We start from the raw sequence: 72089 nt of genomic DNA, 5'->3' as shown, positions 1-72089 counted from the left end.
GTTAATGAAAGCTTGTCAAGAAAACACAACGTTTGCTAAGAGTTGCAGACCCTAGCCTCATAGAGAAGTGGTATCAGTAAGTTGCCACCTCTTTCTACTTGCCCTTGATATGTACTCAAACTACATTGATCCAAAGTAACAATGTTTTTGTCAATGCGAACTGTCTCATGCTTGGAGTGGGGCTCCAAGATAGGGGGTGTGTTGAACGAGGAGAGAGTATACACATTGGCATCCTCAAAGCTAAACGAGGTAGATTGCGTAAGGATATTGAAGGCTATGGAGAATTCTAACAGGAAAATTCAAACATTGATGGGCATGCCTGAACGTAGGTTATTGTTGTTTTTTTATATTATCTACATCATAAGTCTAACGAATTGGTATTAAATGACATAACTTTGATTCAAGCATATGGAAATGTACCATTCCAAAGTTGAGTAAGATAAGAGACCTTATGGGCCATGTTACAAGATGGCAGAAGGAGGCTACTCTTGAGTTGGGAGGATTATTATAGCATTCGAGTGAAACATGATTTGTTCTTCCAATACACGCAAGAGGTAAAGAGAAAACATAGAGAGAAAATGTTTTGCGCTGTCTTCCATGATTTCAAGCCCGATAAAGATATAGAGTCACAAAAGTCATCTTTCTTTTATAGCATATTTGCAGTGCTATCTTACCAATCCATTCCAGAAATGTAATGGTGACTTTGCCTATCAGGTTCATGTACAAGTAGATGGATGTTAAGAAACACGGATCTAGAGCTATGCTAGTTATGGCAGACGGAGGTTATAAACATAAAACATGATTGAGATAAAGAATTATAACTCGAGTGAATTAGGTTCCAAGATAGACTAACTTGGACTCATAAACACAATCTTGAGTGACACAGAATGATTGTACTATTGCATTGAAATGAGTGTCAATAAGTACGTGCCTTTATAGCTTTTTTGATAGTACCACTCTCCTCACTATGCATATGGGATTTTGGACATCTCTTCATAGTGCATATATCATATGTCTATCTTCCATACAAAGCCACTTATGGGCAAGCCTCTATGGGCATACGTATCAGGCATCATTTGCTATTCTCAATGCCCCCCCTCAAATGATGAGTCTCTACCCTTGCTGGCTTTTTCCCCCCCTACATGATGACATGACCTGAGAGACTAGCTTTTTGGCAACCTAGTCAAGTTAAGGCTTGAAACTTTACATCTTTGGTAAGGGCTTTTACATCCACTATGGGAAACAAGATCCACTACGTGAAATAAAGATCCACTATGGGAAAATTTCTTTACTGTCAACAGCAAAAATTTCTTTATTTTCTTCTTACTTCTTTGGCATCCTTTGTTTTTCTTTATCTTCTTGGTTTTCTTTGTCTTCATGCTCTTTTCCTTGGTTATGCTCTTTGTCCCTTTTTTTGGTTCATGGTACTTGGCATTTTGCTCTAGTCTTCTTGTAACACATCATGTTGGCATGCTGTTTTTCAAGGTCCTCAATCTGCGAAGCCCAGTCTACCTTTATGGTAATAGGCCTTACCTTAGTCCAATCCACTCTATTTTGTGAGATAGTTCCATCTTTCAATGTTTCAGCCTTGTCGATATGGGTCACATTCCTTATGCCAAATGTAATCGTATATCCATCCATACTATTATCTTGAAAACTAAGAGCCTTTGTGTCTCCTTCCACCCACATTAATGATTGTGCACCCCCAAGTCCTCTCTCTTGGGCCCTCTTTTTCCCAACATTGAGCATAGCTGGATTGATATCACATACAAAGACTCGTGTATCATCCTTTGCCTCTACATTAGAAGAATGGGTAGGTATTCCCATACATTCACGAGAATGTATTGCTTCTAAAACACGAAATGCAACATCACATGTACCACCAGCCACATCTAGATGCTGCATACCAAGAAACGACGATAGTTTTGACACTAATCTATCTTTCAAAAGATGATGCAATCCTACACTCATGATATCATTCATAAGGTCATAGGTGGAAGCCACACTTTTGAACACATCACCAACGAGTCTTTCTTTCTCCTCCTTTGGCACTTCTCTAAACCCAAAGTTAGCTGTGTGATCATGTGATTCGATGCGCTTAGTATCACCCACAACTCTCTCTCTCTCCTTCTACAACACTACTCTAGAGCCAAGAGTAGCTACTGGGTAGTGGAAGGATCTCCTATTTCTTATGAATGCACCCAACAAGCTTGAGCTTTTCCTGTAGTATCTTGCCACACCATTGTTATCATGCATCACTGCATCTCGTACAACACGTAAAGTTTTATGCCAATAACGGACCTCCTATAGGGCTAGGTTGCCGAGGAGCTAGGCCGAGGGGAGCCTGACTTGGGGTGTCTATTAAGGTGGTTTACAATCTATGTAGAAGGCTAGTGTGTACATCTGCAAGATCGACAAGCAGAAGTGCACTTAGATCACAAACAAACCTGTATTTCCCAAAAAACTTGGGAAGAATAGGCATCCCCAAATCCGCCATCATCAAATTCATCTCCTGGCAGGTGCACAGAAGGAGGCCAATGGTCTTGAGAGACTCTGTGGGATCACAATGTCAGATATGGCAGTAACCCTAGATGATAATGATAGTGGGAATGATGATGGGGAGGAAGAAGAAGAAATCACACTACTAGCTACCTAACTCAGCCATGGCTCTGACACCATGTTAAGAAACATGAATCTAGAGCTATGCTAGCTATGGAGGATGGAGGTTATAAACATAAAACATGATTGAGATAAAGAATTATAACTCAAGTGAATTAGGTTCCAAGATAGATTAACTTGGACTCATAAACACAATCTTGAGTGACATAGAATGATTGTACTATTGCATTGAAATGAGTGTCAACAAGTACATGCCTTTATAGCTTTTTTGATAGTACCACTCTCCTCACTGTGCATATGGAATTTTGGACATCTCTTCATAAAGCATACATCATATGTCTATCTTCCATACAAAGCCACTTATGGGCAAGCCTCTATGGGCATACATATCAAGCATCATTTGCTATTCTCAACAATGGAGAGGGGGGCCATCCAAACTCCGCCGAGAGAATGCTAGGAGGACTAGGTGGGCCTGCAAGATGAATAGTGCATGCATGAGGATTACCAGATAGATCAAGAGTGGGATGAGGAGGTATATCGAAGATGCCCTATTTTCCTTGACTATCTAAAAGGTGCATACCCTTCCAATGAGAAAGATTTGTTTCAAATTTACTCAAGGAAAAAACAAACGCAAGAGACACAAGGTTCTAGAGGCATGGTAAGTAAAATGAGTTTCCTTCTTTAGGAGTATATTGCACTTTGTTGTCTCCTAATAAAGAGATTATGATGGGTTTGCAAGAAATTGATACTAGTAGTGCAGTTGAAGGAAAAAAGAAAATAGAAAAACAAATGCACACCTAATATCCTCAAAGAAAGACCAAGTGGAGCCCTCATCACCAATTTATTTGGTTTCTCCACACACAAAAGGTTTGATGTTTTAACGTACTATAGCCTAGACATCTCTTGTATTCCTATGGTGAAAATATTTCACTGAATATGAATTGTAACCACCAAACCATGTAGGCCCCTTGATTGATACCACTAAAGAGTAGATCATAATCCCAACAATGCAACAAACAATTCACTCAAGCAGTAGATGTAAGACAATTGAAAGTTGTAAGTTTGCCACTTATAACATGTTCGTCCATATTGTTCTAAAGGATTTGTATTGTTTCGTCCCTTGATATCTTTATGATGGACTTGATTTGTAATTGAAGGCACCACTGAGGAGGTCTATGTCATTAGCATAAATAGAAGAATAGTGCAAGTTCTTCCATGTCTTGCTATGGAGAGTCATACCTTACACACTACTATAGAGAGACATACGACAATGATGAGAAGTGATGAGGCAATAACTGAGGACATGGCATCTCATCAAATTGACACATGTATTGAAGAGAACTGAGATGGTAAGCTTGCTCATACACAAATCTCATAATGTGAAGGCACGTAAATCGTGTCCATCACCGAAGTAACAACAAGAATGTTCTTTAATTGTGCAGAGGGTGAAAGAACTGAAGGTCTTGGATTTGAGGTGATAGTGGATGTGGCCCATGTGTAGAGAGGTAAAGAAACGATGCTCATGAATTTCGCACATGCCATGATCAAATGACATCAGAGCTTAAAAATATTCTATCATTATATGATATTAATAGTGATGTGTCTCCCTATGTAGGGAAGGAAAGAATGCAAGAACATGGACTAGCCGTGCCAAGGGACATGGCAGCTATCAATAAACAATTGTGACTCATGGTTTTTTTTTTTCACAATACAATGTCACAATAAGAATGGTCTGTCATCTTTTTGCAGGGGATACAATTTTTAATTACGAACCTATAATGATAGAGGATGTGTAGTCACAAACATTGGTAAACTAATGTGCCTCAAGAATAATATCTACAGTAACATTTTGAAGAAATAATATATTGCTAATTGTGAGTTCATCGTGCAGAGGGCCATATTGAAAGTCACGTGGAAGTCCCCTTGCAAGACATTGTCTCCCACAAAGCTACAATGGTGCAATATGTGCCAATAGCATATACAAGTAAACAAACGTATATCAAGAATATTATATATAGTAACATTCAATAAGAAGAATATGTTACTAATCGAGGAGTCAATGTGTAGAGGTCCACAAACATTGAAAGCCGCATGGAAGACTCCTCCTTGTAAGTCGTTGTCCCCCATGTTGCTATGATAGCAAAGGTGGAGTGGCGTACTATTTTGTGTGATCCATTAAAGAAAGGAAATTCATTACAAAATGATTAGCCAAGTGAGGCATTCTCTCAAATGGTAGAGACATTGGAGTAGGTCAACCAACACAAGATGATCGAGGTTGATGAAGAAACCATAAACACAACATGCGATATCATGGTGATTCATCTCCTTGAAGATAGTGCCGTGCATAGATTGGGGGATGGAATTCCATCATGGAACTCCCATACTGAGGTAGAGTCAATCGATGCCATCCATCTGGCTGATTGTTGTTCAAGGACATAGGGATGTTACTTTTCCTTGCCACCACAACACACTCCATAGTAGAGCTCGTCCGAAGCAGGTTGTGGAGGATGGATGCCGAGGGATGGAGTCGGGGCAAAAGTGTTGGGCCTTATGCATGGCACAAATTGTTCATTGCGAGACACCTGTCTATGTCATTGGAGGTAGAGAGATGAGATTTTTAAAGTTGTGATATGGTTATGCCGAATTTGTTTACATATCACACTTGTTGGCTCCATTCAATGAGTGTGATTGCTAAAATTAGTAATTCATGCCTTAAATGCAAGTACATGTGATATATATTTTGGTGTGCATGCATTCAGATGTCACTTACAATGGAATTATCCCTCCGAAGTTCACAAAAGATGACATTACTACGAGAATGAGTGGGTGAGAGATACATTAAGATCCCTAATGAGAGGTCAATATGAGATTCAATGTTGTTAAACTACTAAAGAGATGTTTTGTAGACATTTAGTAGATTCCTAATCCCTTTTAGGAATCACATAGTGTAGGCAGCATGCAATATGACAAGGCTTTTTGAAGCTCGTTCTTGCAAACATATACAAAAGAAGGGGACACCATTTTAGATTGCAATGGGAGATGTGATGACCTTACATTAGTATTAGTACTAAATTCCAATAGACAAATTGCATGCTTATATTGCTTTGCCGAAGATGGAAGATATCTAAGAGCAAAGGTAACGTGCTTACATAAACTTGTATAATATTTGACTAATATCTAGTGCTCTTTTTCGTCATACCAATACATGGGCACTCACCTTTCCACGTGCACATGTACAGCTACCTTCCACAACCCCAAAATTAATTGTGTTCGATGTGAATGGGGTGCTTCTACATAGATGGCCAAAGTAGAAGGGATCATTAATGGTGAAGCCCCTAGAATTTGGTAGGTATTGGGTGATTTTGTGGCCAAGGCTCACAAGGTTTTTTAAGGAAATATCCACATTGTTTGACATTTCCATCTAGAGCTCCATGAAAGAAGACAACTTAAGTGAGCTACTCCAACTAGTTAGAAGTGAATGTGTGAAGTCATCAAGGCAAGTACCAACCTTTATATTAGGCATTGCAGAGCAACTCCCACAACCACTTCTTTCGGAAGGAGTTACACAAAGCCCCTTTTCTTGAAATGTTTTGATGATATCGATTGGCCACACTTTAGCCCAACAATGACATTATTTGTGGATGATAGCATGGAGAAGATGCAAAGGAACCCACCCAATGCCTTTATATGCCCACCCCCATTTAAAGGAAACACCATGGACACAGTCCTCCTCCTGGAGCACATGCTTCCCTACTTGACCGAGCTAGCGTGCTTCCATGGTTCAATCCTAGACTTTGTTAGGGATCAGCAATTTCACCCTCCACAACGGAACTCAATTGATATTTGATGTGCATGATGAATATGTACTTCCAACATTATTTCATTGTGTTGATTTACAAGCACAATGAAATGAGGATGAGAGGGAAGAGGAGAAAGAGAGAGGAATGTGTGAGTGAAGGAGATTGTGTATAGGCATTCACTCAATTGCAATACTATAAGATGTGTAAATAAAGCACGTGCGAAGTGGTGGTGGAGATGGTGGTGGCAATGGGGGGACAGCCTGGGGGACAGTAGTGGTGCTTGATATATGCCTAGGAGAAGAGGAGGAATAAGTGGACTATGTGGAACAAAAAATGAAGGTTGCCCAAAAAAGATCACTCAAAAAGTTCGCTTCTGGCATGTTCTCATACATTTGGGGCTCGAGGGGGTGTGACTTCATCATTTTAAATACATAACTTGGGGACATGCCTTCTCTTTTAGAGGGGGAATTAATATTTCATTTTTACACATTTTTTCTACACAACCAAAAAATATAAATGATATATTATATATGACATATATAACAAAATTATGAGCCATAGGCTAGATTTGTGCTACTTTGAATGTAAGCACTTGAGATTAGTGGGATGCATTGTGCATCAAGACATACACCCACATAACATTATCCACCAATATCATATTTAACATCATGCAATCATGAATAAGTATATTACCCTATACTTTTCACAGTAACGTACAAATATAGGTATAGCAATATGAGAGGTTTATTTTTTTAAACAACCACATGATATGCTATAAAATTTGGATTGTTGTTCCAATTACGAAAATCATACATAGACCATGTGTAATTAGTGTCCAAGCACAACCGCCATAGAAATTACAACAAGGTATACTCAAAGCCAATACAGACAGAGACTAACATCACTTTCGACATATAGTGCTCGAGTTAGGAAGCAAGACATAATCACAACATAGATATCAAACACAAAGTGTACTCAAACTCAATCTAGTACATCAATTTGGGACCAAACGGTTAACCACAATACAAGGGACTAAATAGTTACAAGATACAATGACTACGGTAGTACGATTGCCAAACACAAGAACTCAAAAAACAATACAAATTAGGCTCTGTTGTGAGAGTACCCAAGATGCCAATCAAAGCAATAATTTTTTGCACATTTGTAACATCAATCACTATTACATGATTAATTGAAAATAATAATGAAAATCTACTAAATAAATAAATAGCATCTTTATTTATCATAGCAATGAAATAAATGCATAACATAAGGTGAACCTCTTATGCTTTAAAAAGTAGGTATAAAATATGAATCGAGGGGCATGGTGGGGAGCATGATTTAAATTTTATTATCATAGGAATCCTAAGGGTACAATGAAGATGAATGTCATTTGAGGCCACAATGCCTATGAGAACTCTAATCTTGTATCCAACACATATTTACCAAGCATCATGATTAGTGTAAATCCTATTCAATATATCGACCCCCTCCATGTCAAGTCATGATGTTTATTATGTCAAGTAGACATCTTATCTCATCATTAGAGATTGAGCTAAGGTCCTTGAAATCATGTTCTACTGTCAGTCCATCCCATTAAGCCTTTTTTCTCTAAGTATACAACCATTTTGATGCAATCTATCATATTTACAAGTTACCACATTCCAATCCCCAACCAAATGAAATTTCTACCATCAAGCTTACTTCTTAACAATTGCCACAATCTCCCCCTTTTTGTCAGGCTTGTCAGGCAATCGGTAGCACAGACAATGACCACTTCCAATTATAGTTCATTACCAATAACAACCTTAGCTGCAACAAAATGTCCTTCCCCACATCTTCCCCACTTTTTCACTAGAAATAGGACTTGATCCTTTATAAAATTTGAAGTACCTCTTTTACCCTTTCTACATGTCTTCACAAACATTTAGTAACCAAGAAACTTCAATAAAGATAAGTCTTATTCCCAATTCTTTCCTCTCTTATAGAGCCAATATATCAAGCTTCTTTTCCCCGTGATTTCCTCTCTTATAGAGACAATATGACAAGCTTCTTTCTTTTTATACTAGAGTAGTATACTTCCTTTCTCTTCTCATTCAAAATATTTCTTCTTCAAAGATTTTATCATCTCCATTAAAAGCTACACTCAAGGGATAAACCCAAAAAAATGTAAGTGTACCACGTTTGATTAAAAAATGAGATATCTTAACTAGTAAAATTGCTTGATATATTGAGCCTTGTTGTACTCTTGGACATTCCAAATTTATTTCCAGTTGGAGCCATTTGTATTTATTTACATTGCATAGCTTGGTTCTTTGACTCCATGGGAGACTCTTTATGCTCTTTTGGTTTATGCTACACTATTTATTGTAGAGATACATGACTGTGGACTGATTTACTTTTGATCTTGGATCCCTTGTACCTATCATTGTCACTGGGTCAATGCTGGATACATGCTTGATATGTATTGTTATATGCATCTATGTACTTGACACCCTATATGTTTTGACAGTTCTTGGTACTTAGTTGCTACACTTCTAGTCGCATTTGATATATACTAGTTGCTACCTTGATATTCCTAGTAGTAGGAGCCTACTCCTTTGGTCATTTTCCTACAAATGTATGTTTAATGATGTGGACAATGGTGGTCACTGATTCAGCCCATAGACACTGAGGTGTCTGCTGATGCTCCATCATAGTCCATTTACTCTAGTTTTATAGACAACAATGTTGAAAATTATTAATCAATAGTTTCTTTAAGAGATCAGACACCTTGTTTCCTTAAGTGCAAACACCTTGTGTGAGCACTCTAGTGCCTACTACTTGTGAAAAACTATATACTCTTTAGTTCCCCACTTCTTGCCCTTACTCCTAGCTCAATTTTGGGACTAATTTGTAGTTATTACTACATCCCATATTCTGTTTAGTTTACAAGCATAATGGTAGATGCTTCAAATGCATCCAGTGGCAATGTTATTTTCAACATAGAGAAGTTGGATGGCAACAATTCCCATATTGAAAGACTCAAGTGTTGGTGCAAAACATTGGTGCAAAACAAGCAAGTTAGGCCATTGAAATCCAAGGGCATAAAGCCACAAAGTTGAGATAGAGATGATTGGGATGAGCTTGGAGAGTTATGCAAGTCTACTATCATAGTGCCTTTGTCTAAGAGATTATACTTCAATGTTATTTCGATTGATGGTAGTGTATATGATTTATGGAAGAAGATATGTGATCTTTATGGCAAGAGTAGAGTCCTACATCTCAATTGTATTGGTTGAAGAATCTTGTGGACCTTTTCATGAAGGAGGGAAACCCTAGCTCATGAAGGAGGGAAACCCTAGCTCTACTCATTTGCATGAGTTCTGCTCTATTTTCAACCAACTTATCTCGCAAGGCTTTCAGTTTGAGAATAACATAAAATATTTGTTCTTGCTTGTCACACTACCACAGTCATGGGATACATTTCACACTGCTATGAGTGCTAATCCTCCTAAATATATTTTTAAATGTAGTGATGTAGAGAGTGCTTTACTTATAAAAGAAGTAAACATGAAGAATATTGATGCAGCCCACAATTACCATGCACTTATAGTTAGAGGTAAAAATGGTAGAAATGGAAATAATAACCATGGTACAAACTCACAACCCAAAGTCTCAATCTCATGGGAAACCACGTAGTAAGTCCCATGCTTGTAAGTCATCTTTGACATGTCATTATTGTGGGTAGCAAGGTCACATTAGATCGTAGTGCCATAAAATGCGCAATGGCAAAGGCAAGGGAAAAGTATAGAATAATGCTAAGTCTTCTGATAATTGCATCATTGTATCTAAGTCCAATGTGGAGATAGAGGAAACAAATACCTTTCAGTACAGTTTTGATGATTACATACTAACTACTTCATCACTTGATACTACTCAATTGACTAATGCTTTGTATTTTTACTCTCAGTGTTGGCTTCTTGATTTGGGGGCTTTATTCTATGTTACCCTGCATCATCATTGGTTTCATAGCTATCATATTGTTCCGAGTTTTGTTAGATTGGGAGATGATATTGCATTGGATACCATTGGCATAGGTGATGCTAGATTGCAGTTTGATATTAGTGCTCCTTTTGTGCTTCATGATATATGCCATATCTTGGCTTGACTAAAAGCCTTATCTCAATTGGATAATTGGATAATGTCATTACCATATATCTTTTGGTGATTCTTCATGAAAGATCACTCGTAGCAGTCTTGTTTTTGCTAAAGGTGCCAAGGTTATCAACCTTTATCCCTTGCTTGTCTCTGGGTCTATTGACCATGTTTTGGTTCTGACTAATCTTCCACATGTATCTCTTCAACATCGTCATCTTGGGCATATGTCCCTGAAAAGAATGAAAGTACTTACTTATTTGCAGTATCTTTCGCCTCTTGATTACTCATGTTTTGATTCATGTGATCAGTGTCTTTATGGGCAAACATGTAACTCTCATAAAAAGTGTGGCTCTTGTGCATTCTGATGTTTATGGTACCATGTTTGTTAGTCACATTGGTGGGTAGTATGAAGAACTTTGTTAGATTCATAGATGATTATTCATATAAGATTTGGACCTATCCTATTAAGCACAAATCGAATGTTTTGCCTACGTTTTACTTCTTTCTTGCTATGGTAGAACTAGTCTTGATTAGATTGAGATGCCTATGGTCTGACAATGGGGGTGGATATGTCTCTAAGGCTTTTGAGTAGCTTTGTGATGAGAGGGGTATTAAGTGTTAGTTTACCACCTTATACATCCCACTCCAAAATGTTGTTGCAGAGCGCATGAATAGAACTATTAAGGAAATAGTTCATAATATACTTAGACAAGCTTACCATAATACTTTTGGGCTCATGTAGTTACTACTACTGTGCATCTTATTAATAGATCCCCATATACTACTCTTGGTGGGAGAGTTGTAGAGGAGGTATGGTCTAGTAAATATTCCTCATATATATACTTATGAGTATTTGGATGTGAGGCTTTCTGCCATATTTCCAAAGACAAGCATAAGAAGTTGGATTCGAAGTTCATCAAATGCATCTTTCTTGGATATGGTGATGCAGGTGAGATGGACTATCGCCTTTGGGACTTGTAGACTCGAAAGGTTATCCACAACCATGATGTTATATTCCATGAGGAAAATATACATATGAGACCAGAGTAAGTGATTGAGGTACGCATGGTGATCTTTTAGGAGGAGCCTCTTGTTACATTATAGCTAGTTAGACTATCCCCGCTGCAACTAATGATGATGTAGTGGCCCTACATGTTGTACAAGATCATGATTTTGGATAGAGAGGACAAGATGTGCATGCCCCACAACTAGGTTTGAGACACTCCACTAGAGCCTCATATCCTCCTAATTATTTTGATCCGTCTATGCATTATGTCATGGTGGACAAATACTGATGAGCCTCTCACTTATGAGCAAAGCTATGCGCAAAGGTGATAGTCACTCTTGGGAGAGGGCCATGCATTTTGAGTATTATTCAATACAAAAAAACCATACATGGGATTTGGTTTCTTTGCCCAATTGAAAATATGAATGGCTATGCAAGTGGGTGTACAAGTTGAAGTGAAATCTAGTCACCCCAAGCCAATATATAAGGCCAAATTAGTTGCTAATGGTTTTAAGTAGGAGAAGGGAGTTGATTTGGAATAGATGGTCTCTCTTGTGGTTAAGATGACCACCCTATGCTTGGTATTGGCCTTGGTTGTGCAGATGGATCTGAACTTCTACCCGATGGATATGAAAATAGGTTTTCTACATGGAAACTTGCATGAGGACATTTATATGTATCAGCCTAAGGGTGTTGAGGAAAAGGGCAAGAAACACCTAGTGTGCAAGTTAAGGAAGAGTCATTATGAACTTAAGTAGGCACCTAGGGAGTGGTATCGTAAGTTTGATGCCTTTATACATTCACAGGGTTACTCTTGTAGTGATATTGATTTGTGTCTTTATAAGAAGAAGACTTGTGATGGTAGTATTATCATTTGGTGTTATATATTAATGATATGTTGATTGCTAGGAGTGCTCATGATGAGTTGGATGCTTTGAAGGCTCAACTCAGGAAGAGCTTTGAGATGAATGACATGGGACATGTCTCACATATACTTGGTATATGCATTACATGCAATCACTCTAAGAGACTCATCTACTTGTCACAGGAGTACATTCATAAATTCCTTGAGCGCTTCCATATGAAGGGTGGTAAGCCTATTGGCTACCCATTTCCTTCTCATATGAAGGTTAGTCAGGTAGATTTTCCTCAATCAAATTGTAAGAAGACTGAGATGGCCAAGATCCCATATGAATCTACAATATGGCAACACCTAGCAAGCAATATTGGGATGTCATGAAGGGTATCATGAGATAACTTAAGGACAATACAAATATGTGCATTTTTTATGGTGGCCAAGATATAAGAGTCGTGGACTACACAAACTCTAACTTTGTACGACATGCAAATAGTAGGAAGTCCATCTCTTGCTATGCCTTTACTTTTGCTAGAGGTAATATCTCTTAGATGCCAAGGGTGTAGAAATACACAACCTTGTCTACTACTAAGGCTAAGTTTATCATAGCTACTAGGGCTTGCAAGGAGGCCCTATGGTTAGGCCATTTGGTGGGGATAGCAAGTGGAGAAGGTGTTTGCAATGTAGATTGTCAAGAATCGCATGGTGAGGAGACTTGTTTGAGATATTGCTTGGTATGACTATGAGTCCTACATTGCAATTTGGACTCTATGGGTTGTTGAAATCATGGATCTAGAGCATGGCAGCTATGGAGGTTGGAAGATGAAGACTAGATTCATAGTGACATGGACAATGAATAGACTAACTGTTACACAAGTGAATTAGGTTCCAAGATGGAAGCTTGGACTCATAAACACAATCTTGTGTAAGAGACTGATAATGACAATGACACTAACTAAAAGTACAAAGCATCATAATATTGCATTACTCATCTTGAAAGTGATAGTCAAGTACAATGCTTTATAGAAGTTGGGTTGTTCCACTCTCCTCATTGTGCATATGGGATTTAGAACATCTCTTCCTGGAGCATACATCATTTGTCATATCTTTCAACACCCCCTCTCAAATGATGAGTTCCTACACTTGCTGGCTTTTGTCCCCCCTACATGATGACATGGCCCGAGAGACTATCTCATAGGTAGCCTTGTCAAGTTAAAGCTTGAAACTTTACGTGTTTGGCAAGGGTTTCGTTTTACAAATAAAATCCACTAAGGGAAACAAAATCTAGCATGGGAAAACATAAGATCCACTATGGGAAAGATAATTTCTTCAAAACAATCTATCAAAGTTGTTGTTGATAGCGGAAGCATCTTCTTCATTCATGAACTAATTTTGATGATGGTTACCATTCTGCACCCATTGTGCTCTTTTACACCGGAAACATTCACTGCCTATATGGCCAATCTTACCACAATAATGGCATGTCATCCTATCTGTGTTGTTAGAGTTGAATCCTCGGCCTCAACCCTTTACTCCATAATTTCCTTTGATGTACAACAGACTGTCTTTCTGTGTTGAGACATCTCCCTTTGCATCTTTTTTTTTTATGTTTAGTTTCTTCATCAAGTTGAGAGTGCTCAATGTCCTTAAAGTGAGAGATTTGGAACATTACTTAAGGTAGATACAAGGTTCTCATATGGCTCTTGATTTACACTTGCTAGTAATACTGCTACGGCTTCATCTTCATCGATGTTCTTCTTTAGAGTAGCAAGTTGAGTTTTTAGGCTCTTAAACTTATTAATGTGCATGGTCATAGAAGAACTATCTTTTATATCCAGTTTGTAGAATTGCATGAGTAGTTTTACCTTGGAGTTTTTAGCTTGAGTTCCAAATATCCTGTCAAGCTCATCCCATGCCTTTTTTGCATCTTTGATGCCAAAGATATGATGCAAAATATCATCAGATAGTTCCCAGGCAATGATGCCTAAAGCCTTGTTATTCATCTTTTTCCACTCTTTTGTATTGAGATGGACTTCTTCAAGGAACCTGTCTTCATCATCTTCCTTCTTGTTGCTATCTACATCATCCTCAAATAGATCCCAAAGGTCATTCCTCATGAGATGGTACATTGTCTTTTCTTTCCATGCATGAAATCCATCACCATTGAATTTTGCTATTTGCTCAAGTTCAGACATTTTGAAGGAGGTCTTACTGCGAATATACTCGGGCAGTGTCTATTCTTTTACATTGAGATTGAGGCTTACAAGGGATTTAATCAATTGGGCATTCCACATTAAAATCTTCATGTTTGTAATTGGTATGACCAGGAATCAGGATCCAATAACTAAGTGTAACCAACAAGAGAGTTGAACTTGAGTGTATCAAGGAAGGAAGAGATTAGCTTGAAGCACTTGATGTCAAGCTTGATGATGCTTGAACTATAGATTGGTTGCTTGATATGTAGGCAGGTAGCTTGATCTTAAGGATTGCTCCAACTCTTCTTCTTGAAGGTTTATACTTGCTGAAAACTTCAGATTTGGATGTTTGGTCTTGAGGTCTTCAAATCTTCCAAAGTCTCTCCTCCATGCTAGTTTGATGTGCAAATGTTGTTGGAGACTGATTAAACTCGGTGAATCGGAGTGGCAGTAGGCTTGGTTTAAGTGGCAGGAAAGAGAAAATGAAGAAAAAAAGTGAGCTTCAAGTGAAATGTCTATGGCTTCTTCTTTAGGGTTTTGACAGATGACTGTTTTTTTAGCTCGTGCAACTCAAAGAGTTGCTCATTGCAAGAGATATTGCATGGGGAGTAGGCTTACATAGTGAGCTTTCAAAGCCCTATACTCACAGGGTAAATCGCGTAGTACTGCAGGAGAAGAATCAATAATACGAACAGAATTCGGCACATTTCAAAAGTGAGCTCTCAAAGCCCTATACTCACAGGGCAAATCGCGTAGTGCAAGAGAAGAATCAATAATACAAACAGAATTTGGTGCAGTTTAGATAGTGACTTTGAATTTGCATCATGTTGGGCTATGTGATAAGCAATGTCAAGCCTTGAGATGACAGAGAGAAGCTCCAAGATGAAGGAGAGAAGTCTCCTTGTCAAAATCTTGCCTGGTTGAAGAGATCTAAGAGCTCAAAGTAGGGCATGTGCAGTTTGGCTATGGCTACCAAACAATGAGTATGAGATTCAAGTGAGAAATTGAAGTCATGCATTCAAGCTGAGCTGACCTGAGGTTGAGCAGAGCTTAAGGGAGTGAGAGAAGAGCTAAGCCATGCTCATCAACTGAGCTCTAATACCATGTTGAAAACACGAATCTAGAGCATGGCAGCTATGGAGGTTGGAAGATGAAGACTAGATTCATAGTGACATGGACGAACTATTACACAAGTGAATTAGGTTCCAAGATGGAAGCTTGGACTCATAAACACAATCTTGTGTACGAGACTGATAATGACAATGACACTAACTAAAAAGTACAAAGCATCATGATATTGTATTACTCATCTTAAAAGTGATAGTGAAGTACAATGCTTTATAGTAGTTGGGTTGTTCCACTCTCCTCATTGTGGATATGGGATTCATGACATCTCTTCCTGGAGCATACATCATTTGTCATATCTTTCAACACGAATGCCATTTAGGTGGTATGTAATCCAATCTTTCATGCGAAGACCAAGCACATTGAGGTCTGTTATTACTTCATTAGAGAGGTGATTGAGGACAAGCAAATAGATCTTGGTAAGATCTTGACTGAGAGAATCTTACAAATCTACTCAATACTAAAAGTCTCCTAGTTGAATGTTCTGCCTTTCGTACTTTGACACTTTTTTCTTATTTTCTCCACACTCATGCACATTCACCTTTAAGTAGAAGGTTGTTGGGGATTAAAGGTCGTTTGTGCCTAGTCGCCTACATTTACTTGTATTTACCACCTACACACCTGCACACTTCAAGTGGCGACCACCCGACAACACTATCACTTTCTTCTTTATTCTCACTATAACAATAGAATAAGGGAAGGCATGACACACCCTGTGACTATTGGAGTTCTTACGTATCGTCTTGCTTTCTCTTGATTAAACCTCCATAGCTCTTCCTTATTTTTTGCTTCCACTTTTTGTACTTTCATTCTTTCTCCACCTTTCACTTTTCTTCTCCCATCTTGGAATAATGCAAATCCTATTAACTATGTTGAAATAAATACTCGGTTAAGGACTTGCAAAATGTTGCCTTTCTATCATATCCTATGTTTCAAGAAGCATGTGTTACAAAGGGTATGTTGGAGAGTGATGATCGATTGCTTGCACACTTAAAGAATGATGCGTAAATATAACCCATAATGTAGTTGAGGAATTTATTATTTGCTATAGTGGCATTTTTTTCACCTACCTTGCCTAGAAAACTTTTAAATCTTACTTATAAAAGATATTGGTTAGAAACATTGACATCTATGTGAAACGAGCTGCTTTAAGCAAAGTCCACAAATGAAATACATTGAACACCTACAAGAGCTAATGTGTCAACATGGATACACCTTGGTAAAACTCCTCAAGGATATTTGTAGGTCACAATTCTATGAGAATCCTCATGCTAAACAAGAAAATACTTATGACTAACATGAAGAAGCGAGAAGGATGGTCCTGTAGGTCACTCAAAATGGTTGCAACTAGATGTGCATCCAACTTGCAATATAGTTGCTCAAAGTGATCATGGATATTTATTGAGGTGCACAATTCTTATAGTATGGGATATAGCTATGATGATGCTTTAATATGGTTGAGGCTTAGGATAGATCTTCATAGGACATATTACCCTACAATAAACCTTTGGAAGCAAGCTTGTTCTTTTTGGTGGTGAATTTAGCCATATATTACACATTGTGCTCAAATGTGGCTGTGAGGGGCATCATCAATGCAACACTTTATGATTCCAATTTTTGGTGTCATATCAACATTTTAAGATTGACATAAAGCATGCATGTTTAAGTTATTGCAAATAGTTTATAGATGGTTCTTTTGTTGATTGGATCAAGAACATTGATGATGACATTGATAAGTTGCAGCTCTTTTTTTTATATGGCATTGCATTGAGGTTTTATTTGTGACCTCATCAACTATATAAAACATGATGTATTCAATGACCTCATTGATTGCATATCATGATATATCATTTGGTACTATATTCCTTTATTTTGCATTTACTTATTTAATTATTTACTTATAAAGACTATGCCAAGGTAAGGTTGCATTCTTAAAGGATGGAGGGGTAATGATAAGACACCATCCACTCTCTCTTTCTTATGCTATTCTTTCTTTAGATAAGGTGTCGATCATCATGTTTGTTATATGCAAATATCTATAACTATGTGCACATACACATGGAAAACATCTTGAGCCACTCCTACCACTATAGCCACCACCATCACCACCCTTCCCACCAAACACCACCACCCTTGTCCCAAGTGCCACCATTATCAATGCTACCACCAACACCACCTCCTTAAAGGCCACTACCACCTTTGTGTTGTTATCATGACCCCCCTCCCCAATGCAAATCGGTCAACATTGCCACCACCACCACTACAAACCATATGCTCTCTCTCTCTCTCTCTCTCTCTCTCTCTCTCTCTCTCTCTCTCTCTCTCTCTCTCTCTCTCTCTCTCTCTCTCTCTCTCTCTCTCTCTCTCTCTCTCTCTCTCTCTCTCAGGGTAGCATAGAGAGAGTGTGCGTGAGTGATTCAACAAGCAAGCTATGTTGATGGAGTCATAGTAGCCAACAACAATGGTGGTGGCAATAGTGGTAGTAGGGCGATGATAATGGGTGACAGTAGCACTCAAAGTGCCTAGGCACAATGGTAGTTGTGGTATGGATGTCATAAGTGGTGCCATGGAAATATACAATTGGAATAAGTGGGATAAGATACTGTAGACACCTTAAGTGTTTCAACACACTTTGCATGACTTCAAGGCACTCTTCACAGTCACTCCAAAGTAGTTGCATTGCAACAGCTCCTCCCTACACTTAAGCTTTCATCCCTCACTCAATCAACTTCTAGAGATGTGGTAAGGGATGAGGAGAGTCACCTAGCAAGGCCAAAGGCAAGAAGAGAAGAAGGTACTCCGCATTGTGGTACATGTAGAGAAGTGTAAAGCAAATAATGCAATGAAATAAGGAGAATTATACTCTTGCAACTAAAGTTGGCAAAGAAATAAGATTTATACATGGTATAAAAAGGAGTAAGCTCAAGGTCTCAATTGATGCTAGAAACTATAATATTATCCTCGATAAGCTTTCAATACTATTGGCATTCATAGGATTTAGTTAAGGTTTGTGCCCATTTGTTTTATATCTTTCAAAAATTGTTGAGCTTGTTGGACGTGCAAATTTAATTAGCCTCGATCTCCTTAGAAATTATACATATATACACCAATACATATTGTTCATAATTTTCAAAATATGCATGTTAAATACAACCTTCTATTGTTAATTGTAAGTGCAAGCCCACTTGCTTGATGGCTTAATGAATGCTTGTTCTTCCTTCTTAGGACACAAATCCAAAGAGGCAAGTAAAGACTACCATGAAAGTGTGTTATGATGTAAAATGCTCATCTTTCAAGATTGAGCTACTAATAATATTCCTCTAATCATTTGTCGAATCATAACATCTTCAAGTTCTTTGTAATGTTGCAAGGTCTGCTTAACCTACCATGCCGTAGTTCCTCACCTATGGTATTTAGTTAGACTCATGCTTTTTGTAGAAGTGGGTCTCCATAAAATGTTTAGCCCATCCCTTGTATGGACAAAATAATTATCCTAAGTTTCCATAATTTATTAAATCCAAATGTTGATTTTACCTACCTATATAGCTACAAACCATAGATCTCCTTAACACTAGTTTGGTTCCGTAAGTGGACATAATAGTGTCCTCTTTTCAAATTGAATAGAAACATTCCTACTCTTAACACATCAATTATCTACAAAATTCCTTCTACAAGAGCTCTCTCCATCACCTTTGCAATATGGAAATTTTCCTTAATTATTACTATGAAACATGATCATCAAACTACTCAAAATTTATGTAGGTAGTAGAGTTCTACCAAAAAACCTAGCTTGATAAGAAACACATGGAGCTCGTACATTGCCAAACATTGATTTGCATCTGTGTATATTTACATCTTAGTAGCCTATTTTAGTTACAATGTGATTATTTTGGTTAAAATTGGTGTGTAATGGAGATTCATGGGCTCCAACATAGAAATCTACTAATTATATTATTCTCAATGCTAATCTCACCATTAACCTCATGCTATTATTTCACTTTTTGGTTACGCAGTGTTGTTTTGTTTGAAATTTAGATTTATCAAGATACCCCAACTTACATCATCAATTTATATACGACTCAAAAGGTCTTAAGAGCTTATAAAAATAAGTCTTGTGACCCTTTTGGAATTCCTTACTATTTTGAAACAAGAAAACATATAAAAAGATGCATTTGCAATCATCTCCTCAAGTTACATTGTTGTTTTTCAACCCAATACTTTTGTGTTTTAGTTGTACCCTGCAAAAAACCAAAAATTTGGAAAGTGGGGCTCAAAGTGAACGTTGTGAAGACTTGAAATGTTTCAATATACTCGACGAATATAGTCTTTACCTCTTCATAAGTCCCCAATGAACCAATGCAAAGGGCTTCTTACCCTTGCCGCTTGTAGCATGCGCAATTAGCAAAGGATTTAAAAACAATGCTCTTAATAAGTGAGAAAGTTGGCTGGTTATGACAGTGGACCTCCTGAGCCAACCGTCATTTTTATGGACTTAATGATGGCAAACTTACTAGATTCACTTGTAATCAATTGTTCACTCGAAATTTAAGCATCAAACTACACATAAAAAGAACACAATGGTTGAGCGAAACAGATACAATGTAACGATAAAGCCTAACAAGGACATCTGTTGACCAATCGCTACCAAATTTCAATTCTAGAAAAATGATCAAAAAGCAGCAACGAGAAGACTGCGAAAACAGAAGAGATGCTGCAATTTAGTTGCGCTTGAGAATGTTACTTTGATCACGAACTAGTTGCTGTGTAAGACTAAAATGCAGATGACACACTCCATGCTAGTAAAAAGTAGTTCTTCCAACATGGGGCAATTTAGGTCTATGAACCCACTGATTTCAGAAGGATTAATCAAGATAAAGCTAAGCTCCAACCTCTTTGATCGAAACACATCCCCAGCTCTACTAATAGTTAACTCTTTGTTAGTTCCCTGTATAAAATGATGAGCACAACGAGTGCCGATTGGCTGCTTTTCACAACTAGCAAGCCTAAAACCTGTCCCCTCTTAAGATAGGCCACCTATGTAGCACAGATTAGCATGTTGATGTGTCATTCCTTTTAGACAAATGTACAGTCCATGTACAGCAAGATTACAAGAGTAAAGACCCCACATTCTCCTAGAAGGCTATTAATCCTCCTCAAAATACTTGTCTTGAGCATCCTGAGATGCCTCATCAAACCAGTAATCATCCAAAGCAGCATCATGATCTATACTCACGTAGTCAAAATGCTCTGTATCTTCTCCAGATAAGAACTTTTCTTGCATGAGGCGCATGAAATCATCCTTTTTGGACTCCAACTCTACACTTGAGATAGATGGTCGAGAATTCTCTGAACTTCCACCAGACATAAACTTATCGTGCATATAACGAGAAAATTCTTCCAATTTTGACTGCTGTCGTTGTTCAAATGTTTGCAAATGGGCAGCTCCTCCTTCAACTTCAGGCACTGCAGCTTCTCTACCTGATACATTCTGTTCCAGCTGGGCTTGTTGCTGCTGAAAAACCTTGAGCATATCAGTAACAGCACCACTTGGATAGTCAAAGAAACTAGTATGCTGAAGAATTACTGTTCTCAAAAAGACAAAAGATAAAGCACATGTAGTTATCCTGAACATGAGAATCCCAGGCTATTTCATCACTGTTCAACTCAAATACCACCAACTCTTGAGATAAAACTAAGTAGCAAACTCCTATTTGCCCAACTTGATACAACTGTTTAGTCTACTCAAACAAATCATTTATCAAACAACTAGCCCATGTCCCACTTTGAGTTGAAAGATCATGTGCATTTCAAGCTTTCAGCCCACACATGCACATTGTACAAGCATTTCATGATCATGCCATCTTGTTGATTGTAGTTTTTCTTCTTGCATAATCTTGGCGTCACATAAAAAATAAATGAATCCAACAGCCTGGTTGGAGTCACACTCTGTGCTGATTATGGACTCTTGTTTTCTGTGACAACCTAAAAACAGCAGAGACCTCTCTAGCAATTGCAAAATTACAGTGGAGTAAAAAAAGGAGTTGCAAATCTAGCTAGAGCCCTGTCCAGTTGCAAGGCTCTGATGCAATGCAGGTACCAGCTTTCAGAATGCTGACAGATAACTCCTGTGGGCTCTATATGATAAGTTGCAAGGCTCTGATGCAACACAGGTACCAGCTCACAATGCTGGCAGATAACTCCTGTGGGTCCCAGATGATACCACCTCTGGCACACAGAATCTGAGCTACAGGGCTACAGATTACACATCAAAAAAGTTATTTAACTATTCTTAGAAGAAGAAAGACACGTTAGCAGTCTAGTCAGCTCATGTGTAAGTCTGGCCTATGCCTGGTATTACTGAGATATTGAGGCATTTTTCAGTGGTCATTATGATGACTATCTTGGCATTTTATGCTGGCCGACCTGATGCATTATTTGCATTCTTTATGGCCTATTTATTCAGGCTCCTCCACATTCAGTTATTTATCACTTGCAGATCCAATGCATGCCTTGTGGAGAGAGGGTGCCAGTGCCAATGCCCACGCAGCCAGTGACTCACTGTTGTACACGACTATCTCGTGTTTGGTATATGAATCCCCTATAGGTAGCGCAGAATGCACAAGGCGGTGCGCTAATGAGCTTGAGTAAGAGTCTTCATGAAAGAGCTGAACAAAGCCACCGCAAAAGACACGTCTGGATCAACCAAATCAAAGAGTCAACAAGGCACCTGTAACGGTTGGCATCACTAAGGGGATCTCTTGCTGCCAAACGCTTGGGACTCTTGGTCCATGGAGCATGAAATAGGCCGAAACTCGGCTATACCAAACTTCGAAAGAAGCTTGGAGATGTACATGTACTGCGAGATAAAAATGCCCTGTGCTATCTGATAAATCTCCAACCCAAGTAAAAAGCATAGGATCCCAAGATCCGTGATGTCGAACTCCTAGCCCAACATTTATCAAGTATAATCAACCTCCAATGTATTGCTCCCTGTGATGATGAGATCATCAACATATAGATGACCAAGATACATCTATCCTCTACAACCTTATAATAAAGGTTGGAGGCATGATCCAATCGATAGAAGCCACTGTCCAAGAAGAATCCATCAATCTGCTGATACCAAGCCCTAGGAGCTTGCCTCAAGCCAAAAAGGGCCTTCCACAAACTGTAAACATGGTCCTCCTTACCCTGCACAAGAAAACCAGGAGGCTATGAGACATAAATCTCCTCCTCCAAAATGCCCTTCAAAAAAGTCAATCTCATGTCCCGTCTGATAAACAAGCCAATGGTAATGGGCAGTCAAAGCCAAGATAGAATAGTGGACATCCAAGCTATCAGTGTGAAAGTCTCAAAATAATCCAAACCTGCCCTCTAAGAAAATCCCTTGGCAACAAGTCGTGCCTTACGCTCGTCCAAGGTCTCATCTACAAGATACTTGAAGACCCACTTCACACTAATCACCTTTTGCTTCGTCGGATGAGGAACCAAATCCCAAGTTTGGTGCCGCTGGATAGAATTGAGCTCAACTTGCACAACTATGAGCCAAACATCCTGTGCAAGAGCCTCATCAACTATAGTAGGCTCATGATCGTGAAGAATCTCAGACATAAGGGCATAGTTCACACAGAGTGAACTATCCCGCCAACCCTGTCACCTCATTGGCTTGTGTAGGCCAAGAGGCGTCTTAGAAAACTAAGTAATCCCTAAATCTTGCACGAGCTACCGATACCAACGAGAAATGGTGATAGGCTCATCCCGCTGTGAAGGAGATTGAGAAGCCTTCACTACCTGTAAAGCACCTTGTTGGGAATAAAGGGTTGGGAATAAAGAGCCACCGTGCCTTTTATACACTTGTACTTTAGTCCTTTACATATAACTATCACATAAACCTAATAGTGGTACAACTTTTTGTACCCACACATCGTGCATCTCACTCTCTCTCTCTCTCTCTCTCTCTCTCTCTCTCTCTCTCTCTCTACTATTGCTCGCTCTCTCTCTCTACCATTCCCATTGCTGAACATCGAACCTTCACTGCACATAGGCCACCACAAACTGGTATCAAAGCTGAAGGCCATCCCAACCAAGCTTCCGAAGCTTGTCCGAGTTGTGACACATCAGGTCACGGGACTATTCAGCAGTCGAGAGCAGGCACAAGTAGGCGGCATTAGCGCAAGGGGCAAGCGACATAGACTAGCAACACGTAGACAAGAGACACGCAAGTCGCATGCGGCCTAATCTACTAACAGGTGGTTTTTTTTTTTTACGAAATTCTTTTTTTTTTCTTTTTTCCTTCTTTCCTTGGTGCTCTACGGATTGTCACGCACGCACAAGCACAGTTCGACAAATATCAGAGATTTGGCACACATTTGCTCCTGGAAATTGAGGATTTAGATATATGTGTGAAGATTTTACTTGACTATGTAAAATTTGTGGATTCTTGCACACACTCAAGTCTCAGAAATAGATGCTTTTCATGTACGTGTAGAAATTGCAGTGGGACGGGTATAATTCTTGAAATTTTGACACATTAGACCCCGTACAAATTGGGCCTCTTGCAAAATTTGCAAAGTTTGGGTCAATTTTGGTCTTGGTATGTACTTGCAATGCAATTCCTATGCAAATTGAGCACATAGGACCCCGGACAAATTTAGGGGTTTTGCAAAATTTGCGATATTTTGGCAAATTTGGGTTGTGCAATCCATTCAGGAGCTACGTTTGATGGCTGCAATTGCTTGTGGTGTGCTATAACACACATTGTATGCCTCTAAAAATTGATTTGCAGATCTGAAATTTCTGCAATTACTTGAATTTTCATTGCTGTTTAGTACTTGCTTCATACCTTGGTCATTTGTTGGGCTCACATTTGTTGACTTTTAAATCACTTTTGAGGTCATAGCTCATAGCAGTGATAGCAGCAATCTTTTGCACATTAAGAAGCTTGAGGGTGCACACAACTTTGCTATATGACAAAAGCATTGATATCATGTCTTGGTGCAAAAGAAACAAGTGAAACCTATAACGACAAAAAGAGCAAAACCAGCAATCATGGATCCAAATGAGTGGGATGAGTTAGATGAGCTTGCACACTCTACCATAGAGCTTTCAATGTCAGACACTTTGTTCTTGAACATGGAGAAACTGAAATCTGCTTATGATATGTGGCAACGACTTGAGGAGTTATATACTTAGAAAAGTGCAACTAGCTAGGTTTATTGGTTTAAAAATTTAATGGATATGAAGAAATGTATAGCCATGTCTATACATTTGAATGAGTTTAACTCTATTTTCAGCCAGCTAATTGCTTTGGAATTTCACATTGATGAGGAGTTCAAGGCAACCTTTTTGCTATGCACTTTGCCTGAAAGTTGGGACTAAGGACAGCAATGAGTAATTCCAATGCTATGCTATGCTACTATATTCATATGTGGAGAGCTCTTTATTCATGGAGGAGCCCAATAAGCAAAATATTTCAGCAAACAAGTCTCTCAATGCCCTACATACTAGAGGTAGATCTTAGTAGAAAGCAACTCTGACAACAAAGCACGCAGTAAGTCTAGTGGTAAAAATGTGGAGTGCCATCATTGTGGCAAGAAAGGGCACTTCAAGTGGGATTGCTTTAAGTGGAAGAAAGAAAAGGGGAAAGGAAAAAACACTGATGATAACAAAGATGAGAAAAATAACAGGTAACATGCAAAGAAGAGCACTGTAAAGATAGAGGAAGTCAATGTAGTCAACCACGATAGTGACTGCGGCAATGATGTACTCTTTGCTTCTTCTTTTAGTGCACAGTCATTGATTGCAGATTTTGATGGTGACATGTGCACTTGGACTCTTAATTCAGGTGCCTCATTCCATGAAACACCACACTGTGAGTGGCTTGGCTCTTTGACTACAGTGGTGATAGACATGGTGTTGTCCACTTGGGGGACAATAATGCATGTGACATTGCAAGGATTGGCAGTGTGCAGTTGGCATTTCAGTAAGGTTCAGTGTTCACTTTGCATAATGTGAGGCATGTACCCTAGCTCAAGAAGAGCTTGATAAGCGTACGGCAACTAGATGATGAAGTGATAGACATGGTGTTGTCCACTTGGGGGACAATAATGCATGTGACATTGCAAGGATTGGCAGTGTGCAGTTGGCATTTCAGCATGGTTCAGTGTTCACTTTGCATAATGTGAGGCATGTACCCTAGCTCAAGAAGAGCTTGATAAGCACAGGGCAACTAGATGATGAAGGCTATTGTACCGTGTTTGAGGTATGTTGATTTTGACCATTGTGATCATTGTATTGGCAAGCATGCTCAAACATCACATAAAAAGTCTCTTTCATTAAAATCTTCACCCTTAGAGTTGGTGCATTCAAATGTATGTGAGATGCTAGGGTTGTCTCTAAGGAAAAATAAATATTTTATCACTTTTGTTGATGATGCCACACACAAAGTATGGGTTTATCTGATCCATCGTAAAGATAAGACTTTGGATAAATTTAAAAAATTCCTTGCACTTGCTAAAAATATAACCAACAAGACATTAAAGTGTCTTCACCTTGACAATGGTGGGGAATATGTGTCCAAAGCCTTTCAAGCCTTTTGTGACAACAAAGGGATAAAAAGAGAGCTCATTGCCCCTTATAGTCGGCCCCAAAATGGTGTCACAGAGCATATGAATAGGACTATTCAAAAGAAGGTCCGTACCATGTTGTCTCATGCTACATTACGTCATAGATTTCGAGAAAAGCCTGTTATGATAGTCATACACTTGATAAATTGGTCACCAAACAAGTCTTTGAATGGGAGAGTCCCCCAAGAAGTGTGGTCGAGCAAGCCATCTTCATATACACACTTGAGAGTGTTTGGCTGCAAGGCATTTGTACACATACGCAAAAAACAATGTAGCAAATTGTAGTCAAAGTCTTGTAAATGCATTTTCCTAGGATATGGTAACAAGAAATAAATGGGGTGTAAGATATGGGATCCTAGAAGAAGGAAAATTATATGCAACAATGATGCAATCTTCCAAGAAGATCGCATGCATAAATAGCCTGAAAAGACAGAGGAAGTGAGAAGGGTTCTATTTCGAGAAGAAATACATGTAGGACAACAAAGAGTGAACATTGTATAGCAGCAAATACCTGTTGTAAATGACCCTAAAAATGCAAGGAATGATGCTGAAATTGATCAGCAAGAAGTTGCCCATAATATACCACAGTTTTAACCAAAAAATGTGCCATTGGAATAGCCAGAACATGCAGAACAGCATTCTGAACCTTTTGAACAACAAGTTATTAATGCAAATTTGCAAGCTAGACAACCAACAAACATTGATCATTGGGTCCATAGGTCAACCAATAATAATAAACACCCAGATAGGTTTGTTCCTGGTGCGAATTATGTTGTTGATTACAACATGTTGATAGATTGTGGTGAACCACCGTGCTTCAAGGAAGCAATGGACAGAGTGGACAGTAAAAAATGACATAAAGCTATGGTGTCAGAGATGGAATCTCTAAAGAAAAATGACTACTCTATGAACCATATTAGGCATGGTCATATGTGAGGATATGAAACTCATACACATGGATGTAAAGACTGCTTTCTTACATGGTGATCTGCATGAGGACATATATATGCAACAGCCAGAAGGTTTTGTGGCTAAAGGGCAAGAAAAGATGCTATGTAAACTCGACAAAAGCTTGTATGGGCTGAAACAGGCACCGCATGAATGGTATCATAAGTTTGATACATTCATGCAATCTCAGAAATTTAAGAGAAGTCAAGTGGATCACTGCTTGTATACCAAGGCACAGGCAGATGGTAGCCTTATTATTCTGATTACGTATGTGGATGACATGCTGATTGGTGGTAGGGATGTTCATGCGTCAGACACATTGAAGCAAAACCTACATAGTAGCTTTGATATAAAGGATCTTGGTGAAGCAAATCATATTCTTGGCATGTGTATACTTCAGAACTGATCGAAAGATCTTTATTTGTCACAGCAAAAGTATGTATCTAAGATCTTGTGGCATTTCTATATGGAGAGGGGGAAAGCAATTGGTGTACCATTGCCTCCATATGTGAAATTCGGTGCACAGGACAGCCCTACATCTAATGATGAGAAGGCTAAAACAACCAAGATCCTGTATGCTTCAGCTGTGGGTAGCTTGATGTAAACTATGGTTGCTACATGCCCTGACATAGCATTTGCGGTGGAAGTGGTGTTGGATTTGACTCATGCCTACCCTCACAGAGGAGTGTTAGTGTCCTTTAGTAGGACACTCCGCACTTTTTACTCTCCGTACGAGAGGTTTTTTTTCCGTATTTATATCTTTTATTTTATGTGCCTATGTTACACAGTTTTGGACACTTATCGTGTTTTACACTCTTCGAGTGTGAACACCCCTCTTACAACCCTAAGGTTTAAGGGTTGTACTTCGTATTTGCACCTTATGCTTCAGACTACTGCATTGACTATCGTGCTCTCACATTCTACACTATCAATTGTACTCTTAGCTGAGCTTCGATCTGTCCTTCCTCTCACATTTGGTATCAGAGCAAAGGTCAACTCAATCTCTACTCGGAGCTCACGACTAGTTGCCCTCCTTCAACTTCAGCTTGGTGAGCTGTTGCCTTTGTTTGCAGCATCTGATTACACCGCCACCAACCACCACCATGTCGTCTGTCAGCAACCAGTGCCACCCGTGCTGCTACTCTTGGACTGCCCTATCCGCCAATGCTAACACCTCCAGCTCTAGCCGCCTCGACTGCAGAGCTGCCAGCCTGCAACGTTGCCGAAGCCGCCACAGGTCCATCCATCAGTCTGCTGTGAGCCACCACCACCTGAGACAAACACCGCCGCCTGTCTGACTAAGCCCGCCATTGCCTACATGACTTGCTCCTCCAGACGGGTGCCTGCCGCCCCGTATGTACACCACCTGCGCCTCTGCTTCCTAGTTCGCCAGCTGAGCCGCTGCAGGTTCACCCGTCAGTTCCTGACACAACCTGGTCTGCACCGACTTCAGTTGCCTCCGCTACCAAAGCCACCACCTGAGCGGCCAGCTCAGCCACCCAAATCAAAGGTAACAAACATGCAAAAATTATCAATTTTTTATTCAAATTTAATTCTATGGAAGTAGATCTAGCCCGGGCAAGCAATCTCATTTTCCAACACGTGTTTGGGACACAATTACTGTAGAGATTTTTTGAATTTTAGGACAGACATTTGGGGCTTTTGCAATCAGCTCAAAGACTGACAAATGTACATCTGTGACAGTATGAAATAGATTGCTTTCATGCATTTTGGGACAATAAATTTTGGGGCTTTTGCATTTTCAATGCTGCTAAGCGCTTATGTAATTTCATAGAGTGTGATTAAATTTGCCAATTATAGCAAAGTACTTGCTGTAATTTTTAAAAATTCTAAGATTTCTAAGTTGGTCCAACTTGAGGATAGCTCTTTTGCTCTCTAATCAGTAACATTTATCATGGTAAATCAAGGAGGTGACGTATTTACATATGTATCCAAGGAGGATAGTGTAACGAACGGGATACATAGGAACTAGGGGTTAGACACCCAATCACACTGACCGCGGTACATAAGGTGTAAGAGTCCCAGTTTAGGGCAACCAATTATTATTAAGAACATACTCTTCACCTTCATCTCCAGCTTCTATGGCTTCCTCCTTTCTTCCCTCTTTTTTGTCTCTCTCTCCTCTTCTAGTCTTTCTTTCTCTTCTTTTTTCTCTCTTTCTCTCCCTTCAGCTCATTCTCCTCTCTCCTCTCATCTTCATTCGTTACAAGTGGTATCAGAGCATTAAGCTTAGGTCCTTTTCTTCATTTCTCTCTCTCCCTTTTTAAATCCCAAACCCTAGTTACTCAGGTTACAGATACAGGTACAATAGGAAGGACCACAGTCTCAGCTTTTTGGAGCAAGCAAGAGCTATGGCTGGAGAGTCAGACATATCTAGAGGTAAAATGGCTAACTTAGCAGGTCATCACTCCTTTTCATGTAAAAAGGGTTCCAGGCCAAGTTGAGAGACTCGGGAGTTGGAAAAGGGCAAAATTCTCAATTACTATTTACCTTTGCCCTCCTTTCCTCTCTTCTCCTACAAGCTGCCATGGCTGCCAGCCCCAAAAATCTCCAAGAACTTGCTCCAACCACCATCTAGCATTAGAACCTTTTCCTTGGCACCTCAGCTTAAGATCAAGCAGTGGGGTGGGGGGTTGCTGCCCCTTGAGGCTTGCAGGGAAACCCCCGCAATATTCGGTGCATTTTGCACTGGCTGCCCTAGCCCTCCTATTGCATTTCTGCTACTCTCTGGCACGCTTGGCCACCCTAGGGTACTCCTTCAGCACTCTCTCTTTTCCCCTCTTGGCATTCTTGGCCCTAGAACAAATCTTGGACAACAGCTCGATTGTTTGGGTAGCCATGGATTCTTCACCTGGAGCTATCTCAGCTATTAAAGCTCAGCCCAAGCCCTCCCACCCTTGAAATCTCAACCCCTAAGAGCTCCTTCAGCCACTCTTGACCTCTCTTACTAGATTTAAGACATGGAGCTCATCAAGTAGAGATTTCTTGGGGACAGCCATGAAAGCTCTCTTTGAAGCTTTCCATCACTGAAAGTTAAGCTTGGTACAAGCTTGGAAGCCCCCATCATCAATGGAAGAATTCAAATGCTTAAAGGCTTCATCCATTGAAGTGTTCCAACCAACCAGGCTTGCTTGATGGAGCAATTGGCATCATGCTGGATCATACTTCAACTATCTTCCCCCAACACTAAAGAGGTATATCAATCTGATCTTAATCTCTCATCTTAATCCACTTGCTGAGCTTAATTTCTTTTGTTGGAGAGATTACGGTTGCATAGGCTTCACTAGTTCAATCCCTTATTGTATGCATGAGCCACTGAAACTAATACCCCGTTTGCCTCCTACTGCATCATGACTAATCCTAAATCAATTGCATTTGCTAACATTAACTCCTTGATCTTGTGTGCTTTGGATTAATCCCAAAAGTGAGTAATAAGCCTTTGTAAATGGGTAAGTAGCAACCAGTGAGTCACTGGACTACCAAAGTAATCCCTATCCAAGCTCTTGTTCATCCTTGCATCTCATGAAACGACCCAATGCTTCCTTTCTAATGCATCTTATGCTGATTGCTAAATAAAAATGTTTGCCATATATACTCCCACTAAGTAAAAAGGCCGATGCCAGGCGAGGTGGTAAGCCAAAAGAAAGATGACCCTCCCTTACTACTTAAGACCTTGAAGGGGTGCACAACCTGGACCAAGGGGAACTTTGCCCACCTCCCAATGATCCGAAGCTCGATACTTGTATACACATGCAAGTACTCTCCTATGGTCACCACCACTCCCGATGAAATAATCCCCTTTGGGCATCCTTTCAGTGCTTATGTTTCCCTTGTATGACACTTGAAGTGCATGCAATCAAGAGTGATGTATGGCATTAAGCTCCACTTATGCAGTGATAACAGAGCAGATGGACATGTAAATGTGCTTGGGATTGTGACCAGTATGCTCAGGATGCTATTTATGATGTTTCTCGGGTCCCTCAGTCTATGAGCCATTCATACAGTGCATTTGCATCAAAGGACAAACAGTGTTTTTAGTCACAGTCATCAAGATTCAATAACAGAAACTTTTGTATTACACCTAGGAGTGAACCCTATAGCTCGTCTCGAAGAGGGCTTCATTGCTCCGATTTGAATCAAATATCTCCCCAATCAGAACTATGGTTTGAAAGTTATGGCCATTTTTGTGCACTGAGGTCACTGTGGACAGGTTGTAGACCACTCCAAGGCAAACACAAAAATCCAATTGCAAAAAATTCTAATCATTTTTTGTCACAAAGTTTAATAGCTCATCTCGAAGAGGACTTCTTCTCCTTCAATTTGAATCAAAAATCTCACCAATTACAGTCTCCCACCAAAAGCTACACCCCATTTACTAACAGTGGGTCCTGTGGACTACATCCAAATGGCTGGCCGGAAAGGCAAAAGTAAGGCCCACGAAGAACTCCAAAGGGAGATTAAAGACTCCCGTACCTCCATGAACGATGAACCTAGCTCAGCACAAGATTACCATGGTGATAAGAATGAGGAAGTGCCCAATATAAATCCCTACAGTATGCTCAACCACACTTTATGTCAGCATGAGCTTCGTCACATGGAGAGATATAATGACATGGTCACCAACCACCACCAAATGATGTCCAAGTTTGATAAAGCAATTGAGCAAACGGCCCACTCGAACTCTAGGACTCAACCAACCCTGGAGCAGCTCACCACTCTTGTAGCTTAGCTAGCTACAACTTCATCCCAAGAGAAGGCAAATGAATCCAAGTACGAGTCTCGATGCCCCCCACCACTAGAGACATTGCATGGTCCACAGGGCATCACTAGAACCATTGCATGGTCCACAAAGCATTCTTGGATCTAAGGATATTCCCCCTTCTACCTATGAATTTGGTGAACCCTCTAATGCTCATGATGAGCCTCTGTTGAGCTCCCCCATCAACCATGTAGCCAACTCTCCAATGAGGCCCTCTCCCACCATTGGTAGAAGCTCCCCTACTCTCCCTCAGAGCCCCAATGGAACTTATATGAATCAGCCCTATCATGGAAAGTATGGTACTAATGGCCAGCATGGCAATCATAGGCAGTAAGGCAATGGTATGTATGGACAGCAAGGGTTTCATGGGCAGCAAGGCCCTCATGATCTCCGTGACAAGATTCTACTCACTAAGTACAATGGGCAATCTCCCTCCCCATTAGACTTGGACGAATGGACCTCCAAGTTAGAGTCCTACTTCCATATCTACCCCCGCACTGATGATTAAAAAATATATATTTGCTTCTCTCCACTTGGAAGGATTTACCCACACATGGTGGCATTATATCAATCAAGAGAATCATCAATTCATTGATTGGGAAGACTTTAAAATGCATATGGTTCTAGTGTTTGTATCCCCCGTGGAAAAAGAGCAGTTGACAAGACGATGATACACTCTTGACCAACATAATCTCACTGTACAAGAGTACACAAATCAATTTATGAACTTGACCATGTATATGAAGAGCATTAGTGATTATGCCAAATTGCATAAGTATATCTATGGGTTGGAATCGAGCCTATCGGCGGATGTCATAACTCAAAAGCCTACCACACTATTTGATGCAATTGAATTGGCTGAAAGATATGCAAGGAAGTACCGTAAGAATTAAAGTTTTCAGCAAGGTTATGGACATCCCCGTACCCTTCAAGATCGGCCCCATATAGAGGTGGTTTTAGAGGCAATTCCACGCCTAATAGCAACCCCAAAATACCCACTTACCCCCCCCCCCCCCCCCTCCCGCAAAAGAAAACAATGCACTTTTGAGATAGCATTCGGCTCTAATGATTAGTGTAAGTATGCTGAAAATAGACACTCCACTGCATCACCCTCCGATGGCTCCAGTGGCCAATGGTTCATTTCACCAAATGTTGTGAAGGAATGGAAGGAAAAAGGCCTGTGTTTGTAATGGAAGATTGACACAATGATGAGAATGACTTACTTGTTGACAATGACGAGCATGTTGAGGATGTGGATCACGAGCAGTTCTATGACCCAGAGGATGGGTTCCCCTTTGACCCACGCAGTTATCCATCTCAGGCACTTGAATTGACATCCCATGTGACATTAAAAGTGACATTTAATGTCATGTTAAGGTCATAAATATGGAATGTGACATTAAAGTGACATTTAATGTGACATTAAGGTAAATCTAGGGGAACAAGCACGAGAATGACCGTCCGGGCTCTTGGGCGCCCGAACGGGGTTAAGGGGAGCCTAGAGAGTAAGAGAGTCCAAGAATAGTAGGACTCAAGAAAAGTTGACAGCTGGCAGAGGAAACGAGGAGAGAGGTGCCACACTTATCTAGGCGTGGTTGGGAGGAAAATAGACACTCGTGCTCAGGATTTGGTTCATCGTTTTTCTTTCTGTGTTTCCCGAATCATCTTTCATTGGTATCAGCAATGTCACATCCCACCTGACTACCACCTCCCTTTGCTCCATCCCCTTGGATGCTTGGACAAGTTCTTGAAGCCCCAACACCCTACGCATTCAAGGCAGTATTCATGGGAAGTATGTCTTTATCCTTGTAGACAGTGGTAGTACTCAGTTTTGTCAATAAATTAGCCATTGACCGGTTGAAACACACCCCTACGGAATTACAACACCCCCTGAAAGTTCAAGTAGCAAATGGAGAGAAAGAAATCATGTTGATGAGGTCAATTGAGGATGCTAAATTGGTAAATATCACATTGAACTCTCTTCCAGAGTCATATCTTGGTTTCCACACCTTGATGTTGTCTTTGAGGGGGGGGCAGCAGCCCCGACGAAGCTCAACAAGATGTACATTGGATGCAGGCCATGCAGGATGAGTTAGACTCTATTGCCACTAACTCTACATGGGATCTTGTGGATTTACCACCTGGCAAGAAGGCCATTGGCACAAAATGGGTTTTTAAACTCAAACGCAAGGCTGATGGTACAATTGACAGGTACAAAGCACGATTGGTAGCAAAAGGCTATGCACAAAAGAAGAGCATAGATTATGAAGAAACTTTTGCTCCTACATCCCATATGAGTACGATGAGATATGTGATTGCTATGGCTGCAAATTATAGCTGGAAAGTACATCAGTTGGACATTAAGACAACATTCTAGAATGGGGATTTGCATGAGGATGTTTATGTGTCACAACCTCAGGTTTTGTAGTTAAAGGGAAAGAGCACATGGTATGCAAGCTGCATAAAGCTCTTTATGGTCTCAAAGAGGCTCCTCGTGCACAGTACTCTAAAATTTATGCTTATTTGGCTAGCAAAGGGTTCAAAAATAGTCCAACTACTCCCACTCTATAAATTAAGAATGAGAGGGGGGACTTGCTGATTATCATTCTTTATGTAGATCACTGGACCTACAAAAGAAAAATTTGCAGATTTTAAGGCTGAATTAAAACATGTATTTGCTATATCACATATGGGCTGCCTACACTATTATTTGGGGATTCAATTCACCCAAAATCAGCATGGTATCATCATGTCATTGTCACAATATGTGAATAAACTGTTACATAGGTTTAGTATGCAAGATTGCAAAACTATGTGCACTCCTATGGAGCCAAGTGTAAGGTTGTCTATGCATGATGGTGAAGAGATGTCTAATATTGCAATTTACAACCAACCTGTTGGCTGTCTTATTTATCTTTGCAACACACGACCTGACATTCAGTATGCAGTATCTCAGGTGACTAGATATATGCATAGCCCACGGACCATACATTGGCAAGCTGTTAAGCAAATCTTCAGATATTTACAAGGTACTCAGTCACATGCATTATTATTTCCTAGGGGGAGAAACTTGCACTTACACGCTTACAGTGATTCAGATTGGGCTGGTGATGCAGACACTAGACAGTCTACTAGTGGACACTGCTTCTTTCTAGGCCGTTCATGCATTTCATGGATAAGCAAGAAACAGCCTACAGCGGCTACCTCGTCTTGTGAGGCTGAGTACAGGGCAGCCTTCACGGCAACAGTGGAATGTATATGGTTGAGCAAATTATTGGCTGATCTACATTTACCATTGGAGGGTCCTACACCCATTCTTTCTGATAGTTGCAATGCTATTGTAGTAGCACGAAATCCTGTGTTTCATGCTCGCACGAAACACATAGAGATACATTACCATTATGTCAGAGAGAGATGCTATGCAGGAGAGATCAGCTTGATGTATGTACCCACACTGAAAAATGTTACAGACATTTTCACCAAGGCACTACCACGCGAGAAGTTCGAGGCTTTTCAAAATGTCCTTAAACTTGTTACCCTTTGGTGATTGATCATCCTTGTACTTATCACATTGGCATTGCAGGGGGGTGTTAGAATTTGCCGATTCTATGGGTGTTGCCCAATGTGATTTGTGTGGTGTGGACACTTATTAAAGTGTCAATGTAAGGTGTGTACACCTAGTGTCTTAGAAACTTAAAGTAGTGACACTAGGCTCTAGAGTAAAATAAACCTAACTCTAGTTAGTTGGTGGAAGGCTGGTTAGGTCAACCCTTGACCTAAACATAAGTTGTACTTTCACTCTATCTTTCATTCAAGCAAGTATACTCTACTCTTTTTGCTTCAGCTCACTCTCTTGCCGTCATTGTCTCTCCTCTCTCTCTCCATAGCTAGCTGCCATTTTCTAACATCCCATCCCACGCATTGATGACTTGTTGGATGAGTTAAAAGGGGCATGCTTTTTCATTAAGATTGATCTGCACTCGGCTTACCATCAAATCTATATGAGAGAGAGTGATGAGATCAAAACAGCTTTTAAAACTAATCGTGGACTCTATTATTTTCTAGTGATGCCTTTTGAGTTGACTAATGTCCCTGCCACATTTCAGAGCCTCATGAATAAAATTCTTCACCCCTTCCTATTCAAGTTTATGCTCGTTTTCTTTAAAAACATCCTCATTTACAGCAAGTCACAAGAGAAGCACTTGGCACATGTCAAAAGGATGTTTGATATATTGAGAGAGCATCAACTCTTTGCTAAGGAATGCAAGTGTATCTTCATGCAGACATCTATGGAGTACTTGGGACACATTGTTAGTAAAAACGGCATACAAGCTGATCCCCAGAAGGTGCAATGTATCAAGGACTGACCCACTCCATCCACCACTACTTCATTACGTGGTTTCCTTGGTCTCTCCGCATTTTATATGCACTTCATTAAGCATTATCCCACCACAGAAAGTCTACTTCAAGGTATCTATTCACCTTCACAAGGGGGAGCAATTTCTTGGATCTCCAAGCTACAGGAGTGTGTTGCATTGTCTACTATAGAGACAGAGTATATGGCTGCCAATGAGCCATGCAAGGAGGCTTTATGGCTTTCACGTCTGGTGGGAAAGCTTGGCATTACTGAGACTCTTGTCATCCACTATGATAGTCAGAGTGCTATCATGCTAGCACGGAATGTTGTCTTTCATACAAAGATGAAGCACATACAAGTGAAGTATCACTTTATCAGGGATGTACTTGACAGCAAAAGCATACAGCTTATCAAGGTACGTACAAATGATAATCCTACAGATCTTCTCATGGAGGGTCTTCCAACAAAGCAGTTTGCTCGTTGTCAACGGATGATGGGAGTTGGATAGTATATGTACTTCACCTTTATACATACTTAGACTTTGCTTATTCTTTTCTCAACCTCAAGGCACGCGCCTATAGGTGGGAGGTTGTTGGAAACAAAGGATTGAAAATAAAGGGCCAATGTGACTTTTATACATGCTCGGGTGTGAACACACCCTCAACACTTATACTTTAGTCCTTTACATATAACTATCACAAAAACTTACAAGTGGTAACTTTTTGTACCCACACAATATGCCTCTCTCTCTCTCTCTCTCTCTCTCTCTCTCTCTCTCTCTCTCTCTATACATATATATATATATATATATACTACTACTACTACTACTACTACTACTCTCTCTCTATCATTGCCATTGCTGAACATTGAACCTTCACTGCGCATAGACCACCACACACCTATCTATGAAAGGGACTCCCCCTCACTAAGGGAGGGCGGATCCTCCTCACCTGATGAAGAGGGCTCCCCCTTTGTTGGCTCAATCCCCTCAAAGGAAATCTTAGGAGATTGAGAAAGGGGTAGGAATACTTCAGAATGGAGTAGTCAAAGAAGGAGCCATCAAGAGCGCCGGGAGGGGATAGAGACAGAGGCCACAACCTCGTCAAAGATCACATCCCTACTCACCTCGATCTTACGTGTCATCAGGTCATAGAGCTAATAGCCATAGCCATACTGTAACCAACAAAGATAAGCTTCTTCGACTTGGAATCAAGTTTACTCTATCATTTCTTGTTGTCCACATGGACATATGCCTCACATCCAAAGATGTGAAAGTGAGAAATAGAAGACTTTTTCCTAAAGAAAGCCGAAGTAGGTGACCTAATGCAAATGTGAACCACAATAGCCACAACCTCACCCCATAGAGAATAGGAAAGACCCTTATGCTCCGACATCAAGCAGATCATCTCTAACATGGTTCGATTTGCACACTCCACCACACAATTTTTAGATGGTGTGTTCGGATGGGAATATTCCACTCAAATACCATGATCCTTGCAAACTCAAAAATAAGGTTAGAACAAAACTTGCTACCATGATCGACTCGAACACCGCAAACTTTGAAGGAGGTTTGCTTCTCCATAAACACCTTGCACTCGCAAAAACAGGACACCTCATTCTTGTACTCCAAGAAATAGGGCTAGACATGACAACTAAAGTTGTCAACAATCAGTATAAGATACTTGGCCTTCCCAAGGGAGGCCATGCCCATAGGTCCGCAAAGATCAATGTGAACCAACTTAAGCAATGTAGAAGCCCTCCAAGTAGCAAGCTATGAATGTGGTTGCCTATGTTGCTTGCCTCTCAAGCAGTTGGGGCACAACATGTGAACAGGAGGGAAATCTAGAAGTCCCTTAACCACCTTCTTCCTCGAAGCCTGCCAAATAGCATCGAGATTCAAACGCCCATAACAAGCATGCCAAAGTAGTCCAAGCTTGTGTGAAGATCACGCAGCAAGGGTTGTAATTGTGTAGAGTCAACACTTTTGTGCACCTAACCAAAGAGCAGCCCTTGAAGAAGCACCCCCTATTGGAACTACATCCTGGGTAAAGATAACTTAGGTACCTAGCTGTGTAAGGCCATAGACAGACAAAAGGTTAAAGCCCAAATCTGGTACATAGAGGACTTTAGCTAAAGAAGAAGGTCGATTAGGCAACAAAGGAAGGTCCCCACTCCATCATGGGAACTAAAGAATTGTCACCAATGGTGACAAATCCCCCCTTTGGATCGTATAACTTGAAGCCAATCTTGTCAATAAGTCATGAGGGGAAGAGACCCCACTATCCACAAGCCAAGGTTTCTCCTCAGAAAAAGAAGCAAGAGCCATATCCTCCATCTCAAACAAGTGTATGAAGATGGACTCAATGGTTGCAGGTGTAGCCTTTGAATCCTTGGACCCCTCCTTAGGCTTCAAATGGAAATACTTCTGCCAACACTTCTCCTCAAGATGAGTGCCCTTCCCAACACTATGGGCACCTGGGTAACTTCTTTTCATCCTTGGAATCATTCTTCTTATCCTCCTGTTTCTTAGCCTTAGGCTTCTCCTTCTTCCCACCCCTAGTACCTATAGTAAAAGCCTTTGTGGAGCCAGATCCACTAGTCCCCACCTCTCTAAGATGCTCATCATGCTCCAAGACAAGCGGTGAAAGTTCCTCCCAAAGGAGAGTATCTCCGGTCCTCGAAATCAAAAGATTGGTATAGGAGACATCATACTTAGGAGACGGTAGCTGAGTCAATAGAATCAGAGCCATATCCGCCAAACATTTCATCCTCTCAAGGGACGTAAGCTCGTCTCGCATATCCTCCAATTTGTTTATGTGATCCTTCATGGAAGGAGAGTTATCAACACCAAGCATCCAAAGCTTCTTCTCCAAGAAGATCCTATGCGTAAACATCTTCTAATGGTAAAGAGGCGCAAGCTTCTTCCACACCTCTGCTGCGGTCTTCAATCTGCGAACATGAACCAAGACAGAACCTTATAAACTAGAAAGGATCGGGCTCTGGAGTTGAGCGAATCCCAAAGGGCTGCACAATCCATCAATAACCCATGGGTAGGCTCCTCCATGGGCCGAGGAACAAGGGGAGAGAGAAACTCCCTAAGATCAAAGGATTCAAGAATACACTCTGCCTTACACGACCACAAAAAATAGTTGAAACCATCCAACTTGTCTTCTTTGGGCAAAGAAGAAAGCGCAAGCACCTATACAACGGGTGCCATATAAGACATCTTCAAGCTAGTAGACCGCACCTTACGAGAAACATACACGAAGGGAAAAGGAAAGGGGCACTCCAAATGGGGAGTCCACACAAGGGACTCAAACCTCTAATAATCTTGCCGTCGCTCAAAAGAATGATGAGAAACCTCATCCTTTGAGTCAATAAAGTCGAAAAACTCATGTTGAGACAGCCTCAAAAACCTACAAGCACCCCAAAAACTGCATTTGGCAAGCTGATAGCAGGAAAAGAAGAGAAATTGGCCATCGCCTGCACCCAGATGGTGTCATCTATGTCCAAATGGTATTGCCTGTATCCAAGAGCAGTCGCCTACAATCAGAAGCAATCGCCGGGGCAAAAGGGCAGAAATATTTATGTTTTACTGCCAGATGATGTCACTTGGCCTGGAGGCAACTTGTTTGGCAACAAGGTGGTCTAGAAGCAAGGGAAAGCAATCTCCTAACCCTAGAAGGCTGCATTTGCAACAAATGCAAATCTGGGGAAGTGTGCTAGGCAGTTCAGGGTGGCCTTTGCAATGAAAAGCTCCTCTGTGATCTCTCGGTTGGCTCTGATACCATGTGAGAGTGCGCAACAGAAGAAGGAACTCGAACATAGAGAAAGAAGACAGCAAGAAGATGGAGGAGGAAAGAAATCTGCACTGACTGAAATAAACGTTGAAAACAAACAGATGGACTAATCAGTCCTTGCACGCAGCCCGAGGCATCAGTGAGGGCACCAACCCTGGCCTGAAATGATGATGACAGCAGCAGCAATGGAGACGGAGGAGTGTGCCTCTAGTCGAAGGAGCAGCCTACAAAAGGAGTGATCTGCCCCAGCCAGCCTGCTATAAATAGCAGGAAATTACCAAAACTGGCTGACCTGATGCTCACTGACCAGCTGCCGGCTGGCCAACTGCATTTAATGCAGTTGGCTGCATTAAAAATACAGAAAATAATACAGCTGACATGGCAAAAAATCATGGAGACAAGACAATGTCTGACAGAGTGGTCAAGGCTGGGGAGTGCTGAAAAATGCTCACAGAACTCGGGAAATGCACACTAAAATGCCAGCGCTCCCATGTCTCCATCAGACTCTGACAGAAACTCACAACTAGGAGATGACAGACTGACAACACTATAAGTGACATGCTAACAATCTCTTAAATTCTCTTCTATTCCAATGCACTTGTGTTTTCTCTTTTCTCTCTCTTTTATCTTGTGTATAGTCTATTTCAGCATTCTTTCATGCTTCCATTGCTGCATCACCAACTTTAACATGGTATCAAATTTCAGGATCTACGCTCCTGCTGTTGTTTTCTGCTGATTACAATTATTCTATTGCTAAGCACTGATTTCCCTGCATTTACTGCATTAATTGATCTTACTGCCTACATTTTGTCTCCAGCTGTCTATGTTTTCAATTTCTGCATTATTCCATTGTGGTATTGCTGCATTTAATGCCTGTTCTGTCTACGTTTTGACTCGTACAGGCTGGACGACTGTCTTTTCAGGTTCTGTTGGCTGTAATCTTCACCTCCTAGCTGTGTTTGATCAGATTTTGTCCTTTTGCAGCTGTTATTTTGTGATCAGCTTGTCTTACACTACGTGTGAACTCCCATTAGTGCAGTCTGTGTTGTGCTTTGGCTGTACTCTCTCTCTCATCCTCTTCTTTCCTTTCTTTTCTCTTTCAGTTTTCTCCAGATGGATGCTCCCTGTTGCTCCACTGAGGAGAAACTTCATGGCCCTAATTACCTAACATGCAAAAGCATCCGAGATCGTCGCGTGCCATCCTGCAACTGACACTCCTCATGAACTCCCTCAATCCCTACACCATGCAGTGTCTCACATGCCCAATGAAAAGGACGCTAGTACTCCCCTCATCGCAATGCCTCTACTAAAGTTTTGGGAATATCCACCAATGTCGATTTTGTAGGTGAACCCAGTCATGAAGCAATCTCCTCCATGGCTTGTTGTGCTAAGAAATGCACTTAGCAACTTAAACAGCCCCAAAACATGCTCATTTTAGGCTTATTTTAGCCAAAACCCTAAAACGGGGAGCGACTGACTGTTGTTCATCTGCACTGCTGTCGTACACCCTGCCACACCAGCAAACTCCTGCATTTCCAGGCTCCAGCTGCTGCCCTGACAGTTTTCTCTCTCCTGCTTGCGTATTTAGTCTTTCTCTCTCCTGCAGGCTCCGTTTTTTGTATTTCTCTCTCCTCACTGCTATCTGCATCAGATCCAGCTTCTCACTGCTGCGTTTGCTGGTGTTCGACATCCGGAGGCTGCCTTGCTGCGATTCGGGATCCGTTCGGAGTACGACACACTCTCCAGCTCATTACCCTTGCCCTGATCCTAGAGATACAAGAGTTCGAGGTTCAGTATTCATTCATTGCATAGTGTGTTTGTTGCATGAGCATCGTATTATTAGTATTCATATCATTTCATTTATTCACTGTGTTCATTGTCTCTGAGTTACTCTAACCCTAACCCTAACTGTGTTTTTTTTATCAGTCTGTGCTTTGTCGTACGGTTTCTGTTTATGTTTCTGTGTAAGGGTATTTTTCTTTACATGGTATCAGAGCCTAGTACTCTCTCTGAGAAACCTAGGCCTTTGATCTGAAAGCTCTTTGCAAGAAGCAAAAACAACAATAGGTTCAAATGACTTCGAACACATCAATACCGATTCAGTCTCCAGATCAGCCTATGCCGAGAACCGAGCGAGAGTAGGCCGATCAGCTTGCTCCACAAAGTTCCGACATGGTGGGAGAAACATCTAAGTACATGGAAGAAAAGATAGGCAAGCTAACCTCTGAGGAATATAAACTGACCTTAGCCTATCGACAAAAGAAGATTGAGGAGCTCAACCGAAGGATTGCCCTTCAAGAAAAGCTTCTAAATGAAGGTATGCATGGATTTCACTCTTCAGATGTTGCAGGGCCGTCGAGACCTCCATCAGGGATGGGCCCCCCTCTTGGAGAGCAAGATCCAGAGTATGTTCCATTTTTTCAGACTCTTCCGTCCTCTCCAGTGCAAGGTACCTTTGATTCATCTTTTGTGCCTTCTTCTTTTACCTCTTCTGTTTTGCAATATACTGATAGAGATCATGTGGAAGAAATAGTCCAGTCTGTTGGCTACGGAAAAGGTCCTCTAGAGGACCAATTCTTGTATGTTAACACACGTCGCGGGGATTATAAGAAAAAGCCAGGTAACTCTTCTTCTGTCCTTCCTTCTTTTCCATCTACTTCACGTAATCAAAATGAATTTGGTGTTCCTTTCACTTCGTTACATGGTGTATCATCATCTTCACAGTTTCATTTTCAATCTTTAAATGATAAAAATGATCAAAAAGAATCTACATCTCATACACCTCACTTTCAAAACCCACCATTTACATTTCATTTTTACACCATTTACATCTCATACACCATTTACACCTCATACACCATTTACACCTCAAAAATGGTGTAAATTTTTATCAAAAAGAATCTACATTTCCTTTTTACACCATTTACATCTCATACATCTCATACCACTTTCATTTACACCATTTACATTTCCATTTCAGACACCTCATGTCGCACCGCACATCACACCGGGGGGTTATGGAAACATAGGCACATCCTTTAGGACCTCATCCTTCCCTCAGCCGGGTGGTATTCCACCTACCTCATACACACTTTCGGGATCATTGCAGCCTGGGTATCCCATTCAGTCTCTCCCAAGTGTGGATCAGTTGCCTCCACAGTTTGCCTCCATGGCATTGCCTAGTGGACCTTCTAGTCATAATGCTGTGTCCCAGCCTTACTTTGGACAAGGCTACTGTGTCCCAGTGCCTCCACCTACACTGGCACCTTATGAAAACATTCATGTTCCAGTGCCTCCGCATCAATCGGCACTCATTGGACACTCACAGCCTACTTCTGCCTACCCACCTCTCTCCCCTCCTTACTCTTATCAAACACTCTCACCTCCACCATCTTTCCCACCATCATCTTACTCCACCCACCCGACACCTCATGGTTCTAGCTCATCTTCTACCAAGAATGCATTTAATGACAAGACTCGTTTTAACGGGTCAAACTTTACTACTTGGTCGAATTTGATGAGACATGTCCTTGATTCACAGAACCTATGGAATCTAGTGCACGGGTTGAAACCCCAACCCGATCCCGCATTTATTCCATACGAGGTCGTCCGCTCATGGAAGGCTAAGAATGCCTCCGCTATTGTCGAGTTGATGCAGGGCTCATTGCCAGAGTTTCATTCTCAGCTTCAGCATTTTGACTTAGCGTCAGAGCAATGGACACTCTTGACCGCTATGCGGCTCAAGATAGGACCCGTCGTATTAATCTTGACCATGAGCTTTAGCTTTTCAAAATCACTGACCGGGATGACTTGAAAGTCAAGTTGGCTGCGTATCGGCGTCTCCTCGCTGAATTCTCCACTACGGGGACTCCCAAGTCCTCTGATGATCAAGTCACATTGTTCCTAAATAAACTCCCCAAAAAATACTTCAATTTTGTGGAAGGAATAGTTTCAAATCCTACCATGCCTACATTCTATGAATTTGAGTGTCAATTGTTGCATTGCGCACGGTTGTTCGATCAGTTTCATATGAATTCCTCTTCAGAGGGGGCTCTTCTTGCTCATTCTCAGAAAGGGCAACAAGGGAAGGGCAAATGAAACCAAACCTCCACTCAAAATCAAAATCAAAATCAAACTCAAAAGCTAAATCAATCTGGGATTCTCAAGGAAACTCCCAGTCACAACTCAAACCTAGGTGGCAGAATGTACCTAAAAAAAATTAAGTATTGTCAACGTTGTCAAAAGGCAGGCCATTTTGATGGCAAATGTCGATCAAAGGCACGAGGCACAGCACCAAAACCTAAGTCTCAAAACCCCGCCCCTCAGTCGCGGGCAACCCCCAACAGGGGAGGCAAGGTGATGGCAAGGGGCAGTTTAAAGATCACACTCACACCGCCACCGCACAGTCATCTCAGTTGACAACGTTCTCAAATCCAAAAGGCTTGTCTGACTGGTCTGCAGAGGCCTATATCATCTCCATAGAGACATCTGATGCGAGTCTCGTCCACATTTATGAGTTGCCTCTCGACGAGGTTACTGCAGAGGCCCACTCGTCACAGCCGAGCACTTCAGCTCCAGTTTGGATTGTGAACAGTGGAGATACACATCACATGACTCCTATAGAGGACATTTTCCGTACTCGAGCCCCTATAGCCGGGTGGGTCCGTGTAGGAAACAACTCCTTGGTCAAGATTCAGGCTCAAGGTTGCGTCAGTTTTGCCACTGACAAGGGTCCGGATCTGACTTCGCTGGACAATGTATATCATGTCCCTCAACTTGGGGTGAACTTGTTATCTGTTTAGCAGCTTTGCCGGTTAGGGCGAGCAGTTTTCTTTACAGCAACCACACTCAAGGTCCTTGACTCTCTGATTGGTTTAGTGATTGCTCGCGGTGAGGCACAGTCTAATGGCCTATACCACATGACACACTTTCTGACCGAGCCGACCGCCAAAGGCTCCGTGTTCCATAGCTTCCAGGCCTTAGCCACATCTCGGGAGCCTACGCACAATCAGTGTCTTTGGCATTTTCACTTGGGCATCTTGGTTATGACTCACTTTATGAGTTGTTACACCGTGAGCTGGTTGAGGGCCTTCCACGCCTGAAGCTAGCTCGCAATGTCTGTAAAGCCTGTCAGCTCGAGAAGTAACACCATACCCCATTTCCTCAATAGTCTACACATAGAGCTGAGGAGCCTCTTAGATTGATTCACGTTGATCTTTATGGACCGACATCCACTGCTACTTTGAACGACGCGCTGTACTTCTTTTTTATAGTAAATGATCATTCTCGATACATATGGGTGTACTTCTGTCACAAGACTGTGACAACTATTATCTTTTTGTTGATTTCCTTATTACTATTTTATTTGGTTTTTCTTTTTGGAAGGATCCCTCTTGAAATCTAAACGCCTGAGTTGCATGGCCAGTATGTGAAACGGATAGGAATGTCTAGTGAGCCAAGACTGGACAGTTAAGGTCCAATACAAGTCTGGAAGAGACTGATGGCACTGTCGATTGACAAGCCTGGAAGAGACTTGTGAAAGTGTATATGGACAAGTGTGTTGAAGAACTAGCCTGGAAGAGACTAGTTCAAAGTGAAGATGGTCAAATCTCCAAGAGATTAGTCCATGTGGGGTCATCAGTGGAAATTCACTTTCAGTTGAGCTACATTACAAATTTGGATGTAGCCATAGTCTACAAAGATGGTCAGAAGACTAGTGGGATGCAATGGAAGCAACTCCTAAAATTTAGGGAGTTACTATTTTTGGACCCCAGAATCTGTTCGCGTCATTATCTTCGTTTTTGCACGAGGATTAATCCTCTGGTTTGTGCCGAGGTCAAATTTCGCACCGAGGATGGAGAAATTTAGACCGGAAGGCCAGAACAGGAAATACCTTCCAGTGCTGCCATTTGGCATAAATTTGTGCACTTACCTCTTTAAAGAGGGCTGGCGTGCAGTTTTTGGGAAAAAGGGGCTTATTTGTGAAGGGGAGGATGAACAGTTGCAGATGGAGAGCTATGGAGAGCTGGTCTACCTTGTCTATGATGCACAGAGGGTGGAGCTTGCTCCCTATTTTCTCTTTCTCTCTCCCTAACAGTATGGTTATACTGCAAAATCAAGGGCCTTTCTTCTAATTCAGATACAGCTGTGTGGAATATGTTGTTTTTGCATGAGGCAAGAGCCTCCTTTCTCCAAGAACAGGAGCAGTTGTTTGCTGCCCACAAGCAGGGATAGGTGAGGGTGGTAACCTCACCAAGCAAGTGTCTGAAACAGTACTAAATCAGTACTGATTCTGGATTGTTCAGAGGTTATTTCAGAGCCCAATTGATGATCGAATTAAGGGGCACTTGGCACAGATGATGCAGAACAGTGCAAGGAATAGTATGAGCTGAAAACAGGTTTCAAAACTGGGCTGAACCAGTAATTATAGTGGGCTGAACAGTACAGGGAACAGTATGAGTTGAAAACAGGTTTTAGAACAGGTCTGAACCAGTAATTACAGCCGACTGAAATGGTCAATTCTGCACTGCAACCAGAAGTTTCAGACTTGGGCAGAGTTTCCCCTCCTGGTCAACTGGTTTTGGGTCAATAATTGTACTGTTATGCTGCCAAATTTCACCCAGAATAGGTGAAAGACAGCTCATTATACTTTCTTTCTTTTTAAAAATAAAGAAATACCGCAAGGGGCGCCTGACTTAGGGACCAACAGGGTGTCTATGTCACAACAGGAGCATTCTAGCTTCCTGTATGTCTTCTTGATTCTGTGTCTTTAAGTTCAGGTAAAGTGGGCGACTGTGAATTGGGTGAAAGCATTTATGTATTTTGGCTGTACACTACCGCCCTTTCCAGTGAACAGGCCGGTTACAACTTCCTCAAGCATAAGTTAGATGCTTTCACATATTTTTCTGCTTGGGTGCTACTGGTTCATAACCAAACTGGTAGCCGTGTTGGGTGCATGAGGAGTAATAGCGGTGGTGAGTTTATCTCCCACGAGTTTTCCGAGTTTCTACAGAAGCGTGGCATTTCTCGCCAACTCACCTCTACCAGCTCCCCCTCTCAGAATGAAGTCGTAGAGCGTAGGAACCGCACAGTCGTGTAATTGGCACGCTCTATGTTGTTCACAGCAGAGCTTCCTAAGCGCCTTTGGGTCGAGGCTGTTAACACTTCGGTGTACATCCTCAACCGGTGCCCAACTGCAGCTCTTCCTCAGAAGATCCCGTATGAGGCATTTTTTGGCTCTCGGCCTGTTATTTCCCATTTCAAAGTCTTTGGGTGTCGTGCGTACACACACAGGCCTGATGACAAGATAGGTAAGCATACTCCCTAAGCTGATCTCCTTATTTTTGTGGGATATTTCTCTAAAGCGAAAGCCTATCATTTGTTCGATCCTCGAACAAACAAGGTGATTGTTAGGCGGGATGTTGTTTTTGACGAGAGGGATAACCTAGGACAGCCCTTCAATGCACACACCTATCGTTCTGTTGTAGGAAAACTTCTTTGGTTAATTCACATTAGGCCAGACTTAGCTTACTCAGTTAGCATACTCAGTCAGTATTTCATAGCACCTAGGATGTCACATTGGATTGCATGTCTTTGTGTGTTGCGTTATTTGCAATGTACTTTTTCTTATGGCTTGACATATGGTTCTAGTTTATGTTTGCAGGGGTACACTAATTCTGATTGGACAGGAGATCCTAACACCCGGCATTCCCATGGCGGCTACCTCTTTACCTTGGACACAGCTCCCATTACTTGGTCCAGCCGTAAGCAAGGAACGGTGGCGGATTCCATGGCCGAGGCCAAGTACCGGGCTCTCTTCGATGGCACCACCGAGGCCATCTATCTGAGGAGTTTACTAGCGGCGCTTCATTTTCCATGTGACTCTCCCACAGTTGTCTACTGCGACAACCAGAGTGCCATTGCCCTTGCAGGCAATCCGATCATCACACCACAGACACGGCATGTGAGAGTCCACTTCCACTTTTCCAGAGAGTAGGTTGAGCTAGGCACTATTCGCCTAGAGTTTGTGCCTTCATCAGATAATTTTGCAGATAGCTTGATCAAAGCAATCAACCGGCCGGTTCTTCAGTACCTGCTACCCAAGATCGGCTTGGGTACACCCTCCCCTACTTCTTCAGCTTGACAGGGAGAGGGTGCTTTCCTCTTGCTTTTCCTTCTAGTTTGAGAGGAGGCAGCTCCTACTCTTGATCGTGACAGTGATGATGCTTACAGTTTTTTAGACATTACATTCACTTATTCTTTTGTATTGTATTATGGGCATTTGTAACTTCATCCGCACTATCACGATGACCTGATTGTAAAAGGGTACTTGGACAAGTGAACACTTTCCCTGTTGTTCCAGTGGCAAAGTTACATAGCATATTGCATGAGCATGACATCTTGCATCTCCCTTTGCATTACCCTATGCATTGGCATTCTGTTCATGTCAACATGCATCTGTGTGCATTTATCCCTTTTCGGTCTTTTGGAGTGGTCGACTCTAGGATCCACCATATTCGTAGCATAACACATGGCAATTCTTCTAAAGGCAATTTTCCTACCCTTGCTTGCTTGCTTGCTTGCTTTGCTTGTCTTGCTAAGCCCACCGTTTTTTTTGCCTCTCACATATTCAACACATGATTGGCACATACACTCACTTTTATCATCCTTAGGCACTTATCCTCGTCAGTGCGAGGGATTGGCTTGCTAGTTTTGTGAATAACTTGGGTTTAAAACTCTCTTTATCTTTTCCTATCTGTCACTTAATTGGCCGCTGCCCCTATCTTACTTATGTATTTTCAAAACACTTTTCAAAAAAAGGCATGGAGATGTCAACCACCCCAAGAAGGAAAAGGGTTGTCGACAAGGTAGGTCAAGAACCACAGGATGAGTAGGAACCCTCTCTGAAGCTAGGATCCCCCTCTAAAGAAAAAAGATAAGGCCCCTCTAAATCCCCCATGGAATCCCCCTCGAAGAGAGATAGGGAATCAAGAAACTCACAGATCACCATCTCTTAAACATCTAAAGACAAAGGAAATGCCATTTGCAATGCCAAAGAAGGTATTTGGAGCTCCACTATAGCAGAGGATGGGTAGCCCCCAAAGTTGACCTCTCGAAACTCGAGTAGAAGAGGAAGTGGAGGGAGGGGTATCACACAAAATCTCCTTGATGCCCGCATCGGAATCATTGTTCATGGAGCAATACAAGGGAGGTGATAAAATAGGTAACTCTTGTGGAGCCATAAGTAGGCGATAGTCATTATCTCTCAATGGGGCAAACTATAGAGAAGAAAAAGAGGAAGGATTCAAACAACCTCTGTCTCTCGAAGGAGCGAACTAACGAGAAGACAATCTCCAACAAGCACTCTCTCTCAATGGAGCGGATTGCAAAACCACAAGCCGTGGCCATGGAAACCATTGGACTTGAAAGTAGGTGGGGGAAACCTCAATAGCGCATTGCGGTAGTCTGTAGGAGGTCATAGTGACGGGCAATCCTCCTTTTGCTCGGAAGGACTTAGTGTGCTTCAGATATGTCTTATTGCCTTGAGCATAATACTATAATAGCTGATGCAAAATGATCTCTATGGCCTAGAAGGGGAATGTGGCACAAAATGTGCTCAGTGGTAAACACATTGAAATAGGTGGAGTCAATGCTGTATATATAGACATAGACTATCTAGAGTATCACCCAATGAAGTCTCTCAAGTGGCACATTGACTCTCTCAAAAGGTGCCCAAAAAGCCTTTTTGGGGCTGCAATTGGAAACCAAAAATAGAAACCGAAAGAAACGGTACTAAATGATATGGTTTCTTAACACTATGGGCCCCAAAATTGTTGTCATTTGCCAGTAGATAGTCTGCATAGGCTGTCACCTGCCTCCAAAGGCCTCTTGATCAGCTGGCAATAGCTCTGCCCAATCTCCAATGGCTAAACTGATCACTAATGGCTGGAAATTTTCAGCAACAGCTCTCTCCCTATCTCTCCCAACCTCTACAAAGTTGGAATGAGGCTAAGCCAACCCCAAAATCCTTTTCCTCACTTGCATGGGAAAATTTTGCCAAATGGCAGCCTTCCAATTAGATTTTGAGCCACTTGATTAATTTTTAGAGTAATTAATTCTGAAAATTAATTTAGCCCTTATCCCTGCCTAGAAAATTACATGTGCCCATCCACAATTCAATTGGCTAGGCCATTTTGACACCCAAGTGGTCCTAAGTAGCCCCTAAATTGGCATTAATTAATTAATTGATGCCTAGTTCCTAATATCCCCACTAGCATTAATGACATATAAAACACTCTGACCAAAAATTATTACCAAGTACCACAAAGTACCTGACCAATATACCTTATTATAACTTTTATCTTTGACCACCAACATCTTGGAATCCTAGACCTATCATTGTGACTTGACTCACTTGTATAACACAAGCACCTCACACGTGCACATTTCATTAATGCCTAAGCCAAAAGGCCAAGCACGGCATTAAAATCATAGCAGCCAGAAACGTCTGAAACATTTAGAAGCGAAAAATCAGAAATGTGTTTCGTAGGTTTTTTTCAAGAGGGGATAAAATAAGAAATACGGGCTTTTTTATATAGGGATTTTTAATAGTTTTGATTGGGGAAAGAGGTTCTAAACCTCTATAGAACTTTCTCTTAAACAAAGAATGACTAATTGAGCTTGAGTGATAATAGAGTCAATTGAGAATAATACATTATACGTTACATATCCATGATCCATTATTGACTTGTCTCTTATGTCAAAGTTAGTATTTTGACAAGCTATACTATGGTTTAGAACTCAAACATTATGATTCGTACATATCATACAAAAAAAATTGAAATTAACATGTAAATAGCCTATCTATAATATTGTTAACCCTTAGACGAACAAGGTAAAAAATCCAAAAAATCTAAAGCAAAAGACGAAGGCGCACCAAAAAAAATATGGAAACACAAGAAGCGCAGAAGAGTCCTAAATCAAGGAGAAAGACGCACAAGAAAAAGCGCAAGACAATACTTTTGTAAAAGAGCGCAAGGCGCATCATGATTTATTTTAAGAGCGACGGGCTCTCATCCGTGCAAATTGTAAAGATAGATGGGCCGTAGAAAGAAAGCTAGGAAGATAGGAGAACAATGGAAAAAAAGGGCCTAGGCCATGGTTCGGCCATATAAAAAGGGGATGACCACCCAAGGGAAAGAGGATTTTGTATATAAAGTTTAAAAAGTGAATGAGAGTTCATTCTGGATGTGTGGCAAAAAGCGTCTTCTTTTTTTTCTCTTTTTCTTGCCTTCTTGTGTGCGCTTGAGTGAGGGAATAAGGGAGTGAGTTTGTGAGAGCGAGGGATCAAGGAGAAGAAGCTCCCCATCCCCTCTCTTCATCTTTTTCTCCTCCTCTTCTTGTCTCGCGCGGCTATGGAGGATGGAGCTTGACGAAGAGGGATTAAGGTTGCTCGAGCATCAAGGATCTTGGAGCTACCGGCATGCAAGAAAGAGGGTACTCGATCAAGCCTCAACGTAAGCTCACTACACCCCATGGATAGCAAGAGCGTGTCCGCTATGTGAGAGATAGCCATGGCCACTCAGCTTGAAACGCTTGACCAATAAGTGGTCTGTAGATCTTAGGGGTTAAGCGAGAGAGCTCCCTTCATTTTGGTTCACCCTCAAATGAACAAGGTGGAAAATCCAAAAAATCTAAAGCAGAAAACGAAGGCGCGCCAATAAAAATATGGAAACACAAGAAGCGCAGAAGAGTCCTAAATCAAGGAGAAAGGCGCACAAGAAAAAGTGCAAGACAATACTTTTGTAAAAAAAACGCAAGATGCATAATGATTTATTTTAAGAGTGTCGGCGGGCTCTTACCCGTGCAAATTGTAAAGGTAGATGGGCAGTAGGAAGGAAGCTAGAAAGATAGGAGAACAATGGAAAAAAAGAGCCTAGGCCATGGCCGGCCATGTAAAAAGGGGATGACCGCCCAAGGGAAAGAGGGTTTTGTATATAAAGTTCAAAAAGTGAATGAGAGTTCATTCTAGGTGTATGGCAAAAAGCTTCTTTTTCTTCTTCTTCTCTTCTTCTTGCCTTCTTGTGTGCGTTTGAGTAAGGAAGTGTGAGAGAGCTAGGGAGTGAGTTTGTGAGAGTGAGGAATCAAGGAGAAGAAGCTCTCCATCTCCTCTCTTCATCTTCTTCTCTTCTCTTCTCTTCTCTTGCCTCGCGCGGCTATGGAGGATAGAGCTTGACAGAGAGGGATTGAGGTTACTCGAGCTTGCATCTCTTTGTCCTCTTCCACACACTCCTCCAACTTCCCCTCTACCTTGGGTCTCTTACTTCAAGCGAAAACGCCTCCACAAGGTTTTCACTTGTGAACATCAGTTTTTACTTTCATGTATTTTAGGTATATTATAGCCTATACATTGTAATTTGTGAGTCATGAATGCTCATTTCTAAATCAGTAGGTGAAATGAATGTTTTGCTTTTAGGCTTTTGACTTTTGACTCTAGGATCTAGGTGGAATGAACATTTTCATTTTATGGATATGTTTTCTTCCTCTAATAAATACTATATATGGATCTGTTTTTCTTCCTCTAGTATTACTAATATATAATAATTTTAATTATTATAAATAATAGTTTTCAAAACCTCGAAACCTCTAAAATGAAACACAAAACGAACCTCGAAACACAAAATCCTGAAAGATTAAGTCTCAGAAATAAGCCCAATATTATATTTGTTGGGCATGCTATGTTATACGGGGCACTTACACGAGTATAGGTATGCCTAAGCTCTCATAGCTTTGCACATTTTGCTCTCTATTCTTGCACTTCAACTGCAATGTAGCCAAGAGTTTCAGAAACAAGAGGCTTCATATATGTTTCATAAGTAGGAAATGGTTTCTTACAAGTCAAGAAATGGCAAGAAACAAGTTTTGTACAAAATAGAGTAAATGAATAGAAGCTTATATGTAATGTAAGTTAATATGCCAATACATTATGGTCAACAACAGGAAAAGTCCGCCATATGCTATGGATAAAAGAAAAGCTAAGCCTCTTCCTAGTTTTTAAATGTTACACAGGTTGCAATCATATAGCTCTGGACAGTTTTCCTTCTTTAAAATTTTGAGTTTTGCTAAAAATGTCTTTCATGAGTATGAAACACTTAGGCATGGAAAATCTTGTTTCTTTCGAACTCTAGGAAACAGTTTTCTATGCAATATTGTTCAGCTCTTCATCACGGTACAGCAATTTTTACCACTTGAATGAAACAATCTCCCTTAGATCATTCCTTAGCTTGCATACCTACATGAAGTTACTGGGTCTAGGTAAAGAAGTACAGAAGATTAATCTTGACTCTTGTTGTAACCAGTGGGATTGTACAGATGCAGCCTACAACCAGACCTGTGGCTACACCTTCATATCTTGAGTAAATGTTTAAGCATTTGAAAGCAACAGCCAAACAGATTATAGCTAAGAGGCCTGACCCATGTAAAAGCATAATTGAGTTGCATATGTGATGCATTGTAGCTACACATGAAAAGATGTGTCTAACATTGCATGGACCTGATCAACTATCCTCCGAACACCAAATCTGCTATTAAAAAACAACTGTGGAAAGACATAATCTGCATTAAACATGGAGAAAAAAGCAAGGTAGAAACTGATCAGTCTCAAGTCATACTAGGCAAAGATCCCAGCCTCCTCAAGAACTAAAAACAATCCAAGCCAGTGTCCCCATTTATGAAATAATTAAAGAAATGAATTATGGAACCATCTAAAAAGATTGCTCAACCATTTAAGCCATCAATCTACTGTCATTGCTCAACCATTTTGAGCAATCACTCTATTGTCATTGCTTAATGTCTCTAAGCACACAGTTTAGCCTGATCACCCAGAAGTAGTAAGACTGGATCTTGATACAGATAAGCAAACATGACTGGTTCTCCATACAGGTAAGGAAACGTAATCGGTCAGAAGATCATAATCGCATACCTCTTCTTCTTCTTCAGAATCTTCCTCTTCCTCTTCCTCTTCCTCTTTATCTTCCTCTTCCTCTTCCTCCTGCTCTTCATCGTCACTTTCTGCTAACCCTGCCTTCTCCTTCTCACTTTTTAGCCGTGCCTGGTATTCCACTTCTTCACCTTGTCTGATCAACATCTCAGACCACCGTTCTCCAGGACGAGCAAATGCTCTCTCTGAGGGATCTTGAAATCTCCCAAGATGCTGATGATAAAGAAGTGGCGCCCTCATTCTCATAGCATCCTCAGAGAAAAAGTCACCTTCTTGAATCAATTTGTCCATGAATGCTAGGCGCCTGTTCTTCACAACAGCAGCATGAGCCTTCTTTTGCTCAGCTGTTGGATTGATGGACATCTTCAGCTGTTTCAGATGCCAGTTAATCTCATAATCTTCCTTCAAAGCATCAAATTCTTGCAACTCGGTTGGATTTAGCCTCCGGCCATGCCTCTCTGGGTCCAAAAACACCAATCTGTCAGCTGAAAGCTTCACAACTCCTCGTACGAAAATCACCCTATAAAGTTTCTTATTCATGAAAGCATTTGATACCCTTAGGCTTTTATTAATTAGCTGACGTGTGAAGGCCGTTAATAGGCGAACACATTATTGCAGAAAAATTACAGCTATCGTCTGAAAAAATCCTCAGAAGGCCGATGCCTCGAAGTTCCAACCTCTGAAGTCTGCTTAAACTTCTCTTACAACCATTCAATGCATATTCTTGGATTTCTTTCCAAGAAATTGAATTATAAATGCACCGCAGACGTGTGTGGCCTAGCAGAGCAATAAACGAGGGAGCAGGGAACAAATTGGCCGACAATTCGACAATAGGCATGGTATGTTAAATTAAAGAGAAGAGAGTGAGGCCGTTTTGATAGCCTTACCTAGGAAAATTGCAGCATCTCTGCGCAGTAGATCCTCGAGGTGCGACTTCTTCTCAGAATTGGAGAGGGAGTCCCCTCGGCTGCGGAGGGAGAAAGGCAGGTGGAGGTCGGGAAGCAAGGAGAGGCGCTCGGTTATGCCTTCCACCACCTCGTCTTCTAGCATCCTCGCAGGCTTGTTGCTCATGTCGCCGAAAGTTCCAAACTTCGTGGGATCCTTCTTCTTCTTCTTTCTAGCGCACAGACAGAGACGGACGGAACGGAGCAGAGAGAGAGAGAGAGAGAGGTCATGCGCTGATCCCGGCAGCTACCGAAATTTTGTAGCTCGACTCCTTTCTGCAGACCCTCTGAGTGAAAGTTTCATTGATTTTTAATAAAGGCGCACTATCGCACACAAGAGCATTGTCTTCTTTTTTTCCTTGCAAGAGGGAGAGAGAGAGAGAGAGAGAGAGAGAATATTTTTTAAAAGCAAGATATCCACACATTTCAAGGCTAAACGGACTATCTAGGACCTACACCACCTTGTCACTACACCATTGTATTAGTATATGCTTTAAAGGGAAATGCTAACAAAGTTTTGACTAGTTGAAGGAAAAGATTGAAGGTAAGTTTAATTATTGAGATACACTCCTGAATACGTGGCAAAATAGTTATGTTAAAGCCTATTTTGCAATTTATGAGTGTGGTTGTTGCTTTTATTTTTCCACTCTATATATATAATTGGAAAACATTTACTCCATCAAGACAAAAATAAAGCTTGGCTTTGGATTAATTGGAATCTAATTGCTTCTCATTTGGGAGTGTGATAAACTTGATGTTCCAAAAATGATGAAAATAGCTAAAGTATTTGGGTGCGAATGGTTTTGCAAATTGGACTCTTTCCAACCCTAGGCTATTCTACTTCACTTTTGGATAAAAGGGTACTAGGCACCATGTGCTTAGTCTCCTCTCGGTGCAAAGGGGGCTAGTATTTGACACATCATGGGCATTGAGTAGACAACAGTTACACAAGTGAATTAGGTTCCAAGATGGAAGCTTGGACTCATAAAGACAATCTTGTGTATTGGACTGACAATGACACTAACTGAAAGAGGAAAGCATCATGATATTGTATTCATCATTAGTAAAGTGATAGTTAAGTACAATGCTTTATAGAAGTTGGGTTGTTCCACTCTCCTCACTATGCATATGGGATTCAGAACATCTCTTCCTGGAGTATACATCGTTTGTCTATTTCTCAATACATATCTAGTTCCAACCACACCTAACAAATACACAAAAACTTGAATGACTTCATCATCTGAAGCAAGGTGACTGATCAATCTAGGCGTATACCACCAAGTTCGCAATCCTAAACAATCACATTGATTTGAATGCGCAGCCAAATGATGAAATGTTGAATACCATGTATGTCCAATAATAAACCTATTCGAAAAGCCTTTACTTCCAATAATCTATCCGGTAATAGCATTGACATGTTTTATAAGAAAGCTCTTGTATGAGTTGTTTAAAGAAAAAATCAAGAAAAGGGAGAAAATCCGGCAAGGCCACCATGAAACGCCAACATGATGCTAGCAATGGATCGACTTCTAATATTGACTTGGAAGTAGAATCCAGCAATATGAAGTTTGATTTCAAGGAGGAGGAAGAAAGAAAGAAAGAAAAGAGCAAGAAAAAAGACAAAGGGAAGAAAACTGTAGAAAACAGTAAGAAAAATGAGATCAAAAACCTTTGGTGCACATAATGCAATAATCTCAGACGTGTCTAGGGTGTGAACCAAATATGGTGCAACATTTGCAACATGGCCATGCCCTATGGCCATGCACAACATTGAGTATTGCCAATATAATGGCTAGTACTAGATGGTTTGTCCCGGTGAATGGCAAGGGACTAGAGCAACCAACTCCAAGGCAATAGTCAAGCCTCCAAGCCAATCCGGTTCCTGCCTCAGTCATGGCATATACCAATCAAGACTACCCACAACCTGGCAATGGCCAGGATGGGCATAATCGAGGCAAAAGAGGCCGAGGGAATTTTTTGCCCTTTGCTAAGCATTGTTTCTTTTGCATGCAAGACAGACATTGGCGAGCTAAGTGTCCCAATGCCCAAGCATACAAGGCTCAAAAAAGAGAAGTATAAGGCCCAGCGTATATGCTCGGAGCTAAGAGATCAAGGAACCGGAGGTGTATGTGATTACTTGGTCTGACAAGACCTACAAAGATCCCATGTTGTGACCCACTGGCACCTCATGGGCTGAGTAGGAGAAAGTTCGCTATGAGATGGCAAGATGGATGATAAGCGTGCCAGTGGCAATGCAACATTTGACCTCAAGTTTGAGTTTGGAGAATAAACCCGGCACTCCAAACCGCCATAGTCTACTCAACATATCCCACCCGTTCACGGATTGCAACAATTTGCAAAGACTCACCCCAACCTAGCATAGAAAAATCCAAAGCGTGACTTGAGCATCGATCCAATGTCTGTGAGGTTCAAACCACAACTCGATTTGACACAAAGAACAATATATCCACTCTAGGGAAAGAACAAACAAGTTGTGTGTGAAGATCTGCAACCCAATGTAGAGAAGAACCTAGGTAGTAGCCTTGGAGGTCAAAAAGGGGAGCCATTGGAAGCTCATCTTTGCAAGCAGAAAAGTCAGATTTTGGATGCCCACTCTAGCAAAGCCTAAAGAAAAATACGAAGGGTCAACCCGAACAAAAATAGAGTACAACCTCGGATGTTAATCGTGATGGTCAGAAGAAGGAAGTTAATCCCACAGCAATGGAAGGGAATATGCCAAGCATTTTAGTTATTCCGAACACATCTGAAGCAACAATCAAATGGGGTTTTGTCAACATTAATGTTCCACTAGGTGATTTACTCAACCTAGTTCTGTATTTCAAGGATCATCTCTTGAAGATGATGAAGATGATTCAATTTGAGCACCTAGCATCACCAAAACTAGAAGTCATAGCCATGACTTCCAGTATCAAGCCTTGGGCCGTCGAGCCATGATGGCCCAAGGCTTTGACAAAAACAGTCCACAATTTCCAACAATAGCAAGTTCCAACACGCCCCTTGACTGATCCAACCATTCCAGCGATTCATGTTTGTGGTACAAGGACCAGATCATCCAAAATCTCCTACTCAACAATGGATTAGGGGTGAATATCATCACAATGGCAACTTGCAAACAACTAGGATTGATGGAATGAAAACTAGCCCCCGTCCTAGTGAGGATGGTCAATCAGTAGTAATGAGTATGACCTTTGGATATCATCAGGTCCCCATTGATGGGACCTAAAATGGGCCGGCACTGGCTATGGCACTAGCCGGACCTCATGCATACGACAAACAACCCCACCACATGTCCTCGCGGGCCAGGAGTGTCTAAAACTCACTTTGCACTAAATACTTATGACGATTTTGCGTTTGTATCCAATATGTAGTCCAACGTTCACCTTCCCTTCCCCTCAGAGGGAGATCCTATAACATATAGACATAATGCCTCGTAATACACACATAGGGAAGCACCTCTCGGCTGATTGCGGCGACTCCACTGCGACTCTCCTACACCTCGGGGATTGGCCCCAAGATGCGTTGCTAACACATATAACATTTGCACAAACTCCACTCTTTCATAATTCAGCATTCCAGGAGATTTTGATTTGCCTCACAAAACTTTCCCCAATGGAAGCACCCGTCTAACCCACGACTTAGGTTTCCTGTCCTCTCAGCGTTGGTCAAAGTTTATCAATCAATTGCAATGCATTCCAGGAGATACCACGTGACATGCTTGATGTAAGGTGTATGACGATTGTGCACAACCATTTTATGATTACAAAAAACCAGCCATGTGAGGTACAAAAAACAACCCTTTCGTGAAATTTAACTAAGCATTAGGTGCTGCGCTGCTTTAGGAACTAGCACCGGAACTTCCATGCTACTAATCGCCTATATTTGATTATGGAACGATCCCTAAATGCTATGCACAAAGAGGGAAATCAGAATTTGTATCTTTTCAACAATTAGATCGTCGCACAAACTTGATCCCCCCCTCACCGTTTAGGTGTTGCTGTGTTGCATAGGTGTAAATGGTTGTCTTGTGTCATTTTTGTATGTAAAAAATAATAAACACATACTATAACACAAAGGACGAGGCCAAACTGAGGCTTGACCTCATGCTTTAGCCTCACAAACATTCATGCACATAAATCTTATTTTTCCATATTTTTTGAGAGCGAAAACCCTAATTTTCTCTATTTTTCGCTACTTTTTCCTATTTATTATTCATAAAAAATAGGTATTTTCTGATTTATTTGTGTTGGCTTATTATTTTGACTGAAACTTAACATTTTCTCTGATTTTATCCCATTTCCACTCCTTTTTCCTAACTCAAAATTGGAAAAACCACTAATTTCCATTGAAAAATGGCATTTTGCGGGTTTTAAAAAATTAATAACGGCTCTAAATCAATACGGGTTCTGCATTTTTGTGGTTGCAGCCCTCAAACATGATGTAAACAAGATTCAAACAAACATTCGTTGCATATGAACAACATTTGGACCATGAAACAACAAGAACAAGCAAATTTCTTTATAAAATTGGAGCATACCGCGTGTTTTGCATGTTGCGGGTTTTTTAATAATTATTCCGGGCAGCCCACGGACCGACCAACAACCATTCTTCAGTGTTGAACCTCTTTTCTCAGCCTCCTCTTCATCTTGAAGCAATTTGATCACAGTCGGACAAGCATTCTTCAGCCCCTCTTCTTCTTGATTTCTTGCATGCAAACCACCGCTTAGAGGAGAGAGATGGAGGAGAGAGATGGAGGAGAGAGAAAGACTAGATCTGCATCTCCACAACCGGGGCAGCCATTAGAGGAGCGGATTGGAGTGATGGAGAGCGAAGATAGGAAGAAGAATAGGCCCAATTGGGGGGGTTGTTCTTTGGTCCCATAACCCATCTCTCCTCCATTTCGTTTCATGGCGCCCTCTTTTCTTCTCTGTGTGGAAAAAAACGCCCCTCCCCCTCCCCCCACGTTTTTTGATTTTTGGGCCCCCCCAAAGAGAGCCCCAAACGGTCACACCCTTTGGGCTCTCCTAAAGTCCTTTCCCACTTGGCATTTTGGCCTTTGGCCTTCCGGGCACTCCCTCTTCCATGTCCGGTACCTAAATCGTGGTCTGAAAAATCCTGGGCATCCGTCTTGACGTCCTCCACTGCCGAGCATCTCCCAGGGTCTCGCCTATCATGCCAAAAAATTATGAAAATTCTCCGACCGCCGTCTAGTGGCTCTTTTAAGCACTTTCCGTGCATTGCCGCTTAAAAAATCGTACTGATTGCCACCGCCGCCTTCGACGAAGTCTATTTTTCCCTCGAAATTCGTAATTTTTGGCTATTTTTAAGCACTTCTCAGCAACAAAAGTCATCTGTCACCCGTACTTCTAAAAATTACCATAGTGCAAATTTTAGTGTCCTTAGTAGTCTTAAATATGGAGCATGCTAGCAAAGATTATCGCCTGCTATTGGAAAGGCCTTTGCTATGCCAAAATCATAATTGGGATAAGGATAAGCTCACTATTTTATAGACATCAACTTAAGACAACAATATTCTTGACCAATGTTGCCCCACATGCCCCACACGGTTAACGAGCTATAGTAGCTAAAACAATTAACATGGTTGAGGGACTTAATGACAATGAGAAGTAGGAGTTCTTGAATGCTGATGTTGACCTCCAACCTTGATGTCTCATTAATGTTCTTCAAATCAATGAGCAATACATGCAACCCTAGAGTCTGCAACCTTAAGTCCTAAAAGCATAGAAATAGGACAACGGTCTAGAACTTAGAGCTTGGACTATACAGAAGGCAAGTCCGGCACTAAAAGAGGAGTTGCATCAACTAGTAAGAGTAGGTTTTCTGCTCCAGTAGATCACACGGATTGGATATTCTCAATTATCATTGTTCTGAAGAAAAACAAGAAGCTTCAAATTTGTGTGGATTACCAAAAGCTTAACGCAACTACAATATTGGATTGTTTCCCTATCCTTCACCTCGATACCATACTGGATGAAGTAGCTTGCCATGAGATGTACTCTTTTCTCAATTGTTTCAGCGGCGGATACAATTAAGTGTGCCTTGGTCTAGAAGACTAAACTAAAACTGCTTTCATCACTCCTTTTAGAGAGAGGAGCCAGAGTTGAGTAACCCTGCAATTGCAAGTGAATTAAAGGCGTGAAAAGAATGGAATACAAAGAACAACAAGGTGATGTATTGGCTATCAATAGTCATTGATAATATTATGCTAGGGCATATCAAGAATGTAGAAACTTTACATGCAACTTGGATAATTTTTAAGAATAAGTTTTTAAGTAGATACAAAGGTGTAAAAGATTCAACTCAAGCAAGAGTTGAATACTTTGAAGAAAAGAAAAATATTTGTCAATAAGTATGTTTTAAAGGTGAGGAGCATTGGAGATGCTTTGGTAGCGATTGATGCAATTCTTGATGATGATGATCTAGTTTCATCTACTTTGGGTGGCCTTGCAGGCGATCTTTGGGATATCTTACGAATTTTGGAAGGATCTACTTAGATAATTTTGGTGTCTTTGGAAAGGTCATTCTTCACCTAATGCATCTCCAACTTTGCCTCACCAACAGATGTTGAGAGGTAAATTTAAGTTTAAATCCACTCAAATGTGTATTTACTTATCCTTTACCTTGATACCACACTGGATGAAGTAGCATGCCACAAGATGTACTCTTTTCTCAATGGTTTCAACGTATACAGTCAAGTGTGCCTTACTTTAGAAGACCAAGCTAAAGCTACTTTCATCACCCCTTTTAGAGAGACATGCAGGAGATCTTTGGGATATCTTACAAATTTTGTGAGGATCTTCTTAGATGATTTCAGTGTCTTTGGAAAGGTCATTCTTCACCTAATGCATCTCCGACTTTGCCTCACCAGATAATGCTGAGTGGTAAATTTAAGTTTAAATCCACTCAAATGTGTATTTACTTATCCTTTACCTCAATATCATATTGGATGAAGTATCTTGCCATGAGATGTACTCTTTTCTCAATGATTTCAATAGATACAATCAAGTGTTCCTTGCTTTAGAAGACCAACCTAAAACTACTTTCATCACTCCTTTTAGAGAGAAATGTAAGAGATCTTTGGGATACCTCACAAATTTTGTGAGGATAATCTTGGATGATTTCAGTGTCTTTGGAAATGTTATTCTTCACCTAATGCATCTCCGGATTTGCCTCACCAGATGCCGAGAGATAAGTTTAAGTTTAAATCCACTCAAACGTGTATTTGTTGTTCAAGGTGGTATTTTTCTAGGCCACATTATTTCACAAATGGCATAGCTATTGACCCAACCAAGGTGGTAGCAATAATGCATGCTATAGTATTGGATTTGTCATCCACGCTACTCTACTTTTTAGGCCAAATTCGGTGGCATTGTTGCCACCTACATCTTTTGGCATATCTGGCTATCCCAGTCAACAAATTGGTGCGTGTGACCAAATCAACATATCAATGGAATAAAGAAGCTAATGTGGCATTCCAACACCTTCTCAAAAGCTCCTATTGCAATTGTACCAAATTGGGTGAAAACCTTCCGTGTATTTATAGATGCATTTGACACTGCTATTGGTAGCATGCTTATGGAGTAGGATACTAATGGTTGATTCATACATGTGTTTTATGCCAATAGAAGATTATCTAATTTTGAAAAAAACTATTCAGTTATTATCAACAGCAAGTGTCTTGGCATGATCTATTCCATCAAGAAATTTCGGTAGTATTTGCTAGGATATGACATTGTCTTTCATGTGGATCATTCAACACTAGTCTACCTAATCAAGAAATAGAATGTCGCTAGGCAACTTGCTTGATGGATTCTCATGCTGTAGGAGTTTGAATACACACTTGTATATTGTCATGGCACCCAGCACATCATTGTGGATTTTCTATCCCACCTTGACTCTAGACAACGTCCAACTAGTGTAGAGGACGACTTCTCGAATACCCAACTATTTTGCCATAGGAGTGGATGTCCTCAGCCCAACCCTTTGTAGTTGTGGTATGAAGAAATTATTATTTTCCTGGAAATCAGAGTACCTTTGGCTCATCACCATGAGGATCAGTGGAACATCTGGCTTTTTGGAGCCAGCATTATGAAATTGTCATGGGACAATTGTACTACCACACATTATCTAGAATGCTACAAGCTCTCCCTATGGAGCAACATACTATCTCGAAGGAAGCCCACCAAGGAATTAATAAGGGCCACTTTGCTACCGAAGTGACAACTTGCAAAATCTAGCAGGCTATCTGTAATGCTACAAAGAGTAGTTCTCCCTATGGACCAGTGTGTTGTCACAGAGGAAGCCCACCAAGGAATTGCTAGGGGCTACTTTGCTACCGAAGTAACAACCTGCACAATCCAACAAGCTGGCTTATGGTGGCCAACTATGCATGGTGATGTTTGCAACTGGGTCTAGCATTGTGATTCCAGTTAATGCCTCAACCAAACTAAAGCTAGAGATCGCTTGCCACTCTGACCAATCCTACCTCTAGAATCTTTCCAGAAGTGGGGATTGGGCTTCATTGGTCCCATCTCTTCGACTTCGGTATATACAAGAAACATGTATATCTTGATGGCAATGAATTATTGCACTAAATGGGTTGAAACATGGGCCCTATCGTGGACAATACAGTGAAGTCAGCTATGCCAAATGTCTTTTTAAGGATATCTTCACAAGATATGACACTTCAATCAAACTTGTCAGTGATAGAGTTACACATTTCGTCAATAAGGTAATCAAGGAGCTCACACCATTCTTTTTTATTGTACATAAGAAATTCTCTCTATACTACCCACAAGCTATGGCTCAACTAAGTCCACTAAGAAAATCTTGTGCAAAATATTAACCAAGTTGGTAGTTCAAAATAGAAAAGATGGGATGCTAAGCTTCTTGCTACAGCACTATGGGCTTTCTTGACATCCTTCAAAGTCACCATTGGCATGACTTCCTACAAGCTGGTCTAGAAGCCATTACCCCTCAATAATTTGTCATCTGAGTTTTCGACTTGTGATGAAAGATCAACTCATTCTTGAAGCATCACTTCAATTCTGAATGGAAGCCATAGCCCAATCAAAAGAATATTGGCTCCATATCATGTATATTCTATCTAAGTTCCAAGCTTAGCAGAAACACTAAGTTGACTGGGTGGCTGTCCAAGAAACCACTATCCTTGAAGGGCCTGGTCTTTAAGACCTAGATGGGAAAACTTCAAGGCAAGCTCAAATTCTTGTGAAGTAGTTATTTTTGGGTCTTTCATGATTTTAGCACTAATTCCTTCTATTTGACAGATTTACACGGCAAGTTGCTTCCAAAGCCTGTCAACAGATCGCAACAAGAGAACAAGCCCTCCGCCCATGCACCAACAACCCTCATCATTTAGCCTGACACTGCCCTTTCTACCCATCGCCACTACACCCTCATCAATTTTCCTCATCTTGACTGAGTTCAACTAGGAAATGGTATACCAGTCACTAAACCTCATTAATGGGTTCTTGACTTGACACAGTAGCACCAATAGTAGGAGCTTACCGTGCAAGTCAGCTGCCTCAAGCAAGCAAACACTGCCCTCTCTGAGCAACTCCGCCAGAAAGACATTGCTCTCCGCGACTAATGGCAATGGCTAGAGACTTGCCCTAGCATGGCCATCTTACATTTTCCAATGACGTCTTCAGAGCTAAGCCCAGTAGTAGGAGAGGGAGAATGTGTTTCTCCAACATGGGTAGCTAGAGCAGAAAACCCAGACGGTGTGAGTCTGCTCTCTCTCGAGGTCATCAAAGAACTCCAATAGGACTACGAGAGGGAGTGAATTGACCACTTGGAGAAGTTGAAAGGTGAACTCCAAGCTACCATGAGGGACTCTTGCTCCAAGCTCCCACCTCTGCCCAACAAACCAGATGAGTCGGACTCTGACACCAAGTCCGCCCCTCCTACCCTACCACTACCCACAGTGACCTTGTTTCCTCCCCAATACTAAGGTGAGAGTGCCTTGACTAGCTCCACCTTAACACACTTCGGCTTCGGCTTAGGATCCAAATTCAAACTTGTCACCCACAAGGTCCGCATCACAATGATTCTTTTCTTTTCCAGTGGTAATGGCCCAGAGGTCCTTCTTCATCAGGATGAGTTTGATGCAGGTCTGCCATTTATGAAACCAAACTCCTTTGAAGCGAGTAGTTGGAGAGTCTTTTCCCATGTTAGATGATTGGAGAAGCAACAAAAAAACTCTAGAATTCTTAGATTTTATTAGTGGAAGAGTAGACTACAATGTGTCAAGAGACACGAGTACTGATAGTGTGAAAACACACTATGTAACGACTATATTCGGGTTTATGTTGAACTCAAATCTTCTTAGTTGGAGGTCATTGATCTTCCATCAATTAATCCAAGCTCTTCTCCTCTTTGATTTGATGCTGGAACAATAGATCGAAGTGGCAGTGGATTGGTCCCAAGTGGCAGGAGAGAGAAAATGATGAGATTTTTGAGCTTCGGCTATGGAGTCACATTTAGGGTTTCTGGGGGCAGCATGGTTTTTCTGACATTGCATGAGCTATACTTGATCATTTTGAAAACATTTTATATGAGGATGAAGCTTGCTTCAAGGGCTATGAATGCCCTATGGTGATCGTCGACCTCGCGAGCTGTACTCTGTACGAACAACATCAGGTGCATTCTGGGAAGCGACCGGAAATTTCTGCATTGCTGGGCTTTGGAGTGGCCAATGTCAAGGTGTCATTTGATAGAAATCTTCTCCTTCAGCAAATGCACAACTCTCTAGAAGGAAGATTCCAAAGATATGAGCTCTATGATGATATATGAAAGCTCCAAGTGCAGCAGGTCATCCTGTCTGGCTATGGCTGCCACAAGGTGACTATGAGATTCAAGTGAGAAATGAGGGTCATGCACTCAACCTGAGCTGGACTGAGATGAAGAGAAGCTAAGAGAAGTGAAAGGAGATCTAGACCATGCTCAACTGAGCTTTGATACCATGTTAAACTATACAAGATCTAGAGCATGGCGGCAGATGCAGAAGCTATGTAGGTTGAAAGAGGAAGAAGAAACTTATAAAGACATTGACATTGACAAAGACAAATCATCACACAAGTGAATTAGGTTCCAAGATTGAGACTTGGACTCATAAACACAATCTTTTGTATTGACAGTGACAAGACACTTTACTGGAAAGAAAAGAGTACTATCATTGCATTAGAAAAAGAATGCAAGTACAATGCTTTATAGGAATTGAGTGGTGGCACTTTCTCCTACTATGCATATGGGATTTTGGTCATGAGCCCTCATTGCTCCTTACAAAGAGACTAAAGTAGGTGTGATTGCAAACATCTCAACAGAGTCAGCTCACTAAGGCTATTATCCATCCTTCACTCTCTCGTGTACCCATTCCTCTGCTCTTCTTTTCATCTCTTCCAAGCTTTCATTATGTCTTTGGGCTAAGTCCCTTATTCTTCTCTCTTGCTCCCCAATTTTGCCTTTTCTACTCATCTAGCTCCGAGGCTACCCTTTTTTCCAAGCTGCTGCTAGGGTAGCTGATCCACGGTGTCTTGAATCTTTTCATTTTCCTTTTGCAGTCTTGATACAACACTACTAGCTCATCATAATGGCATTGTAGGCTCTTGAGGTTTTGCGTTTTTGCAGTGAGCTTTGCTTGCCACCTTTCTTCTTCTCCTCTCTTGGCCGTGAGCTCCTTCTTTAACTTGTTTATTTCTCTTTGATACATGGCCACTTGGCAGGTTCTTTCTAGTTGAGAGGACGCCATAGTCTCCCTTTCAGTTTTGAGCTCAGCAATAGCAATTTTCTTTTCTTCTTCTGCCCTCTCTAGCTATGACAGGAGTTCCTTGACATAGTCATCGTAATTTGTAGATGACGATACTGCTGTAGGAGTAGTCGTTGTAGATGCTTCTATCTTCTGTCTTTTGGGATATTGTCTAGATTTTGCATCCATAGCTATTGGTATTTTTGCTCCTGCCACTGGGATTCCTCCACTTCCACTTTGAATTTTTTCCTTTCCTCTTCAGCTTTCCTAGATTCCTCTCTTATTCTTTTTGTCTCATTTTTCTTGCTTTTCTTTCTCCTTTTCTTGACACTTTTGGACTCACTTTGTGCTCTTAGTAGATCTGCTCTTTTCTTTCTCCTTTTCTTGACACTTTTGGACTCACTTTGTGCTCTTAGTAGATCTGCTCTTTCCTTCTTCCTGCTCTCTTTCTCATTACTCTGTCCTCTCGCTTGAGTGCTCCTATCGTTGGAGGGGAGGGGACCTATTTGGCGTCTCGCTAACTTTGTCATATTCTTGCACTTCCCCCAAGGCTTCTTTGATGATGGGGCCGTTAAGACCCCTCCGAAGCCAATGGTAGAGGCCTTTGATGATGACTTCTTCTGAGCCTTGGAGGCCAAGGACTCTCCCCCTGCAGGTCTTCCACCTGTGACCAATGCTTTCATCGCTGAGGTTTCTATTGTTTTCCACACAAAGCCATTCAGGTTTACTTTGTCTAGGGATTTGGCTATGATGCTCTCCAACATAAGCATGTTGATTTGGCTCATCAATGCATCGTACCTATGGCTGGAGAATAACACATGGACCATTTTTACATGCAAGTGGACTTTTGGATCTCAGATGTTGTGAAACTAATGCCATCATTAGTGTGGACCAGCATATCATATACGTCTCTTTTGGGCCGTCTGTTAACCTTGTTGGGCAGGCCCAACACTCTCTGCACCAACAGGGCTTAGCTCGTCGATCTCTACCTGGCGGTTTTCATTTTCTTGGCACACTATCATGGTGTTGTGGCTCCTATGGAAAGTTTGGAGGAATTACACACATTTCTCATAGTCCACAACTTGGCCAACTTTATCCAAGTACTTTTGCAGATTGCGTTGCTTTACAATTTGCTTTATGAATAGTTTCTCCATGACCACATCTTCTAGGTTCAGGATAAAATTGAATTGGTTGAAGGTCCTCGTCTCAACTTAGAGGCCATACTTGGCCTGCTCTTCTTCTGAGAATGGTAGCTTGTTGATTTTCTCTGTTCTTGCCATTGGAGGTGTCTGTCATGAAGCTATAGCTTGCCATTTGTATTCTTCAAATAATTTTTATGGAACGATGCATAAGAGATGGATGAAATGCTTATGAACACTGAAACAATTAAATATAGAAAGATAATTTTTTAAAAAACAGTCCATGCATTTCACAATAATTTCTAACACTTTTAGTCAATCATGAGTTGATTTTTATGCATGGTTTTCTGTTTGTGAATGTTGATTGAGGTTTTATGTTTACACCTTTTATCATTCACACCCTCCCCCCTTAGAGATGAGAAGAATCCATCCTAGGATTAGAGGTTGAAGGGTGGGGTGATTTAAGCACATGTTGGTTGTTCTTTATTTTGTCATGAGCCAATCGTAGAAGTTTGGGTTATACTCCAAGTGGGCATGGTAGTCCATATCGTGAGGTCTAATGCCTATGTGTGTAATGTAGGTTAGGACATTAGTGAGGAAGTCATCGGAGTTCATCTTGCTAGCAATATATAGTTCTTCCTTAATGAGGATTCGATCAAAATAAGGGTGTTCCATGACATATTCCTCTAAAGGTCAATTGCACGTGATGGTCAATATTCGTATCGTGAACTAATGGCCACTTTGACTCTAAACAAGGTAGGAGCCACATAAGTAGGGTCATACTTAGTGGTTTTGATTGCATGTCTCTGCTTGGCATTAGTCAATATTTGGTAGCCTGCTTGTTCCCATTAGAGGCACAGAGCATACCATTTTCACAAAAAGGAAGAGTAAGAGTCGGCTATCTTTGTCTGCTCTTTTAGCTCGTTGCCCATTGCGGAGACTTTGCTCCTGCAATATGATGTGATTAGCCATTGTGTGCAAGCTTGCTCTTGAGAGATCTCATTGTTAATCAATTCCTTGTCTATCTCAGGAATCTTGATGAACACAAACTCATAGTCCTCCCACGTGCATGGCAAGGAGCACACTTCCATTGCTAATGTCTCATCAAGGAGGCCTAAATCTAGTCATTCATAATGTGGCATCCAAGCATCTGCTAGTGCAGGTGACTAAGTTGTCCCCCGTGTTTGTGGCTAGGGGTCCATGGCCAACGTAAGGATAGATTCACACTTATAGGAGGGTCAAAGGCCTACAAGAGGTTGGGGTTTGGTTGAGCTGGATAGCTCAACTATTGATACCCGCCTCATGGGTGGTTCAATGGGGTGTTTGTTGACTGTACTCAATTGATGTACTACTTCCAACTTGTGGAGTAGTTTGGATAAATTTTTTTGGGTTGAGTTGGCCTAGGGTCGGAAGATGGTTGTGGCTTTGGTTGATAGACTCTGTGAGGCTCTATGGATATGGTACTTTTTGAGGCAATGGATTTCTCATCCTTAGTTGGTATGACCCTTTGTGGAGATAGGCTAGAGGGCTTGGGTTGAGGATCACATGTAATGTTCTTATGCTCAGGAAACCAAATCCAGTTGTTGCCTTTGTAGTAGCCTTGAGCATGGAATATGTCTTTGGGTACCCATCGCGGTTTGAATATCTGTCTACTTCGATAGGGTCAACTTTGCCTCCTAGGCCTAGGGTGTGATATTCTATAGTCACGAATTCATGAGGGTTGACTTCTAGGTAGCTGTGATTGTCATTTGGGCACCCATTTGAGCTCTTGCTCAGTGCTCTTGGATGTGTCTCCCTTAGGCTGCAGCCGGCTTGTATTGGCAGGATGGGACAAACCACGACCCCCTTCCTTAGACCTCACATCAGGTTCCTCCACCAGTGGCATTGCAGGCTTTGATGGAGTTGTGTTGCCTTTGCTAAAAGCCGTCACTATCCGAACATTGCCAATGGCAAGGCGAATGCATTGTGAGTCCTCATAATTGACATTACAGCGTGCTTGTTTCTTGAACGTGCGTCCAAGCAAGAATTCCTTACCAGCAGCCTTGCTGTTAGGCATCACATAGAAGGTAGGCTTTTCATCTTAATAGAGATCTCTATTTTGCACTTTCCCAATAGTGACTAGGACTATCCTCCAAATAGGTTTATTTTAGTGTTGGTAGGCTACAGTTGGGGCTGACCAATGAGGGTCCAATGATCATGCGTAAGGATGTTACAATCAGCTCCCTCATCAATGAGTGCATCAAAGACATGTGTCTTCAGGGTAGTCACTGATATGCGTAGGTAGGTAGGTGCCACTACTTCCTCACTCTCTTCCTCAATCTTAGTGATGGTGATCACTTTTGCATTTACAAGTGGTTCTAGCATTGGAGGCTCGTGTGGTAGGTGTGCTGCATTGGCCAATATTGGAGTTCCTTGCTATCATGTAGAGAGGTAGTGATGGTGGGACCCTATTCTTTGGCGATAGTTGAGGTGATGTGGCTTTTTAGGACTCACTGTCTGCCCTGGCAGAGCCTGTTTATAATCCTCCTCTTCATATGAGAACAGTAGATCAATGATGGCTAGCACATGCATCCAATCCTGCATATCCTTGGGGCAAGGGATATACTTTGTTAGTGGCCCATAGGATTTGCTAACTTGTGAGTCCCCTTTTCACACAGCACAGGTGGCATCTAGGTCGATCAAAGTGGTCTTCCAAGTGTCCATCTTAACTCTTATAGTCTCCAATCTATTGCCTAAGAATATGAGACCTTTTCCCCAATCTTCTATGACTCATGCATTTCACATCCAAGGTCGGCCTAGCAAGACATTGTAGTCCACTCCCTTCATGACTATGAAGTTCACTAAGAATCGGACTTCCGCTATCTTCAAGGGCTAGTCTTTTAGCACTCCAAATGATCTAACCTTCATCTCGTTAGCCAATGTGATGTTAAAACTTGCGACCACCACAAGTGGGTTGCCCCAAGCCCGCAAGACTGCATGGCTTAGTACACTAACTTACCAAAAAGCATTCACATGCAAAGACCTAGGCTCTCGGCTCAAGGTTAAGCTTGGTATGGGCATTACTACATCGTGGTCAAGCAAGTTGGCCATGCCAAGCCTGTCATGTCGTTCTACCCACTACACCCCATGCCATAACATCGGGTTCTGCCTAAGTAGTTCTCCTAAAGGTAGGGTCACAAGGGGCTGACATCAATGTCATGAGCAAGTTGCCCACTACCAACTTTTCCTTAGGCTCTACACTCTTTTGCGAGTGATCTTGGGGAGTTTGCCCACCTGTGGCATCTAGGCTCTGTTTGTGTGGTGTTACGTGGGGTGCGGGTGTGTCTCTTGATCATGTGGGAGAGGCTGGTGTGCTCATGCTAGAGAGATCATCAATCTCATCCTCCATGATGGGCTTAGTATCCTTTAGATGTTTCTGGGTTTCTCTCACCCACTCCTTGACCTTTTCAATGGCTAAAGTTTGCTGCTTTTATTGTTTTCACCCTTGTCAAATATCCAATGAAAGCTGATGAGCAACAGTTAGAAGGAGCAAAGTCTACTAGCTTTTGTATGTTAGGTGACTTGGCAGATGAAAAGGAAACAGAGGAGGTTGTAGATGTAGATTTTGAGGCTTCTATTACTGAGAAGCTGGATGTTGCTCAGTTCAAAGCTGAGACCATCATTGAGGAGAGCCAAGGAAATGCAAACCCTGCAACTGATGAGAGTTCTCACTATACTGTTCCTTCTCTACCATCTATACCTTTCAAGGAGAAGGAGTACATATTACTATCAGATATTCAAAAACTTTTCAATCTTAGGGAAGATTATTGTCTAGCCATTATTGCAGAGGCTTCTGATGCTGCAAATGGGATAGTTGACACAGAGAATGACTCAAAGGAAGAGATACTCAAACTTGATACCAAAACTGGAGATGATAAGTTTATTGATGCTGATGAAGCCCTCTCTCTTTG

At 41.3% G+C, this 72089-nt stretch overlaps 1 protein-coding gene and 1 pseudogene across 4 annotated transcripts; both read right to left on the bottom strand.

The window, feature by feature from the left end:
* Positions 1–1419: 1419 nt before the first annotated feature.
* On the bottom strand, positions 1420–2243 carry LOC148032941 (2-methoxy-6-polyprenyl-1,4-benzoquinol methylase, mitochondrial pseudogene; annotated as a pseudogene).
* An 18413-nt stretch (positions 2244–20656) lies between these two features.
* LOC148032940 (uncharacterized) lies at positions 20657–55501 on the bottom strand. 4 transcript variants are annotated; one of them, XM_087683625.1, is made up of 4 exons: positions 55138–55501; positions 54233–54708; positions 53009–53073; positions 20912–21253 (listed from the first exon to the last, which is right to left on the bottom strand). In XM_087683625.1, exons 1-4 carry the CDS (start codon positions 55319–55321, stop codon positions 21058–21060), a joined length of 921 nt encoding a protein of 306 aa, XP_087539751.1. In that variant the 5' UTR covers positions 55322–55501; the 3' UTR covers positions 20912–21057. The 4 variants fall into 4 exon arrangements, with proteins under 4 accessions (XP_087539748.1, XP_087539749.1, XP_087539751.1 ...); XM_087683626.1 differs by having other exon boundaries at positions 20912–21250; XM_087683622.1 differs by lacking the exon at positions 53009–53073 and having other exon boundaries at positions 20657–21253.
* Between the last annotated feature and the right edge of the window lie 16588 nt (positions 55502–72089).

Source organism: Lygodium microphyllum, chromosome 8, assembly GCF_053477565.2.
Source record: "Lygodium microphyllum isolate KBCC chromosome 8, Lygodium_microphyllum_v1.1.10, whole genome shotgun sequence".
Taxonomy (NCBI): Eukaryota; Viridiplantae; Streptophyta; class Polypodiopsida; order Schizaeales; family Lygodiaceae; genus Lygodium; species Lygodium microphyllum.
This window is presented reverse-complemented; position numbering and strand designations above follow the sequence as displayed.

Bases quoted from the DNA above. Each gene is read 5' to 3' on its own strand.
- LOC148032940 (XM_087683622.1), bottom strand. From the start codon at position 55,321: ATGAGCAACAAGCCTGCGAGGATGCTAGAAGACGAGGTGGTGGAAGGC. The intron at 54,709-55,137 runs GTAAGGCTATCA...TTTTGGACCCAG, and splicing joins AGATGCTGCAATTTTCCTAG to AGAGGCATGGCCGGAGGCTA. The intron at 21,254-54,232 runs GTATGCGATTAT...AAGGTTTTTCAG, and splicing joins ATTCTGAAGAAGAAGAAGAG to CAGCAACAAGCCCAGCTGGA.